The sequence below is a fragment of the Gossypium hirsutum genome, chromosome D12, assembly GCF_007990345.1.
Source record: "Gossypium hirsutum isolate 1008001.06 chromosome D12, Gossypium_hirsutum_v2.1, whole genome shotgun sequence".
NCBI lineage: Eukaryota > Viridiplantae > Streptophyta > Magnoliopsida > Malvales > Malvaceae > Gossypium > Gossypium hirsutum.
This window is the reverse complement of record NC_053448.1, coordinates 52,686,183-52,758,271: the sequence shown is the minus strand read 5'-3', so window position 1 is coordinate 52,758,271 and position 72,089 is coordinate 52,686,183. Positions and strand designations below refer to the sequence as shown.

General features: G+C 31.2%; 4 protein-coding genes and 1 non-coding gene across 5 annotated transcripts; 4 read left to right on the top strand and 1 right to left on the bottom strand.

Annotated features, from left to right (window-relative positions):
• Positions 1-35,366: 35,366 nt before the first annotated feature.
• On the top strand, positions 35,367-36,916 carry LOC107946513 (60S ribosomal protein L34). The gene is made up of 4 exons (XM_041107084.1): positions 35,367-35,671; positions 35,780-35,859; positions 36,407-36,516; positions 36,678-36,916. The coding sequence occupies exons 1-4, from the start codon at positions 35,593-35,595 to the stop codon at positions 36,769-36,771; spliced, it is 363 nt and encodes a 120-aa protein (XP_040963018.1). The 5' UTR covers positions 35,367-35,592; the 3' UTR covers positions 36,772-36,916.
• Positions 36,917-43,865: 6,949 nt separating this feature from the next.
• Positions 43,866-46,971, top strand: LOC107946512 (pentatricopeptide repeat-containing protein At1g74600, chloroplastic). Its single transcript, XM_016880882.2, has one exon. It carries the CDS (start codon positions 43,987-43,989, stop codon positions 46,672-46,674), a length of 2,688 nt encoding a protein of 895 aa, XP_016736371.2. The 5' UTR covers positions 43,866-43,986; the 3' UTR covers positions 46,675-46,971.
• A 1,269-nt stretch (positions 46,972-48,240) lies between these two features.
• On the bottom strand, positions 48,241-51,467 carry LOC107946511 (putative pentatricopeptide repeat-containing protein At1g74580). The gene is made up of 2 exons (XM_016880881.2): positions 51,020-51,467; positions 48,241-50,695 (listed from the first exon to the last, which is right to left on the bottom strand). Exon 2 carries the CDS (start codon positions 50,588-50,590, stop codon positions 48,311-48,313), a length of 2,280 nt encoding a protein of 759 aa, XP_016736370.2. The 5' UTR covers positions 50,591-50,695; positions 51,020-51,467; the 3' UTR covers positions 48,241-48,310.
• A 257-nt stretch (positions 51,468-51,724) lies between these two features.
• On the top strand, positions 51,725-51,805 carry TRNAL-AAG (transfer RNA leucine (anticodon AAG)). Its single transcript has one exon. It is a non-coding gene; the product is annotated as a tRNA-Leu (tRNA).
• Positions 51,806-53,202: 1,397 nt separating this feature from the next.
• Positions 53,203-54,291, top strand: LOC107943896 (protein PHYTOCHROME KINASE SUBSTRATE 1). Its single transcript, XM_016877710.2, has one exon. It carries the CDS (start codon positions 53,203-53,205, stop codon positions 54,289-54,291), a length of 1,089 nt encoding a protein of 362 aa, XP_016733199.2.
• The last annotated feature ends 17,798 nt before the right edge of the window (positions 54,292-72,089 follow it).

Genomic DNA, 72,089 nt, shown 5'->3' with positions numbered 1-72,089 from the left:
TTGTTTTGAAATCAAACCTCGGTTGAGCCTCACCAAGCCTCATCAATGAACATCTCTAATGATAATATAGTCTTTCTAAAGTTTGAGTTATTCATTCAGTCTATATCAAATCATATTCAAATATTTTTTTTTAGTTTATTTCAAATCATTTATATATTTTTTAATTACATTTAATTATAAAGTATATTGAATATCAACATAAAATAATTTTTAAATAATGATACAAACTCTAAACAATTCAAATTAAAATTTGAATATACTGTGTAATTTTTATTTTCAAATTACACTATACAAACATTTCATGAATTAATTTATTACCTTTTTATTTTGCTAAAATGAGGTCCATTTTTATATAAAACTCTTTTAATATAGTGTATTTTGAACAAAAAAAATTATACAAAATTTAATCCAAATTAATTCAGAGTTTTTATCCTTATTTAAAAATTATTTTATACTAATATTTTATCATTTCAACCAAAACCTCATTCATTTTTGTAAATATATTTTTTACACAAATTTTTTACTCTAATATTCGATATGCCATTCAATCTAGAGATTAATATATATATATATATATAGATAATGTTTTGCTTGCTCACATTTGGATCAAGTTTGCTTACATCAAGAAATTGAAATTATATATATTATAAATATATGTAATTATATTTGAAGTTAGAATTATAATGTAATTAAAAAGAGTCTATCTAAATAGTTACTATTGAAATTAATCATTATAAAGCACAATTAAATTAGTAATTACAATATCTTTAAAATTATACCTGTAAAAATCTAGATAGGACTCAAATGTGATGGAGTATAAACCAAAATAAATATAAATTAAAAACCCACATATGATTTATAGAGAGTGAGACTGAAACCTAGAATCTTAATATTCTTATGGCTTAACCCTCATATTAAGCTGAAACCTTATTACTAATAAGTTTATTTCAAAACAAGCTATTATTAATCAATAATTATATTTTTTTATCTTTTATCTTTCATTTTAATTTTTATTTATTTATTAATAATTTTTTAAGCAATTATATGTTAACTACTTAACTTTCAATTTAATTGTATATATTAAGTTTGAGATGAATTCTTTTTTACCTTTTTCCTTTATCATTTTTCTTTTATATTTTCCATTAGTACCTTTAAATAATCGTCATTAAATACTTTTACATAAAATTATTTAATGAATTTATTTCAAGGTTAATATGTAATTGGATTAAATATAAATTTCAAATACTTAATTTTAATTGAATTCAAATACATTTTATAAAAAAGTCTGAGCACATTAAATGTTTATTCGGTTAATTCGGTCAAAAGAACATTATCAATATTTTTATATTTTTTTTTTTGTTTTAACCAAAAAAATGAAAACATATAAATTTCGGTTAATTCGGTTAACCAACCAAATTAACCGAAATATTTTGGTTCGATTAATTTTGTTTGAAAAAAAATTCAATTCGGTTAACCTTTAAATGATTAAAAAATTTGGTTAACCGTTTGAACAACCCTAGAGATAAGTATATTTTACCCTAAACTTAAGGGGGGTTAAGTGTGTTTTGCCCTAATTTTTAATATGTTTCAACTTGGAGACTATAGATACTCCATTTTGGCTACTAACATTTTATCTCTTCTTAGATATAAATATTATTATATTTCAAGAAATTACACTTTCAAGGTTAATAACAAAATTAACTCGGAACAAATAGACTCTTGTTTATAATAGTTGTTGTTCAAAGCAACCATTGTATGGGAATAGCTACGTTCAGAACAACTATGTTCAAAATAGGGCTTCAGGCTTCAGTTTAGAACAACTGTAATATAGTGTAGCTATCTTTTGAAAATAGCTCATGTTGGGAACAACATAGACTCAGAATAGCTCCTATTTACAACAATTGCATTTCAAAAATAACTATGTTCAAAACAACTATAGTTTGGTACAACTTCTATTTAGAACAATTGTGTTTTTAAGAAGACCCATTATTTAGAACAAACTCTTTTGAAAAAAAACACATCACCACAAAATAACTCTAGTTTGGAACCACCTCAACATTGAGAACAATTATGTCGAGAACAACTCACATTCGAAATAAGTCAAAATAACCCTTATTCAAGAACAACTCTTGTCTTGCATTTAAGAGATGTTTCATGAAAGATGTTTCATAGGGTACTACTTTATTAAAATAAAAGAAGTGGGAGTAGCCTTAAAATATGACAGGGTCCTTAGATTGTCTTCACTCTTAAGATGTTCCAAAGGGCTTGGCTTCATGGATCAGATATGGAGATAGTTAAGAGGTTTCCTCTTAATCTTTTCTTGTCACATCGAGTACTTCTCACTTATTCTTTCAGAAACATAGTGAACTCCTGTTTACTATTCATTGGTACCTTCACTAACAAAACTCTTCACTTATAAAATGAACATGAATTCCTTTGTAACTTACAATATCATTCATTACTGTAACACCCCTAACCCATATCCGTTGCCGGAACAGGGTTACGGAGCATTACCGGAGTTTACAGATTAAATTAACAGATATTTCATATTATATTACATTCACATCAGAAACCAATTAAAATCAAATATATTGTCCCTTATACGAGCCCTCGAGGCCCAAAATATGCATTAGAAACAAGTTGGGACTAAATCAGGTACTCAAAGAATTTTTCGAAAAACATAGAAAATTTTCAAAGCTGTAGGGACACATGGCCGTGTGGCCAGGCCATGTAACTCACACGGTCAGTAGACATGTCAGTGTCTCAGGCCGTGTGGGCTTTTGAAATAAGGACACACAGTCGTGTCTCAGCCCTTATCCATACCCGTGTAACTCTCTGACTTGGGTCACATGGCCAATCCACAATCCCGTGTGCTAGGCCGTGTAAGCATACTGATTTGCGCAATTTAAAAGATACAGGGGACACACAGTCATCTGGCCGTGTGTCACACACGGTTGAGACACATGCCCGTGTCTTTGCCCATGTGAACGAAAATAGGTCATTTTCCAAGTCACGGTTCTCACCCGAATTGTTACCAACCTAGCCTCAACAAATCACACATCAACAAGTCATATTAAGACATTCAATACAAAATAAAATCAAGTCTTAAATAAATATTATCACCACATATAATCAAATATGACATTAGGTTCCTTAAATGTTAACTAAAAAAAATGTCTAAACTTACCTAATTAATTTACCTAATCTAGTTACTAAAGTTCACTATAATTCAAATACATGCATGCATACATATATTACTCATACTCATATCACAGTATACTTATTCTCATCCATATATAGCCTTTCTCCACCTTACAAATCATTGCTTGTCATTGTGATTGGTGTTATCGCTCTACTCTTTCTCTATGCTTTTACTTAGTACATCTTGTTCACTTGTTTGTAACAATTTATTTCTCTACCAAATAACCTTCTATAAAGACTACTAAAAATAAGGTTAAAATATGCTTCAAGTCCCCATACTCTTCATATATTTGAAATTTAGCCCATTGACTTTTATTTCAAGGAATTTAGACCCTTTACTTTTTAATTTTAAAAATGCAATCTAATTGTTAACATTGTTAAAATTCTTCTATTAAAATCAAGTTCATTACAACATCATTTTTTGTTATATAGCTACTAAGTGGATTTTTTTTTAAACTTCAAAATGCCTCACCAAAAAATTTAACAAAAAAAATTCTAACGGTGTTAATAAATGAACTTGAATTTAAAAATCTAAAAAGTAAAATAAGTAAAAAAAAGTAGAGAAATTGAATATAGTTAAAACATACCTCAAACATATAGACATATCCTAATGGGTTATAAATACTCTTGGAAGCTTATTGGCTAAGATAAAGCAATTTGCGGAATTGATAGACTAAAACCCTAATTAAATGTGTAGACAAGTAGCAACCAGTGAGTAGCATTACAGGTCATTTTATTTAGTTTTCTTTCACATTAATGCCGTTTTTATTTGACAAACACCTTGGCTTCATCGAAATCCTGTTAACTTAGGACCTTTCACATACTTTTCATAAAGAAAACAATTTAAATATTTTTGGGTGTCAATTGAAAATCTTTGTAATAATATCTTCTTCTTCTTTTTTGTCTAGTATTAGAATTCCAAATAATTTACTACTTGAAAATGACCTATGATATATGTTTCATAGAGAAGTTAGATGCAAATTAGAAACTCACCATACTTACAGTGGGACTCATGCAGGTTTGGATTATGCTCACATGATACAATATTGTGATTGTGAGTACCAGTTCGGTTCAATAAGTTTTGATTAAATCTTAGTTAATTTTGCATTAATGTTATTGTTGTATCAACTAGAAATTTCTATGTACTTTAATTTAATTATCAAAATATATAAGTTTTGGATTTTATTATTTGATTCAGATAAAAAGGATGGAAAATATTTTGGGTTTTGGCCCTTCATTGAATATATGGAAAATGATGGAAAATGAGAGCTTAACTTTTGCCTTCAAAGGAAGCCAGCTATTTCTGACCCTTTGATATTTATTTATCATTGCAAAGATTTGCAGATATCCTTTTCCTCCTACGGACCCTGGAAACAATCCAATAGACAACTAATAATAATCACATTTTCACCCTTTAAAATCTCATTTTATTTGTTGTATTAAATAATTACTTTAATAACAAATTGATTAATTTGTATGGTTTTAAAATTGTTTTAAATAATTTATTTATATACAAAGAAATATTGATTTTGTTTTTCAAAATTGTCTCTTGCTCTTCTCTTCTCTATATAAAGATTTCTTGTAATCATGATGTGAGGGAAGTTGTCTGATCTACTTTGATATTTGAATAATATATGTAGTTATTTTTGATGTATTTCCATTTAATAAATTTTAATAATTAAGTTTAGTTTTTCGAGGCAATATTATTGGAAGAAGCAATCTCAAATTTTAAATATACCAAAAATTTATTGTATCAAAAAAAAGAAATCTAAAATAATAATTAAATAATCTTAGCAAGTTTGTTAATCAATTAAGTGTGTGTCTATATTTCTACTAAAGTTGTAACCTGAATTGATCGATAAAATAATAAATATTAATATGAAAATATTTTTATTTTTATATTCTTCTTATAAAATACTACTAAAATGAGATTTAGATATAAGACTTCAACTTAATCGTTTCAATTAAAATTTAATTTGATTTTCGTATAATAATGTGTTTTACATAACCCAGTGCGTATCATGTTGTAAAATTAATTAGTGTTGCATTGATCCTTAGATACCCTTGGCCTTGATACGCATGTAGTATTTAAATCGAATGGAAATTAATAATCTCATGGGTTTCAAATTTAAATTTTTTATCTCTTTTTTTATTCAAGTATAATTATTTACTTGTAAAAACAATATTTATATTATGTGGATTTAGTTAGTGAAAATTTGTTTTAGTCAATACAAATTTAACTTAATGGTAATAGAAAAGTTTTAAATTTTAAGTTTACGTCTCGTCGTTCTAAAATTTATTTCAATGCAGGCTTTATTATATGTTGGTGGATTGTAGTTATATAGACTATAGCCACTGATTATATTTGTATTTGTAGTTGAAAACTTAAACAAATATTTTTAAAAATTTCTTAAAAAGAATAAGATTTCGTATGCTAGATGAAGGGCAAGACTTCGAATACATCAAATTAAACTTAACTTGAATTCATCCTAGATTTGTTTATGGGTTTATTTACTTATGAGATTCATGGTTTGACTTATCTAAATCCTCAGCAAGTGAATGACCATGTCACGTCCCAAAATGTAGGGGTTAATCGTAATAAATAGACAATAAATAAGGCATAGATTGAATGGTTAACTGGTAGTGCATTTATCCTAGAAGTCATAGGTCCAAACCTCATTCCTCTCATTTCTTTTCCTTTTATTTTCTGTAACTTAGGATAAATTTTACACTAAGATAAATACGGTTAGAGGTAAAAATTAAACAAGAAATATAATTAAGTCTAATGGTTAACATGCTAATTCCTTTCCTATGTACCCAAGTTCAAGCCACGCCCTTCCTCTTTTGTTTCCCTTTAATTCCACCTAAATTTTGGGTAAATTACCCCTGTCACCCCTAAGGTTTACAAACCCTAGCTATTTAGTCCTTCCTACTCCTACTTTGACTAGAATAACTATTTTTTTCATAATTTTAGTAAGATTCCTCTTCACCCTTTATTTTATTTCTTCCTCTTTTCTTTTCCTTCACTTCTTTCTCATAATTGCAACATATTTCCATCATTGAGCTATTGATTATTTTTCTTTCTCATATCAAACCAACACTGTTTCTTGATTTCTTAACGGTATTAGAATTATTGTCAAATAGCATCCTTAATCATTGCCAAAAATCAGTAAGTACATCTTGATCTCGATGAATAAATCCCAAATTTTTGTAGTATTCTTATTCGATGATAATCTTTCAACCCAATTAAACAATCTTTTTTGGTTCTTGACAAATCTCTCGATAATCTTAATGAATATTAAAATCAAACGTTAACTCGTGTATAAATGTTGTTTGAAGGACCTATTTTAGGTGCATCGGATCAAATTTGATTGTGAGGAATGTTGATCAGACTCTTGGAGAAAGGTGTGTGTTCTTTTACAAACGAATTGGGACAAATTGTGTTTAGGATTAGGGCCACAGCCTCCTGCATGGGTGTGTGGTCCCACACCCCCTACATGACCATATGCCCTAGAAACCCTAGGCTAGTTCGTGAACCACACGACTGTGTATCCCCTATAGGTTAATTTTTGCATTTACCACACGGTCATAGTTTGTTACATGGCCTGGCCACATGATCGTGTAACCCACCCACACGGCCTAGCCACACGATTGTGTGACCTCTATTTTACAGTTTTGCCTAGAATTCTATGAATTGTTCAGTTTAGTTCTTGAATAGACCCCAAACTATTTTTAGTGTTTTATTTCATTAAATTGAGTCCCTAATAATATGAATGGAATCCATGAATCTAATTGACTGCATTATTACTATATATGCATGATATGAAAATATTACATGTTTAATATCACTGCAATTCTGATGATCTAACAATGTTTTCCATACCATAGTGTTACTGATTGCATGGCATATGCCTACTGCTACCGTTAAACAAAATACATGTTAAGCAAGTTTATTGCTGCTGTCATGATCTGTTTTAAGCATAATAATTACTACTGTATATATATTTGCTATAAGCATGTTATTGTTTCCATATTGATCTGTTATAACATGTCATGTTGCATTGCATGGGGTGGGATGATTTGAACGGAAGAAGTAGTCAACAGTTTATCTACTCGACTAGTGGATTATCCATAACATGTTTTAGTCGTCAGTTTATCTACTCGACCAATGTTTTATCCACAACGTATTTTAGTTGACAGTCATCTGCTCGACTAGTGGTTCATCCACAATGTATTAGCAGATTTTATCTACACCCATGGAGGGTTCATCCACCAATATTTTTAGTCGGCAGTTTATCTACATGACTAGTGGTTCATCCACAACGTATTAGCAACTTTTATCTACACAAACGGATGATTCATCCACCAATATTCTTACCGTTAGTAGTCCGTCTACAATGACCATTGATTTATCCACAATGTGGTGTGAAGGTAAAGGAGCTCTGAGGAACTCCTACTGTGGTTTGTAGTGGTGGGATAGAAACATTTTCTAATAAATTAAAATTGCATTACATTCATAAAAATTTGCATAGATGTGAATATTGAGATATTATGGTGATGATTTGATTTGAAATTTTGAATTGATATTCAATTATGATCATTCTATAAGTTAATGTTTTGTACGATTTGTCTACTATTTGCTTCTGTTTATCGATTTTTCAGTAACTTGTTTTTTTAATTATTCAATACTTGTTTTTTTAACACAATTACAAATAATTTATTTGATATTAGTTTTTTTTCAATTTATAACGATTAATATTGTAGCTTAATAATTGAGTATTATTATAAATAAATCATTGCAATATATGTAAAAATAATTTAAAATATAAAAGTTTATTAATATATATTAATATATGTAAAAACAACTTTTCCGAAAAATATTTTCAAAAAATCTGCCAAGCAGCAGAAAATATTTTACACAGATTCAATCAAACACCAGAAAATATTTTCCAGTAAATCATTTTACAGAAAAGTAAAACATTTTCCAGAAATCATTTTACGGAAAATATTTTACTGGCAATCAAACAGACCCTAAATAAGTTGTAAAGTAAAAATGAAATATGCGAGAGATATGACATTCAAAAATTGCATACGGGTCCATTTATAAGTGTGAAGTGTGAACTTATATTTAAAAAAAAACCCATAAAACCCGGAAATTTATTTGATTAATTACACTACAATTATTATAGTTATGAATTTTGTATTTATCTAATTTTTTATACTAATTTTAGTATTATTCATACCTTCAATTTTTTAAATCGTACAATAATATATATTTAAATGTATTTAAATTCATGTTTTTATTTATTTATTGTATTAACAATCATATCAATTAAATTAAAGTTAAATTTACTCATAGTTGCCGAATTTTGAAACAATCATCTAGGTTAAGGATATATATGAACCATTTGGGTATTGGCTCAAGTGATAAGATTAGATAACTTGGGACAAAAAGATAAATTTGGCTTTTTGTACCACATCATGAAATAATGGCAAGCAAACAAGGTACAAATTTCAAAGAAATGTGAACAAAAAGAAAAATTATGTAGGCCCTAACTGAAAATATAACTTTCAATGCAAAGGGACAAATAGTTGAACACTGCTTTATAAGATTGTGAAGGAGGAAAAACTCCTCCTACCTCATGCCATCATAATTTTCCACATTTCATATACAGAATGACAAATACAGATTTGAGTCATCAACATAATGCATTTTTACAAAAAAAAAAATAGATAAGTTTTAAAATTTTGGAGTAATTTTATTAATTGAGTTGATGTTTTGTAATTGAGGTAGTCAATATCACATTTATGGATGTATTATTTTTTATTGAAGATGAAACATATTGGCATTAATATGGTACGATGTACCATTTTGGGTTTGTCATAGAGTTTTAATAATATTTAATAGATATATAAAGTATTTGTAAATATTAAATTAACGAAACAAATAAAAAGCAAGATTATCCAGGACAAAATCATCCTGTACTAAAATATATGATGAAAGTTCTTGAAGCTTTTAGAAAGTATGTCCTTTTTTTTTATTTTTTATTACTAGAAAATAATAAATTAACAATTATATAACACCGATTGATGTACAATATTGTGATGAGAGAAACTAAAATTGAACAGAATAAATCAAATAAAAATTTTGTAATGAAATAAGGAGCATCGATACAAATGGAATTAATTAGACTGTTGATAATAAGTTGTTTTAATATGGTGTAGACATAAAATCAATTAATTTTGTTGATTATTTGTAATGTAAGGACAATAGCAAAACAATGTTGTTATGACAAAGTGGAAGACGTGATTCCATGACTCTTAAACCAACATTTTGACTATTTCTTACTTAAAGGAGTGAGTATTTATTGGGCGGGGTGGCTGACATCGACCCTCCCCTATTCACATGCTGCTAGGTAATTACAAATTTACAATTGCTAGATATCATCATGATTTGGGTGTAGAGAAAATTATATTATATTGACCATTAAAATTTTTATTAAAATATGAATTCAAATTGTATGATTTTTATCGCATATTCTGAATAATATATCAAAAAAGAAAATTCTTAAAATACACCAACCACTCTATTAATAAACCATAAATTTTATAAAATTATTCATTTTATTATCATTATTATTATTTGGTTGTGCATTGAATTTTAAAGTCATAGCTAAACTATTGAGATGACTAAAAGACAAAGAAAAAAGTACAAGAAATAAGATTTCTAGAAACCAGTGATTTATCCCCTTTCCGATCGTACCAGACATCGTCATTTATGTCATTTTACTTATTTTCGGGTCTTTCACATTAGTGAATTGTGCTACACCTTAAGTTCATGCATTTCAAAATGCTGAAAGAAACAAATAACACACAAAAAAGAAAAGCGCATAGAAATTTTTATTATTAATCATAGCCCGTTCCTTCCTGTAACGCCCCAAAACTCGACTTAAAAGTTTAGATCGAATTTCGGAAGTCACATTGATCACCGAAGTGATCAATGGAAAATTTTACAAAACAAGTTGTCACAACGAACCGAAAACATTTAATCGTTTAGAATTCAATCAGAAAAATTACAGTTAAGTTTAATATCTGAACAAAATAAAATGTACGAGCGAAAAAAATTTCTAACAGAACTTGTACCACATTTTTTATAAAACCCTACAGATCAAAACGGTAAATCAATATGAAAACTGAAAAGATAACTGATAAATTACTTTCAACTGAGACTGTCCGAGACCTCTGCATACTGAGTCCAGCTACAGAAAACTGAAGTGTACCTGCAAGGGGAACACTAAAGGGGGTGAGCTACATGAGCTCACTGTGAGTTTAAAACGATTAACAACAGATTTCAAAAAAAAGCCCCAGATGATAATTCAATAACAAAACTTTTACAGATATATGCAAAAACAGAAACCAAACACGGAACCAACCCCCCAACACACAAAACAATTAGAGCACACCAAGTACAACAGAATACTCAACACAAGTATTGTTCAGTTAAACAGAGCACCCAAATAGATGCATGTGAATGCAGCTAAATACTAAAACCCACCCATCCAGCCAACACACCTCTCCGTCCCCCGATCACACCCCAAAAGAGCTATTAGAGCTCATCCAACCAATCACACCAAATAGGACCCCGAAAGGCCCATCTAACCATACACACCATGAATGTGGACTAAGCCACTCATATAGTAATACGTAGCAAAGCTAGCGTATATGCAATACAGTGCAATGTGGTAGTTCGCTGTACAGACATGTTGCAATTTAATCTGCCAGATCAGATCAGAATCAGTCTCCCTTCTCTTCACAACCAATCCAAAAATTTACTTTATGCAAGTGTATGTATGCATTCAACCTCACAGAAACAATGAACACATCAACAGACATTTAAACAGAACAAATATGCACACACACTCAGCTAACCAGGTTCAGAATCAGACATCTCACACAAAACAGTCACAAATAACACAAAAGCTGAAGCCCATATCAAAGCCTTATTTACCCTCACTAAAGCCTAGCCAAGAGTTGAAACACATACAGACACGATTTCAAATCAAAACATACACGGAACCAAAATAAGTGACTTAGGGCAACACGGCCGTGTGGAAATGCCCAGGCCGTGTAAGGGGTCTAAACGCCCGTGTGAAGAGAGGCACACGCTAGTGTGAGGAGAGTCACATGACCATGTGGCTGAGGCACATGCCCGTGTGAGCTAGGGACATCGCCGTGCGAGCAGGCTGTGTAACTTTCTGTCCGTTTGTGTTGAAATAAAGTGCAGGGCAAACACAACCGTGTGCGGGTCTCACACGCCCGTGTGCCCACCAGACACGGACGTGTGTCCAAAACACACGCCCGTGTAGGATCCCTAAATCCCCAAATTGACCACACGGCCGTGTGGCACCAAATCACCAAATCCCTAATTCCCAATCACACACGCCCGTGTACCAAGAGGACACGGCCATGTAAAAATCGACTAAAATCCCCAAATCGGCCACATGACCGTGTGGCACCAAATTTTGCCTGGAACCTTAGCTCCTAATAGCATACGGCCGTGTGGACCGCCCGCATGGTCACGAAACCACCCACAAACAGCCCCAAAAAACGTGCTTTCACCCTCGAAGCACTTACCCGCCCTCGATAACTTGAGATTATACCAAAACTAATAGGTTCCAAGTATAAAACAGCGATACAACATCGAAAATAATTGATTTGCGAACACACGCACAAATTGTCGACTTCTCACAGAGTCGTATCGAAATTCAAAAATAAATTAGAAAATGTACGAAACCCACAGCTGATTCGCGATCCCGGCACTGACTCGACGACAAGGAGCGAAATTCTCCCAAAATCCGCCAGCAAAAAACGTTTTCAAAGGAAAAAGAAAAGAAACCCAAGAAGAGGAAGAAAAGAATGTCCAGAAAAAAATAGAAATAAAATAAATATAAATAGTTAAATAATTTAACTTAAAACAAAACTACTATTTTACTAAACAAAACAAAATAATAATTCTTCTGCAAAACACTCGCACAAAGACTCAAACCCAAAACCTTGAGGTGCACTAACACTCACTCAACCACCAAACTAATAGGCCCATTCAATTATTTAAATGTGCAACTAAACACAGTAACATAACCTACTTATTGACCACAACCACAAACCTTAAGGTGTTACACTTCCAATTTGGGAAACTTGAAATTGATTTGTGTATTTATGTTGCTGCTTTGGAAGAAAACTTCTGTTGTATGTAATTAGTTATATGAAAATGGTAAGAGCCCCAAAATGTTTTCATTTTTGTTTATTAAGTAGATTAGTTATTATTACGAAATATTAAAATCGGATCGGTTAGATTTTTTATTTTTGATTTAATCTGTTGAAATCTTTGGTTCAACTAATAACAAAATTTTTTTTAAATAATTGTAGAAAATTCATAAAAGAAAATGCAAATAACTAATAATAGAAACATAAATATTCATTTTTATAAATTATAACAACAAAATTAGTTTTTAATTCGATTCAACCAATTCAATTGGATAACCAAACCAACAATAGCTCAAAATAGTAAAATTGCGGCTACTCTCTTAAAAATTGTTTAGCTATTGAAATTATTGCATGGCCATGGTCTTAAATTGGGTATGCTGAGTCATCCAAATAACATGATTAGATGAATTTCCAGCACGAAAATAATAACTAACAAACAAAAGGCAAATAAATGAACATCAAACCCCCTTTGGAAATGTGTGTGTGAACAACGAACAAACATTCATTTGTTTGGTTTTTGCATGCACTTTGGTCTGTCTTACATTCTTCTATATTTTCTTATTCAATAATTACATATTTCTTTCTGTAACAAATGTTTGTAAGCAGGAGTTGCTTTCTCAATTACTCCTTAAATTCATGGAGTTGTAATTAATTATTGTAATATTAATTTATTAGATCACTTTTGCCATGATTTTTTTAATTAGTTTATACACCAAAAGCAAAATAAATATATAAAGCTTAAGTTGTGGGCATAATAATTTTTTGTTCGAAAAAAATTATTTTAGTCATTCATTTAATTTTTCATCTCTTTTATCCCTTAAACTTTATAAAATTACCCTAAAATAGATAGAAAAGTTTACGTTTGTTAATTTTGTTGATGTGGTGGATTGCCATGAAAATAACACATAAAAATTTAATTAATTTTTAAAATATTAAAATATTAAAAAATATTTTAAATTTTTATAATTTATTTAATAATTTTAAAGATTTTAAATTTTTAAAAATAATTTTAATTTTTAAAAAATTAATTAACTTCTGACGTATCATTTATGTAACGATCCACATGTATGCAACATCAGTAAAATTTTAAAAACATTAACTTTTTCATTGTGATTTGATAAAGAAATACAAATTTAAATTATCAAAAAGATAAAATTTTAAATGGAGAACTAAAATAATTCTTTTATAAAATTAGAGTAAAAAAATCATTATCCCTAAATTGTAATAAAAAGGCCTTATACCAACTGTCAAGTATAAAGTCAGCCCACATGGCATTGTGGGCACCAAATTCCATCCATTTCACCCATTGACTTGGCCCTAAACGACACTTTTATGGTAGCTGATGAAGCAACGTGGGATTACATTTAAGGAAGAGTCAGCGTTGAAGGACACTTGGGTTCATAGGAAAAGAGAAGATGATGGCATTGATGTGCTAGCTTTTCTTAATTGAAGTTAATGGTCACATCTTTTTACTTTATTAAATTTGTCAGTAGGAGTTACTTCTTTGGATATTCGAATAGAGTTGCTAATTATTATTGGAAGGATTTTATCTTTAATATCTTTTAGTTCGAATAACATTAAGTTTAGACTGTAAAATAAATAAGAATACTTAAAAAATAACTAATATATTTATAAAATTTAATAGAATTAAATTTTGATACAATTCTTTTTTTTAATTCAAACTAATTGATTTTAACAAAGCATTATAAATTAAATTTAAAATAAAAAAATAAAAATGCAAACTCTATCAACATAATTGTATTACTTCTGAATTTAAAGTTTGGAAGTATTATCATTGATTCCATTAAAATGTAAATTTAAGAGGATAGTCGTTGCATATATTCCATAATTGCCATATGAGCCTATGCGGTCCGTGGTGAATCATAACCAACCGTAAGCCTTTTCTTTTGTTTGTGTGTAGACTCCATTCGGACTATGGCTCCAAGCAATTGTATCATTCGGTATAGGAGTAAGTGGAATACACAAAATGCGCTCGACCTCATTGCTATTAGATTTGGCTTGAATTTTTCCTTTTATCGCATCCATGTTTATTTTCATGCATCAGATATGAGAGTACATTGATTTTGTCTTCCACTTATAACTAGCCTTACTAACTAATAGTGTAAAATTAAGAGATAAACACATAAATTTGGTTACATAACCTGGAATCTTTCTACGTTTGCAAGCCCTTACTTAGAGAGTAATCAACTACATATCTTCTTGTACAAAACATTATTTAAGTTCAATTCACTCACCAAGTACAACCTCACTCCTATACATAAATTGGATCACTCTCCCCATTAAGAAATTCCCCATGAAAGCTTAGTTACAAATTGAACAACAAGAACAATTTGTTTACAACAATTTGCACCAAAATTACAATGAATGTGAATCTCTATCTCCTTAAGTTTAACTCGAAAAAGTCTTCAATATGGAATAGAAGTAGCAAAGATTTTTTTTGTAATCTTTTTCTAAAAACAAATCTCTTCAAATAAGGAAACTCGATAATATTAAAAGTCTTCAAAAGATCCTTGCTTAACTTGATTTTCTCCACATTTTCACTTTAATAAAGTGCTGCTAAAAATCCTCAAGGATGTGCTTAAATAGTCAAGAGTTATCAATCAAAAGATACCAACCAAATATGACAAGTGACATTGTCTTCCAAACGCAAGCTAAGACAATGTAACTTGCACTAACAATTCCCCCCTTAGACATTTTTAACTAAAAACACAACAACACATTCAAGCAAGGTAAATATGATCTTCAAAACAACATTCCACATTAATCCAACTATTCAACTTTGTAAAAGAACTACGGAATCAATTATTAGTGCACAAAAAAAAAAAGATTCAACAAAAGAAAATCATAATAACATAGAAAAAGTTAGAATAGCTAATAAAACCTAACATAAACAAAAGGTATAAGTAGAGGCAAATCCAAAAAAAAAAAAATTAGTAGGGGCCAAAATTTAATTCTAATTTTTTTCACAGATCAAAATATAAGTTTATTATGTATTAACTTATAATTTCATCATTTTTTAAAGGACTATACATAATTTATTTCATTTATATGTGGGCGAAAGTGAAATTTTACTATATATTAATTTATAATTTATTTATTCATAAGATGATTGAATCGAAAATTTTTCATTTTAGGGAGGCCAAAGCACAATTTCACTGTATACTAACTTATAAATTCTCTATTTGTAAGAGGACTAAATTGAAATAAAATCATTTTGGGAGGGGGGCCAAGGCCTCTGTTTGCCCCCTTTAGATTCGCCTCTGGGTATAAGTATCAAATCACCAACCAAAAATATCACCCAAAAGAATCATACTTCACACTCCCCCTAACTCCCTCACTCTACTCATTCTTCTGCCTTTTTTTTTTCTAAAAAAATGCAAAGGCATCAAAGGTCTCAAGCAAATAAATGAATATTATAACAAAGAACACGAGTCTTCTATTTGTTTAGGGGCTTAATTTGGTTCTCCAAGTGTTATAAGTGTTCGCCAATATATGTTAAGTCCTCATCAAGATGCTCTAAATTTAACGACCCGATAGTCAAGGGTGTTGAAAAGTGCATTTTTGGCACTCCGTTTTCGTAAATCGAACTCGTAAATATTTTAATAAATATTTAAGCTAGTTGTGTAGTTAATTAGGTTTTGGTTAAGTGAATCTGCTTGAATTAAGATTAATTAGGTATAAGGACTAAATTAAATATAGGGTGAAAGTTGAATTATAGATTAAAGAAAAATTAAAAGGACTAAAGAAGCAATTATGCCATTGTTCTTTAATAAGGCGACATAAGGTAAGATATTTATAAATTTAATATATATTATAATAAAATATGTTTACGTAATTAATAAGTATATATATTATATTATAATAATAAAACAAATAAAAAAGAAAGAAACCCAAAGCCAAAGCCAAACGAAAACTGAAAGGAAAGAAAGAAAAAGAAAAAGAAAAAGAAAGACGCAAGGCAAGGGACTTCTAAGGTTCAAAGTTCAATTGGTTAGTTAATTTAATCATTTTTTTTGTAATTTTTATATTTTTAGAATCTCGGTGTTAAGTACTACCCGACCCATGTCAAAATTTTAACAATTATTGAGTTTTTAAGTGTTGTCAATGTTGAATAATTTTATTATTAAGGACTAAATTGATAGATATTTAAGCTAGAAATGAAAATGGATTAAATTGTAGAATAAATTACAAATTTTGAGTAATAGAGACTAATTTGTGAAAATTTTGAAATTTAGGAATTTAAGTAAAAATACAAAATTAAATTTAGTTTAAAGTGAAATTTGTATAACAATATAGGATTAATTGTAAAGAAATAAAGTTAGTCTCGGTTTAGGGACTAAATTGAAATTTTAGCAAATATTAAGTCAAAAATTGAAATATTCATTATGAAATTGAATTGTGTTATATTGATAAATTTTAATTGTTTTAATTCTATAGCTAACGTCGTACCGGAATCTTTAACTAAAAAGGGAAAATAAAAAGTCGACATGGAATAGCTCAGAATTTCTAGTTTGTATTTCTATAATCCGAAACTAGTTATAATTTGTTGTATTTTTTATTTAATGCATATGTTAAGTATTGAGGTGAGTATTTGACACTTTAGCATTAAATTGAATTAAAAGTTGATTGAATGGATTGAATTGATATATATTATGAATATATTGATTATTTGAATTGAAGTGAATATATACATGTGCAAATATGATAATTGAATATTGGTTGTATTTGGAAAGTGAAATTAAACCCTATTAACAGTATCGGGCTGAATCGAATATAGATGGCATGTCATAGGATTGGAAGAGTTTAGGAATTTCTTCGACTTTGAGTCAATGAGGCATTGGGTGCCAATTTACTTCGGTTTAACCGATGAGACACTGGGTGTCAAATTTATATAGCGCTGGGTACAGTTATTACTTCAGATTTTTCTGATGAGGCACTGGGTGCCAAACTGGAATGTTGGTTGGATCCGTGTATCCGTCCGAGTGTAAGTCGTGTTAATAGGGGTAATTAAATAAAATAGTACTATGGTTGATATTGGATGATATTGTATGTGAAATGAAAATGGGATAGTGAAATGAAACATGAAAATGAGACACATGAATTACATATTCATGAATTGGATATGGATTGAATAATATTATTGTATAAACAATATATATTAAATTGTGAAAAGATATTATATAGCAAGTGATGAGATTTGAGAATGATATGAAATGATGTATTTATGAATTGAAATTGAATGGCTAATGCCATTGTTTGAATAAATGTGGTCTTAAATATTCAAATGTGTTTATAATTAAAATATGCATATTATATTATCATGTCTTTAAATATTCAGATTATAGAAATACCACTGAGTTTTATTCAGCATACGATTTTGTTTTCCGTGCACAGATCAGGTACAGTAATTTTGAAGAGTTGTAATTGAAGTTGTGAGCATCTATCTCATCACATCTCCAAGTGCCAAGAGGGTATGTTTCAAAATTTTGAATAAAATGGAATGTACTTAGGAATATCAAGTGTGTTCCAAGTAGTAGGGACTAAAATATAAGTTATGAAAACTTTATTTTTTTTATGTTCAAATATATTAGTAATTAGCCAAAATCACTTTGGCACCAAATGTAATATCTCTATATCAGGTTCCTTGGGTCGAATCGGGTATAGGGGTGTTAAATTAAAAGTCTAACCTTATCAGCACTAGGCTGCCAATCAGATGTTGATCCAATTGCAACTGGGCAACAACTAGTTCAGGATCTTTATCATTATTAGACTCAACTCTTGAATCTGTATCAATAATAAAATGTTTACCCTTTTTCCACTTATAAGAATACTTCAATTTTGGTACTTGAGGCTTAGTAACTTCATTATTCAATTATTATCCTTCTTTTACTTAAACAAAATTTTATAGATGAGTAAAGGGTAAGGTAATGCATGCTTGGTATTCTTGGTTTCTACATACTTAACAATTTTATTAAAGATTATTTAACCATGATCAAAAGGAAAGAATGAAATTATCTTTTATAGTGACACTGCTATCCTTTTGTAAAGCACCATGCTTTACTTGTTAGGGAGCTTGTTTCTAGTAACAATGGCCTACAAGGCTACTACCTGGGCTTAAGATTAGAAGTCTTGAAATCTTTCCCTTCAGGCTAGGTGTATCGAACTTCGTTAATGAGTTAGAAAGTAAGAAAATCATCTTCAACAGTGAAGTCTCCGTCGTCCACACCATGGCAACGAAGAAAATTGTTGATTACTACAAGACTACTTGTGAAAAAAATCTCTTAACATATGCTTGCATGTAATGTTCATTGTTTTAATATTTTATCAATTTCAAAAGGTTGACATATAATCTAATACAAAATTCTTCACAAAAGGCTTGACATAGGAAACAAAGAGGAATAATTCATTTTGTTCAAGAAAGGCATCAAAACCATTCTCATAGAAGCCACTTTGTGGATATTTCTCTTGACTATGAAACCTTTTTCTTCCATGACCTTCATCTTTTTAGCACATGTAGGAATAAATAACTTAAAATTCTTTTGTTTTGGTTCAGGTCTTGCAACTTCAATAACCTTTCTTAAATTTTTATTAACTCTTACTATAACAACCTGAAATTCAGTGGTACTGAAAAATGCAGTTTCAAAATCCCATTTCTGTAAATATTAAATATGAATATTTACAAAGCTAATATAAAAATATACTAAATATTGGTTAAGTAATTTTGTCGAATTTATAGTTAATTAAGGTCTAGGGACTAAATTGTAAAAGTCAAATCGCGATAGGTTTTTAATTGGTCAAAGGTTTAGGGACCTAAATAGTAATTAACCAAATGAACAATATGGTAAATAAACTATTTTATATCATAAGATAGTGGATGATGATGTTGTTTTCCACTAATAAAGTTAATGATAAATAAAGTAAACTAATTAAAAATTAAGTTAATTAATTAATGTTAATTAAGGTTTAATCAAGGTATAAAAGCATAAATTAGTGGAAAAATATACAATCTTCTTCATTTGCTTTCTTCTTGTCATCCATGGAAGGGAAAAACTTGATGAATTTGTAAAACATTCGGTCATCATTTGGTAAGCAAATTCAAAGTCTTTTTCTTGTAATTTTTATGGTTTTGGAGTCATGGAGAGCTTGATTTGGCTAACCCGTGTACAAATTTGTGAAACTGTTAAAGTTTTAGAAAATTATCATTGATGGTTTCTTGAAGAATTAAGCTTAAAATTTATAGATTTTAAGCTTGGAATATAAAAAGGACTAGATTGCAAAGTTAATTTAACTTATTTGTTACATTAGGGACCAAATTGAAAAAAATGTTAGAAATATATGAAATTGGATTTTAATTCGAAGCTAGGAATAAAAAATTATGCTTATCCCAAGTTTTCAAGTTTAGGGACTAAATTGAATAAATTGTAAAATAAGAGGAGAATCAAAAAATAGAATTTTATAAGATCATACATATCATGACATAATATGAAAATGTTTGATATTTATTGGTTATATAAAATAATTGTATAGATCAAGATTTGGATCAAACTGGAGCGAATATGGGAAAAGCTAAGGTTGTCAAGCTTAGGGTTTTAAGTTCTTCTCATCCCAACTAGTTGATCCGCTAAGAATCCCTACGTAGAAGTTAATTACTCCAACGTCCACTCGTTAATCTCCCATAAAAGAATTAGTTCCTAATGGATCTAATAAACATCATAAACTTGATTGAAAAGATGAACATAAACAATAAATCAAGAATAGAGTTTAAGAATAATCTTGATATATATTGATAATTGTGTGAACAAAAATCCATGAAGAGTTGATGAATCCACAACTCGAGTTCCATAACGAATGAAAATAAAAACTAACATAGAATTACAACTGAAAATAAACTAAAGAGAACTGAAAAGTAAAACTAAATGAAGTCGTAAACTAAAACTTGAATAAAAATAGTTTATGAAGTGTTTAGAGTTGTCTATTTATAGGCTTAGGGTTGGTCATTGTCTATTGACCTAATTTGACTGACGTTTTTGCCTTAAAGTTTTTTTTGTGGCCCAAAATGTCACTGGCTTATTATTTCACCTCATCACATCAATGTCGCAAAACTGATGGCAGTTTACAATCTGAGGTTGGATTGTAAGGTTGTGTCGTGACACACTCTATCTATGTCACGACATTAAAGGCAGTTTTCTCATTTTGAGTGCTCTGCTCACTATGTTACAACATTGACACTTCGTATTGCAACATTGCAACATCAAATTTGAAAATGTGATGAAATAGACTTGGTAATTTAATTGAAATGTCATTGAATGGATTTAATTGTAATTGATGCATTTTATTGATTGATAATAGAAGAAGGGTAATTGTATTGAATCATGTGAAGTTGGTATGATTTTCTGATTTGTTGATTGAATATGTCATTGTGGTAAGTATATGAAAGTAATGTAAATTGGTATGCCTAGTTTTCATGTAGTGTCTAATGATCATGGATAGTACTATATGCCTGGTTTTGAGTGCCATGATCTAGCAAAAAATATGCCAAACTAAGGTTTTCTTTTATGCTCAAATAAGATCAAGGTAAGTATAGTATTTTCCAGTGAACTTACTAAGCATTCGAAATGCTTATTCTAGTTGTTTCTTTCCCTTGTAGATTGCAGCCTTATGAAACTTGCTGAGCTAAATCAATGCGAATTACACACATGATCAAAATATGGTAGAATTTATGTTATATGTTTCCAAGTTTTGTGGCATATATATAGGGTACCTTTGTGTGTTAATGGTCTTTTGGGGATAGTTGGTTATATGGGAATTGTGACATGGTTAATCTTGAGTAGTATGATTTTCTTATGACTTAGAAATGTATGGCATGGATCATGTTACATGCTAGTATGGGTGATGATATAAACTTATATGTTTTGGCATGTGAAAGGTTAACAAGCTGAAGTGATAAGTTGATGTATGATTGAAAATGGTATAAATGGTTTTCATATTTGAGACTTATGTTAAATGTATGGTTGTTTTGTACATTCAAGATCATATGTGTCCTTGATGCTCAAAATAAATGGATTTGCATGAGTTGATCTAAGTTAAGCACGATTGATATAGTTAGGTAAGTAAATGGTGTGATTGGATTGTATGTTATGTTAAATGGTTAAATTCAAAGTGTTACAAGCTTTGTTTTGGTATGTTTTGTTAGGTTTCGGTATAGGTGAATTGACAATTGGATGGAAACATGTGAATAGGTACCAAAATGTGTTAAGTTGCCAAAAACAGGGGCAATGTCGCAACCATGAGTTCCCGATGTCACAACTTAGGCTAATAGTGAGTGGCGTTCTAACGTGGAGGTGTTTGTCATCGTGACGTAACTCACTGACTTGCGTAGTTGGGATGTGAGAATTATGAAGTCGCAACGTCAACTCGAAGTTTTAAAAACTTTACAAATTGGTCCTAATTCAATCTCGGATTAGCAAAAGAGCTTTTATAAGCTTGTGTGGGACCCAAAAATGAATATGTTGCATAGTATGACTGTGAATTTGTACTTATTTGTAGTTACTCCGGTAACGAATGTACCATCCTACAACTCGGACATGACGATCGGGTTGGACGAGGGGTGTTACACCTATGACCTTTATCTTCTTATTCTTTTATTTGGAGTGTAACTGTAGCGCTCCAAAATTTTTAATTTCGTTATTGTGAAAATATGACACAATTATCTGTCAACTTTAGTGGTTATATGTTCTGGGCGTCTTTGGGAGGTCCCAAGTTCAAGCTTTCGCTTGGGAAAATTTTGGTATTTTGAATGAATTAGGCCTTACTCTTGTTTAGTAGGCTTTTATTTGATTGTTGGATAAATTACATTAGAATGGGCCAGCTGGTGGAGGTCTTGTGTTCGAATCCCTATGCAGGCAAGGGTATTATTTTTTGCTCAGATTTCGGGATAAAGTTGTGTAATAGGGGGATCTGAGTAGTGGGTGTGTAGTGAGAATTAGGGGAGAAGATTAAGGGATTTTGGTGGTTATGGGGATTTTTTTTATTTTTTCCCATAACCAAATTTTGTTTCTCTTTTCTAAAAAAAATTCTGCCGTCTATTCTTCTCCCTCTCCTCTTGCCGAAATTCTCTGAGTTTTCCCATCTTTCTCTTCTTTTTCTTCTTCTTGATTTTTCTCTAATTTATTTATTTTCTTTTGTTTAGGGTTTTAGGGTTTAAGGTTTAAGGTTTAAGGTTATTGTTGGGTTTCTTTTCGTTCTTGGTTGTCAATTCGCTTGTAAATCTGTTAAATTGATGTTGAGTATCTTGATTATAGGCTTTGGAGTGCTCGGGGACTGTTTTAGCATAAAAAAACCATGTGTGTACCCGAAATGCAAAAAAAGGGATTCAGTGAAAAGCTAAAATTGCTTGCTGTTTGGACAGCAGCAGTAGGCTAACTTTGAAAAATCGTCATAAATTGTGGATATCAAATTAGAGGATGAAAAAAATATTGAATTCATTCTTATTGAGTCTAGTCTCTCATAGAAGAAACAGTGTAAGTAATGGAATTTTAAATCGTGAGGTATAATAAACTTTGTGAGACAAGGTCAGATTGAATTCGGATTCCCTTGTTCAGACTTTGGAAAATCATCAAAATTGGAGAAAAATAATTAGGGGTTAAAATTTACAAGTTTAAATTATTAATGAGTCTATTTTCAATAGAAACAAACGGAAACATCATCTAAATTTTGTACTAAGAGATAATTAATTTTTAGCAAAGAAGGGATGAAGTTGTCAAACAGCAGAACAGGGGTAAGTTTGAAGATTTTACTCTACTTATTGGTTAAACTAAAAATTTTGAAAATTTTATGTAGAAAGGTATTTCAGTCTAGTTTTAAAGACATCAAGCGGATCTTAATTTGGAATTCTGTAGCTCAAGATATAAATTATTAAGTAATAGTGACTCAAGTAGACAGCTTTGAATGAACATATAAGTACATAGTGAAAACTTATATGAATAATTAACTAGCACGAGTTACATTAAAAATTGATCATGTTGGGCAGAGCGGGCCACATATGCGTGTGAGCCCATTCTTTTAAAAAGTTCTGTAAGGTTGCACGGGTCGCCCAAGTCGATTGTGGACCTACTGTAGGGTCGGTAAGCTATACTTAGACCCCTATATCTGAATGTATGTACTATTAATTGCATAATGGCATGACATATTTTGTATGTTGCATTGCATCGGGGTGGGTTGATGATATTTGGAAGAAGTGTCTGAAAGGCTATTAAGCCTGTTATCTGGCAGCTCAGCTGCAACCTTCTGATTATGTGCCGCATTTCAGTACAGCATGGTGTGTAGGGATGGGTGGATTGATTTGATCCACACATGGTGTGTAGGGCTGGACAAATATTGTGTGTAGAGGCTGGTGGGTAGGATTCTAATTTACTGTATCTGCATTCTGTATCTGATATGGGCCAAGGCCCTAATGTATTTTTGAGATTGTATCTGAATTGGCTAAGGTCCAAACTGATTCTGTGATGGGCACGGGCCCCAGACTGTACCTAACTGAATTCTATTGATTATCTGTATGCATGTTTTCTATGGGGATTACACACTGAGTTTGCAAAAACTCACTTTTTCTCTGTTTAATTTGTACTAGTAATCTCTAGACTTGACGAGTCGGTGCAACGGAGGACTCGACAGTTGCCACACGTAAATTTTATATTGTTTTCCTTTAATGCCTAGAATTTATTACTTATTTGGGGTTTTTGATGTATCTTTTGGACTATGGACTGGTTGGCTTTAAAATTCGTAAATAGAAACGATTTTCCCTAAATTAATTGATTACAAAAGCTTCCGCTAAGAGACAAGTTTTAAAGCAAATCAACTAGTATTTTTTCGAATTAAATAAAAGCTAACTTACTGTAACGATTTTTAAGCTCGAAAATATTGTCTTCAAATCCCTTTCCATGTGACATCGCCAGATTCGACTATAACGTCTAGGCTGGGTCTGGGGTGTTACAGTAACAGCCCAGTTTTAGCTAAATCAGAATAGTGGTTTCAAAACCACAAATCCAAAGTCGTAAAATTATTTTAATATTATTTTTGGTGTTTACAATATGTGAATTAATATGTGTGAAAGTTTCGTATGAAAATTTTATCGTTTGTGTGCTCAATGTGCTAAAAGGATTTAATCGCGTAAAATGCAAAAGTGACTTGCTAATTATTAAAGTGCTATATTTCTATGGCTTTTATTATGTGGGGACCTTAGGTTGTAATTTAGCCATTGAACATTAGCATGAACAATAATGGACTTAAATTATATGATTTTTATGTTTATTTATAAAGGTTAAAAAGGTAAAATGTCTTTTATAATATATTAAATAAAATAAAACATTAAAGAAACACATGCATTTTCATCTTTATTTGCCGAAACTTGAAGAAGAAAAAAAGCCATTTTTGTTGTTTTAGGTTCGGCACTTTGAAGCTTTAAATTAGGTATGTTTTTGTTTCAGTTTTTAATAATTTCTACGTTTTTGTGATCGTTGCAATGTGTTTTCTTAAGCCCATGTCTCAATTTCAGAATTTGATAATGATTTTGAGTTGTGCCATTGATGATTTTGTGAGTTTAATGATGTTAATTGATGAATTATGAAAGCTTGGTATGAGATTAATATGTTTTGTGTTTGGATTTTTGATGAATTTGAGTATTTTGGGCTAAAATGTGAAAATGAGAAATAGAGGGGTTAAAATGTGAAATAAAGGAAATATATGGGCATATATGAAGTGTATAAACATTCGGCCTAGCATGTGTAAAATGAAATTATGTGTATTTTGTAATTTTGTGAATTAGGAACTTAAATGTCAAAATGTGAAAATGTAAGGGCAAATTTGTAAAATGCCCTAAATATGAGTATGTGGATTAAATTGAAAGTTTTGGTGAATAAAAGAGTTAAATTTGTATTAATTTAGATCAAGAAAAGAGGAAAATAAAATTGGATCGGGGGAAATCAAAAGCTGTCGAATAGTCGTTCTGGTCCGTTCATCTCCATACAAGGTAAGTTAATAAGTAAATAAATGTTGTTAAATTCGATTGTATATGTATTATATGTGCCGAATTGAATTATAATAAATATATGTGTATATGCTGAAATGAATTAAGCATTGGAGAACTAGTTACGAGCTTAAATTGATCGAATTATGATGTCCGAAAGCCTCGTACGAACCATTAGAATAGTGTAGGATATATATGTCATGACATAGGATTTCAATATGAGTTATTGTGTAAGACCACATCTGGGACGTTGACGTTGATTTGAGATTTACGTATAAGACAATGTCTGGGACATCGACATCGTATACAATTTCGTGTAAGACTCTGTCTAAGACAGTGGCATCGATATTTGATTACATGTAAGACCACGCCTGGGACGTTGGTATTGTATGAGCTTCCGAGCTATCGGAGTATCTTTATTGATTCCGAACGGTTCAACGGGCAATATCGAGAAATGAATGATTATGTGAAAGTACATCTGATTCAGGTACGTACAAAGTATATATGATATTCGAAAATGAAAGGTGAGCATATTTCCAATGATGATATGTGAAATACATGACATTGAATGAAATGTATGTATACAAATGAATTTTATGATACATATGCTAGTGTATGAAAAGTGAAAGTAAGTAAAGTACTTAATGTGATCATATAAATTTACGAGTATGATGAATGTACATGTGGTTGAGATTTGTTAATTTCGACCTATTTAAATTAAATTATGGATATCTTTGAGATAATTTATTTGCTTATGGCTTACTAAGCTTTCCAAGCTTACTTTGTGTGTTTATCCGTTATTTGGTAGATTTTGAAAGCTATCTCCGAGCTTGCGGATCGTCTAGAATCATCGTCAAACTATCGACTATCACTCGGTACTTTTGAAGTTTGAAACTATGAACATATGACATGTATAGGCTGGTTTTTTTTCATATGTTTGATTTTGAAATTTGTATATAGATAGCTATGCGAAAATGGCTTGATTATAATGTTAAAGCTTGTGTGTATGTGGCTATGACTTAAACTTATTTTGGAAGTATGTTCCTTGGTATATATGTTTGTGATGTTTGGTTATATGATTCGGCAATGAGAAATGGTAAGTATGATGTATAATCGGCTTAATAATTAGCTCATTTTGGAAGTATGAAATGTTGAGTAATTTGGGTGGTGGATGATTCTATAATTTGGCTTAGTAATGAGGTAATATGATGAATATGTATTTGATTGTATGTTGGATATATAGGTTTGGTTGCTAAATGGTAAGTAATGAATATGTTTTATGATTGTTTTGGTTGATTGTTTTGGTACAGATCCAAATGGTAAATGACGATTATGATTTAGGTATATTTTGGTTAGCTTTTAATGGATAGTTAAAAGTGTCAAGTTGATGTTAATATTAATATAGGTATGCGTACATTTGTGGTTGTAAATTCGGTTACGATATTTGGTTCATTTTGATAAACATATGATCTTGTAATGGTGTGATCGAATCAATGATTAGTTAATAGGATGAAATATGAAGTTAGGTATACTAATATATATATATACGAATTAGGTGTACATTGGAATATTATTTGTGTTCAAATGTTAAATGTGGCTTTTGTTTTTAGGGTGAAATGCGCACTATATATGTATGTATCAATAGTATGTTCGGCCATGTTGTAATGTTACTAAAGTCGCATATGTGATTGCATAATAATTAATGTAATATGGGTCGATGGTTTTATTATGTTCTTATACAGAAGTTATGAAATGATATGTTTAATATTCAACTAATGAAATAGATATAGTGACATATATTAGATGTATGAAATGTAATGATATATGCTGGGATATGTTTTAAGTATACAAATACCATTAATATTAGAGTCATGTGGTTCAAACATTTATATGTATTAAGTACATGTAACTTGGCTTTGTTGCACGTTAGTTAATTCGAATATGTGGTTATATAGATGATATTAATATGGTTGAAATTTGAAGCATAGTTTGTATATGTATTATAAGTAATAAAGCATGATCAATTTTATCTGGTTATGTGTTCCATATGTGCAAATTTAACTAATATGATTTAATGGATGATTGCTATTGAATTTAGAAGTTATATTGTATAGAAGTTGATAAAACTTTATGTATGAAAAATGATAAATGATTATGTGGAACTGTGTTTTGTTCGGTAATGCCTCGTAACCCTATTCTGACGATGAAAACGGATTAGAGGTGTTACAGAGAGCACTTAATCTTTCGATCTATGCTTAGTTGCTTGTAGTGCCAACTCTGCCAATGGCACATTATCTTCAACTTCTGAAATCTCATCAAATTCAATTGGCTCAGTGGCCTTTCTCTTTCTCTCTAGACTTTTTTTCATTTTGGAATCTGAGGAACAAAATGTTCCTTTCCTATTCGAGCTACCTTCTTTTTGCATATTCAAATTCGATAACTTTATGGGCTAAACCCCTTGTTCACCTTTGAGATGTAAGACTAGTAGCAATTAAGGTAACAATTACCCACTGCGAGCTCTCCTCATTCTTTTAGAACAACTATTTCAACAAATTGTTGAGCATTAGGGGCAACTTTGATAGGATTTTTTTGAGTGATTTCATCAATCATTTTATCCAATTGAGTTTCTTACTTGAGATAGGGAGGTTTAACAAGTAAATTGATCAATCCTTCTATGAGGAATTTATCATTTCAAAAACCATCTAATAAGATTAAGGTTGCCATCCATCCTACTTTCATTCAAATGATATGGTCTCCATTGGAAACCGAATGGCTTAAAATGAAATGTGATTGCTATTTCGACTTTAGCAAGTGCTAGAATTATAATTCGTGATCATAATGAAAAATGGATTACTGGTTCCCACGAGGTTATAAAACATGCCACTGATATGATTACCGAGCAATAGGCTCTTTAAGAGGCACCTTCACTTGCTAAACTCATGCATATTACAGACCTTATCATTGGGTTGGATGCATCTTGTGTTGTTAGCCTTGTTGGTCTCTTAAAAAAAATAAATTGTTTGATTCTCTCACACATAATTACAGGACTTTGTTGAAGGACTTCCGATATAAATGCATTCTCTATGTTTTCTGAGAAGGCAATAGATGTGTCAATGCTCCGACTATTAAGGATAGTGATTTTAGCTTGCTTCATAACTTTGATCTGAGGGATCTTAGTAGCAACTATGTTGTGCATTTTGATGTTCGGATTTTATGCTTTCTTTTATTGTGGTCAATGTTGCCAGTTTTCCTTTGTATCGCACTATTGTTTAAGCAATCTTAGAAAATTTACCTTTTATTAGATGTGTTTAAGCTGATGAAAATGGTACATAATTTTCTTGTTTAGACTATTGAGTGTTCCGTAAGACTCAAAAGCTTATTTTATTATTTAAATATATTAAAATACTTCATATTAATATTTTTATAAAAAAAATATTAATTTGAATGAAATAGACTTGTTTTACAAAATTCCTAACACAGACTCGGACCATGTTGAAACCAATTAGCTATTAAAATACTAGTATTTACTAGTAGGTTTGAGAAAAAAAAATCAAGAAATTAAAAATTGATTCCAACCGTGGTGTTTGAAATTTTTTTTATTCACAAATCAAAAATCAAATTAATCGAACTCTATTTTCTATTTATTTTATAATTTATTTTATTTTTATGTAAAAATAAATAATTTATATTAGTAAAAGTAAATTAAAATACTATATAAAAATATTTTTTTAAATATATCTTGAAATTTTATTTTTCAAAAATATCTATAAAAATTATTCTAAAAATTTATCAAATAATCTAAAAGTCATAAAACAAAACACATTGCGTCAAAATAAAGTTCAAAAAATAAAACTCAAAATTGGTATGAAAAATCAAAATGAACCAAATTATCACAAATAATTCAAAATTTTAAAAAAACATATCGAACCAAACTAAACTCAATTTTATTTAGTAATACAATCAACCCTATCTATAATAACTCTATTTGTTTGTCAAAATTTTTGATATTACAGAAATGTGGTTGTTATACACCTATAACAACATTTGAGATTTAGATCATATATTAAGTTTTAAAATATTCAAACTAAAAAAATAATAATTAATAATAATAATATCAATTAGTGGCTTTCATAAAAATGTACAAATATAATTTTATTTATTAAAATAATATTCATCTAATAAAATAGGACTAAAATGTACCATTTTCATTTCGCGTGGAAATAAAATTTAAGAGAATAGATTGTTATAAAGAATTAATTTAGTAAAAATTGTATTAAAAAATAAGAATTAATTGTATAATAAACTTATCAATATTATAGAAAAAGTCGATCATATATAGATATAGTGTGTGTTAAGTGAAATAGGACAGGTGGCACATGATTGGAACTGTTAGGTAATAAATGGGCTCCACACAGTAAGGGACAACTTATCAGTAGTTGCTTTTGTTTTGTTTTCCCACCGTTAGATATTGTTTTGTATGGAAAGGAAGGAACAGTTGTCAAACGCCCAAGACATTTATATATTTAAAATCAAGTTATCCGCAGAACTGATAAACCATGTCAATGATCGACACGTACTGGGGGTCCCACTTAGCCGACAACTAATTGAATGGGGTTTAATATATGGGATAGAGTGTGAGGTGTTGACGCTTAAATAATCATTACTTTTAGTTTGGTTTACAAAAGTCAAACCTTCCAGATTGAAAGTTTTACGTTGACGTTTTCAATTTAAACTGCCCATCAATATTTTTTTATTGTTTTTTTAAATTTATTTGTGTTAATTAAGAATTTTAAAATTTTTATTTTATTTATTTATTTAAGTTAAATAAACATATTTATATTTTAGATATAAAATAGTTAAATATTAATATTAATAATTATATTATAAATTAAAAAAACATACAAGCCATAATAATTTTATTAATATATATGCTAATGGAATAAAAAACGAGCTATAAACGAACATAAACGAGCTTAGTCATGAACATAAGTAAATTGAATAAATTTTATTTGTGTTCGGTTCATTTAATAAATGAGCCTCAAAATCGTGTTCATTTTCATTTATAGAAAAATGGTTGTATGAAATAGGGATACTATCCATTTCCAATACTTTAATGTCGCATCAGTAATTTCATCTTGAATTTCAGGACTTTCATTTGGATTTAGTCTTGTTCGGGATGAAAATGTTAATGTTACATTAAACTGTTGGAAAAGAGATACATATGATATGGCGTCACTGTTTCATATAATCATTTCCCTTTATTTATATATAAGCGAACAAAAGATGAACTTTTAATGAACTATTCATCAACGCTTTGTTAATTTACAGCTCTATCTAAGCCTCAAGCTTTGCTCGAAATTTGAGAGAATTTAAGTAAAAGTATTAGATTTAAAAAGTAGATTTTGGTAAAAAAAATAGATTTGTTTAAAATATAGATTAGACTTAGGTTCTAATATCCAACATTCGATAACAACTCAATTCCTTTTCAAGTTTATAATATGTTATCTTTATTTTATTGTATATATTATGCAATTTATATTATATAAGAATAAATATATTATATTATAATTTAAATATTAAAAAATATGTTAAGGTGTGTATATTTAGATTAAATAAAACATTATAAAAAATATTTAATAAAAGAAAAATATATAAGGGTAGTAATATATATAATTACTAAATATTAAACAAAAATATTTACATTTCCAAAGTAAAGAAATAATATGAATGGATCTGGATGGTCTTGGATTAGTCATTTCAAATATGGACAAGATGGAGTAAAATTTGATATTCATATTTCCAATCAAGTTGGACTTGGGCAACTATACATGATACTAATATTACACATAAGATTGTTTCGCACTTGATTTGACTTGACCCATGAACTATACATGACTTGATTTTTACTGGTGGGGGAGGGGAAAAGAATCATAGTAGGAGGAGGGATGGTGGGAAAGGGGGAGGGTGAGGGGGATGGAAAATGGAAGTCTTTAACGGAAAATAGTACCTCCGTTACGTCTGTAACGGAAAATGGTTAGTGATGACTGTTTTATTATTTTTCGAAAGTTGAGTGACTGAATTGAAACATGAGTGACTCTTTTGTCAGCTACCCTAAAGTTGAGTGGTTGTTTGTGGAATTTACCCTTAAAAATATTGTATGTAAATATTTATGTTTAAAGAAAAAAAATGATGTTGATGGACTAAAGCTCAGTCGAAAATATTTTTAAATTCTTTACCCATGCAAGTTTGAATTAGATAGGATGTGAGTTGAATTAATCTTACTATTTTTTATAAAATAAAATAAATATATATTTAAAGAAAATAGTATTTTTGTAGTTTTAATCAAGGTAGGTTGAATTGTGAAAGACCTAAACTTACCAAAATAAACAATCGGAAGAAGGAATCAACAATGTTGTATTGTCATTGTCTAATGGCAGCTCAGCTGAGTTTGTAAGAACTAAAGCAGATGACTTGTTCTTTACTTCTCAGTCCAAGTTTGGAAAAAACACTAGTGTTGTACAATTCAACTAGGATATTATGATAGTCTTAAAAATGATGAATTATTCACAACTGTTTTAATGATTAAGGAAAACTCTTAATTATATAGCGTACACTTGAATGTTTCTGTTTTTATTTTTGCAGTTTTGGAGTTTAAGAGTTAGAGTTAAAGTAATGTTCACAACATTAAATAATATTAGGTTACGACAAGTTCTTGGTCTATGTCTAAACTCTTACAAATCAATCTCAATCACTTTTTCAAAACATGAATTTAATGAATAATATTACCAGGGCTTATTTACACATTACTTTTATTAAATTTTAAAAAACGATACTTTAATTAAACTTTTCTTTCTAAAAAATCACCTATACCGAATATATATACCTATAATCGCATTTATTGCAAGAGTTTGACACACGGACGGTGCCAAGGGGGCAGCCGCCTCCCCTTAAAATAGAAAATTATCAATTTAATTTTTTAAAATTTTTAAAATTCTAAACTAATAAATATATACAAAGAAAAAATTGTACTTTAAACTCTTTACAATTTTATAATTTAATTTTGACCCTTCAAAAATAAATTTCTATCTTCTCTGATTTGACATGTACAATGGCTTAATTTTTGTTCACATGTATTGCTCATGAATCATGCAAATTAGTAGGTTCCAAGTCATACTAGTTGTTCACGTCAAAGAATTTGCTTGTGCTTATTGTTAAATTTGATAGAATTATTATAAAGATGATTTGTTTGTTTGGTATAAAGGATAAAAAATTTGTTTATCAAATGCTCAAGACTTAAGATTCATAACTATTAGATCGAAAAGTTTTTCATCCTTATTCTCTCCATCTTCCATATTAAATATAGCCTCAAGCTTTCTTATATGTAAAAAGCCCAAAGTTGCTTGCATGTTGTCAACTCCATATCTAAGTGATGCATCAAAGGACAACACAAATTAGCCAAGTGAATAACATTAGAATCGAGTGTACTAATTCCTTTAGTTTTCAAAATGTTAACTTAATATCAACTAGGGAGTTGAGCTAGGAACATCAAAACATCAATTTTCCGAGTAGACCAGTTGCTACAAGTAAACCGTATATCTTAAAATTCATTTTTATTCCTTTGAAGATAGTTCATGATGTTCGTGATGTTTCATTCAATGAAGCTCATTGGATTCATTTTGGAGTTTTGGAAAAAGTTTCAATTTAGGGAACCTTTTCTATTTTGATTAATTTCTATTTTTTTGGCCAATTTGATGTTTAATAATTCTTATTTTTAAATATTTACGGCTAAATTTCATACCATTCAGATAATATTTTTGACATTTGGGAAGTTATTAAAGATGTAATAAGTAGTGAAAACAAATTTGGATTCCAATAACTTTTCATTTTTGAGATTTTCTTGCATGTTGGACTTTCTGTAACGAACTTTTAACTTTTCTAGGACTAGTTTACATAATGTTGTTTTTTGTTTTTTATTTAATTATGTGCTGCCCATGTTGGGCATTGACTAATTACCTCGGCGACCGAAGAAGGCCCAATAGGTGTAGCAACCTATAACGAATGAATAGCCCAAGAAGCCAAGAAAAGAAGCAAGTGAAGGCAGCCCAATGGTCCATGTAGTAGCCGGCCACATTGGAGTTACTTAAAGGCCAAGTTTTAAGACTTTTAAAGGAATACAACCAAGGAAGTAAGGTCACACCAAAATTCTCCCGTGGTTGGCCATATAGAAGGTTTTTTTTTTTAGGACTTTTAATTTATATCTATTTAATACATCAGTGATTGGAACACATCACCTAGGACTTTTAAGCTTTTATATTGCTTAAACTTGTCATAATTAAATTTTATTGGAAATTTATTCTACTTTAATTTCTTAATGTAAAAAAGCTGGTAAATAGGCACCTTTGATCACCCATTTGAATAATCAATTGACAAGGTTTTTCTATTATCATTTGCTTTGCTTTGCTTGATGCATTTTTGTGAGAACTTTTCAAGTTGTCATCAAGTTCCCACTAAGTAGAACCCATCCAATCCTACACTCTAGTCGAGGATATGAATTCTAATTCTCATATATGTTTATATATTAATTTTACTTGGGTTATACATTCAACCAGAAAAATTGTTTGACCAAGTCTTTTGACATAAGATTAGATACAAAGATTAGAAGTGGTTCACACAGTATCAAAACCATTAGAGGTGTTTTTTTTTTCTTTTTAAATTATTAGAGGTGGATAAAGATGTTTGAGAGTTGCAGAGCTATTTTCGTATAAAAATTGCTTAGAAATTTCTTGGAGATGGGAGAGTTGATATAATGGAGGAGTTTAGTGTAAATTGCTCCGGATAGATGTCTTACTACGTAGGATGATAAAATATTTTTATTAAGATGTGATAAGATGTAATAATTGTCATAAAAGTTATAAAATTAGTGATAGAGTTTTGAGGGTATTATGGGATACGACAAGAGAAATCTTAAGAGAATTTTGATATAATTTAATGAAGTATATGAGAACTGTCAATTAGGCAACATGAAAAGCACATAAAAATCATCAATTAGACTAACTTTTCTATGAACGAACTTTTCTTTAATCAAAATGGCTGGTCTAACTAGACACCTCAAATGAATTGGCTAGATATAGGGAATATTATCCTTTCATTAGTGGTTGGTTAAAAATTACCCTTATGAAACCAAACATCATAGAACCCCATCTCTGATTCACAATAATTGAGCTAGATATAAGAAAATATGAGAATACTTGAACAAATCTCTATGCAGCAACGACTGGACCAACAACAAGAAGAAGGAAACTTAAGAAAACATCAGAGAACTTAGGGCAAATAGAAACCCCTAATAGCAGAAGCCGCAACATGAGGTCTAGCAGGAAGAAACAACTCAGTTTTTCCCTAATCGGCAAAGAAATCCAATGCCTGACAGAAGCCCAACGGCGAATCCACCATAACGGCCACAAATGCACCACGTTTAGCAATGCTAACCTTTTTGAAGACTACATGCAAGCTCTTGGAAAAGAAATGAATTTTAAAAAATAAAATAACCTACTTTTTTAAAAAAAAATTCTTTATCTAAAAAACTTTAATACATATATATATTTAAAAATTTGGAACTTTTATTTTTAAAAATTTAATTTTTTTACTTTTCAGGTCCAATGGTAAACAATGTTAAAATTATTTTATTAAATTCAAGTTTAATACAAAGCCTATTTTTTAATTAAATGACAAACAAGTGAATATTTTTTAATTCTAAAATGTCACATCAATAAATTTAACTGAATTTTTAAAATCTGAAAAATAAAGGAATTAATTTCTTGAAAATAAAAATATAAAGACTAAATTTAAACTTGTAAAAAATTATAGGGACTTATGTCAGATTTTAACCTAAAAGTAAATAAATAGTAGTAAAGTAGCGAAGGATACAAAATCTCAACCGTTAATAGAAAAGATAATCTAGCCGTCAGATTTAGGGCATCCTTTCTCATTCAATCCCAAAGCTTTTATTTGCTATCTTCACTATTACCAAAAACGCTTCCCGTCTCCGCCTCCATCCACAGAAAGAATATCAAAGAAGACGAAGAAAAATGGTTCAACGGCTGACATACCGGACCCGCCATAGCTATGCCACCAAGTCCAACCAGCACCGGGTCGTCAAAACTCCTGGTAATTTTATACTTCTTCAATGGTTTTGTTTTTACATATCGATGAATTCATTTATTCTTGCTTTATAAAACTCTGCTTATTTTTGTTGACATTGGCTGAAATTTTAAGGTGGAAAACTTGTCTACCAGACAACTAAGAAGAGAGCTAGCGGACCCAAATGTCCAGTTACTGGCAAACGAATCCAAGGGGTTTGTTCTTTTTGCATTTCTAAATAACCCATTAACTTTTAGCTTCTGGCTCTAGCTGTGTATGAACTTTTAGCTTCTTTTTTATCATCAGAAGTTTACTTGCATTAGTGTTAGGGAAGGAAAATGAAAATAATGCTTTTAGACTTGTAATAGCTAATAGATTTTGAATTGATAGGTTGTTATCTTTTGGATGAATTGCTTTGAATGCTGATGATTATAATGAGATCTGACATTGGTGTTTCCATGTCTTGTTTGGGCATTTTGTTAAGTATCATAATAATTTGAAATACAATTTTGATACATCAGTAATTTGTATTATATGGATTTTGAGAAACTCATGTATCCGTGTTGTGTTCGTGTTATGTCAATTTTTTTCATCTGAGTGTTGTGTCTAATATTGCCAAGACTACTGATAATATACCATGCTAATCAGTTGTTAATTGTTTTTTAATCAAAGCTAATTAAAATTTAGTGCTGGAAGCAATTGGCTGACTACTAGATGAAGTTAGAAATCTTCCTGATGTATATGGTATTGCTCAATGTGCAGATTCCTCACTTGAGACCTGCGGAATACAAGAGGTCTAGGTTACCTAGGAACAGGAGGACTGTGAACCGTGCCTATGGTGGTGTGTTATCTGGCAGTGCAGTCAGGGAGAGGTGTGCTTTGATCTATTCGCAAATAATATTAATTTCGAAATTTAGTTCATGCCTTAGTAATTTTTCTTCTTTTTGAGACAATGACAGATGCTTCAAATGTGAATTATTTTGACCTTAACACTTGATGAGTAATTTACGGAAATGTCAATGGTTTTTTATAGGATCATTCGGGCCTTTTTGGTTGAAGAACAGAAGATAGTGAAGAAGGTTTTGAAGATTCAGAAAACCAAGGAAAAGGTTTCATCAAAGAACTAAAAGATGAGATAACGGAAGCTTTACTTTGAATTTTACTTTTGTTTCGATTAAATTTTTTGACATGAAGAGACTACGAATCGTGAACATTATTATTGTGAGGTGTTTGATTTAAACATGAATGAGTATTTAGTTGTTAGCCCCTGGATCTGCTTAGCTCATCCTAGATGTAGCGCTCTAGTAATTTTTCTTATTGCTGGTAATTGACTAAATTCTTGGGGGTTGGGTTTCTTTTTCCTCGTTACTCTTTGGTTGTTTTGGTGAGTGATGAAAAAGAATCAATTGGGACCGGTTAGAAGAGGTGGGATTCAGTGGCTGGAAGTAAACCAGTTCATCTGATAAAAGATTCATTATGACTGGAAGTAACAACGTTTTTTCTGATTTTTGTTTTGTTCTTCTAGTTCTACGCATTTTCAGACATCTCTTGTTTAAGGCTTATTTTCCTTTTTAATCTCAGTTGTCTCTGCCAACTATTCAAGAAATTACATCAGCAATGACCTCGTATCTATAACTAATGGGTCAGTTCCTTCTTTCTCAAGGCAATGAAGGTCTCCAGTTAAACTGCAACATACCATAAAAGACCAGAACGCTGCCTTCCCTTATGGTTGAATGATGTGAAATTGATTAAGATTATGAGTTTGGGAATGTATTTATCGTAAGTTTATTTTATCTTCTATCATTGAATGCTAGGCAAATTAATTAATCTCAAAAGAAAGTGAAATGTCCTTGAAAATTAACAACAAACACCATCTCTCTTGAAGTATTTGTATTTAAAATTTATCTCACATATTTGGGCCTGTGGTATAATTCTTGTACATACCTCGTTAAGATGGGCTTCAATCACAACCTCACCCATAGGTGACGTCTTGCTTTGTTTGGCCCTCGTCAGCATATACCTATTTAACACCTTCAAGATAAATATCGTCGTCATTTGCATCACTTCTTAAAGAGTCGATTATGACAAGACCACACGTGTCAAAGTTTAAGTGCAGTCAACCTTGTTTATAAATACCCTCTCATAATCTTAAGGAAGCTCTTTTTTCTTGCACTTATCCTATTTAACCTCCACCTCAAGTAGCTCTTTGCACACTTCTATCGTATGAACAGTCATCTCCCTTCTTTTCTTCTCATTTTATCTTCAACAATATGATTTTCTTTTTAAGAAAAATATTTAAAATACTCATGTAAAAACTTCTAATTTTAAGATAAGTAGATAACTTAAACAACTACAATGAAGGCTCATACATCTCATAAGAGTCTAATTATACTTAGTTTGAAATATGTATTCTTAAAAGCTCCCACCGTGACATCAATGCATGTGTAATGTGTAAGTTATTAAGGAGAATCGATTTTATTAGGAGAAGTCTTCTCAATATTATTTTTTGAGTAGCTGACTTAGACCTCAAGCAACTGGTTTATTCTTAGAATATCTATGCTCGATTTTTTCCCAATTTCGAAAAAAACTTAAATGGGTTCATAGAGTTTATTAATGTCTTCTAAATTTTTTTTTTATCATTTCAACTTTAATGGGCTTCGAACCCAAGTCCTTAAAGGTTCTTAAAGTGCTGGTGGTAAAGTTGTGGCTTAAAGAAGTCCTTCATCTCCTCTTCCACCACCTTCATTTTCTCAATACATTTCATCTACTGCTTTTGCTTGAACTTCATCACTCTAGTCATGGTCTCAAATAACTGCATGCACGATAATATTTTTTGTTAAGTCCCCCAGTCGGTGGAGATAAGAAAGACTAATTACAAATTTGATTTACCTCTTGTTGAATGAAATTTGCCCAGAAGCGGGCTTTAGCTCTGTGAAATGGAGGGTAAGGCAAAAGCTGAGGAGGCTTCTTCCAGGTTTCATCAATGTATTGTAAGATGATAAGGGAGTCGATAATAGGTGTTTGATTGTAAATAGATAGTTGAGAGAGATTGGCTTTTATTGCTCGTATCTTCTTCCATGTATTCGTAGGGTATTAATTCCTTTGATTCTAAGGGCCATTTTCACCCTCTTTGAATATGGACTGCACCTTGTTTACCTCTCCCATCTCCCACTATATATCCCTTCTATTTTTATCAGATTAATTGATGCTTTTACAACTTATAAGTAGATTTTATGATGGCTTTTATCAGATTGATGACTTTCCATTTTAAAATTTTGAATATTCGAGGTCAGTAAGAGGGATCCATCTGTCCAACATCTTCATTGTATTAGGATTTTGTAAATTTCGAATGACTTTTTAATAATAAATTTTATTAGTGATAATTACCTTTTGCCAAATGTAATTTTAGTTGCAATTGAACATGCATAGGTATGGTCGTGTAATCTGTCATATTTGGTTGATATATGCATTTACTTGGAAGATTTTAAAGGGGAAGTTTAGTGTTTCAAAAGAAAAGTTTTAGCGGAGAGAAATCTAATTAATGTATGGTAATGAAGTTATAACTTAGTGATTTACTTTTTTACGATGGATTGACAATTAATTACTCTTTAAGCGTAAAGTGTCGTCGATGTAATCAATTTTTGAGCTGCATAATCAAATTTTTATACTCGTATCTTATTTTTACCTTGTTAATTAATAATCTAGTTGCAAGATAAAATCAACAAACTTTTAGAATTTTATTTAAATATAAATTTAAATATATTTTTAAATAATTATTTTAATATGCAATCATCGAATTGGTTTTTAACCCTTTTCAATACTTAGTGAATTTGTTTTCTAGCAAATAAGTAATATTTTCATTAAGTTTCTATTTAGAGCACTCAATTAATAAAGTGAGCAAATTGGAATATTTTTTTACCTTCTAGGCTGATTCAGGCCTAAGGAAGGACAAACTTGCTAGTTGAGTGTGCAGGACCCTAGTTTAAGCCAAGGAGTTAGTGGACTGCTCCTTATGTTGCAACACGCAGCCCCTATGTTGCAACGCACCATCCAGAAAGCCTAAGAAGTATATTGTCATCCATGTTTCGACATGCACCAAGAGATGTCACGACACAACCTTGAACGCATCACAAAGGAGTACATTGCCTTCGGTGTCACGACACGGCTGCGACGAGGCCAGTTAAAATGTCAAGGGTGTTTTCGTCTGCACAACTCGAGTTAGCCATGTTTAGCCATCTGTATTAGGTCTAAATGAGTCATCTAACACGACTTCTATAAATAGGAATGCTCAAAACTTAATTGGAGACTTCTTCCCTTTTGTTTTAGTTTTAATTCTTAAAAGTTAAGTTTTGATTTTGTAATCATTTAGTTTCAATTCTCAATTTAGTTCAATTGTTCATGTTTGTATTTCAAGATTATGAATCACTCAACGCTATTACGAATATTCAAGTTTATGCACTTCAATTATATTCCAAATCAATTTCTTTCTTCCCTCTTTTGTCTTTTAATTCTTGCATCTATGTTTGAATTCAATCTAGGGATTTTTGCAATTTGATTCATGAGTAATCAAGATCTAAGGGAGATTAACGATCGGATGTGGGAATAGTTAACTACTGCTTTCCAGTTACTTGTCAAATCAATTGGTTCGGGTTGAGAGAGCATAAACCCTACGCTTGACAATCATAGGAAGTTATTTAGATAGATGAGGTCAAGAGAATAGCCTATTGAGCATCACTTACCTATCTTGGTCTAAACTGTGAGGTCGAGAGATAAGTATTTCTTACCAACTAGTTAGGTTAGAGGCCAAGAGGTAATAACTAAGTTAACTACTAGCTGATTGAATAGAACCCTAGATTAGGAGTTAGCTATGAACACTAAAGCAAGTTAGTCTTTTGTTTATTCTATCAAGAGATTTATAATAATTTTTATTTTTGTTATTTAGTACTTTTTGCGTCTTTTATTCTTATTCAAATTTTCTGCATGAATAATCGTACTATGTTTCGAATCGGTACTGTTTAGACTTATTGGTACAGAAATTAATATTGATCTAATCAAGTCTCCTTTAGGTACAATCTTTGGAACACTTCTGTGTTCCGTTGTAACAATCTATATTACAACCTGACTCGTATACTTGCAGACATTTCCTAATTTCGTATCTTTTGTAGCAGTATTCTCACTCTCTACGTTTGCACGTCGAGAAGCAATCAAACACCTGACTTAAAGTACCAATACCCTTATCAAGGTATTGATACCTTATGTTTGTATTGATATATACCGTTTTTAAGTTCAATGTTTTAAAAATTCCAAAAAATCAGCAATGTATCAATGCCTTTATCTAAGGTATCAATACCTCTGAGCCAAATTGGAAAATACTTGCATTTTAATACCTATTACATGTCAACTTAACAACCAATTCAAATGGTGCTTAAATGAATATCAAAACCTACATAAAACCAAACAAAACTCATACCAAAATATTCATTTAACCCTTTCTAAAATCAATCAATCCAATATGCCACAATTGACCCCAATTCACTTCAAATCTACTTATACCATTCCAAGTTAAACAACCATATATGTAACCAAAGTATACCATCATCTCATCAAGCCAATTCACATCCAAAATGGCCATTCAATATGCCAAAAAAAAATTGCCAAACAAAGACTAATACGTATAGGTAATAACTTTATCAAAGATCAACCATTAACCATGATTCAAACCGAGCTATCATTTCCAAATAAACTCATATTTATAACACCTATGTACATGCTACATAACTGAGTTTAAAATGAGTAAAAGACTACCGAATGATAGCAGGATAGTGTGAGCTTCAAGGCAATCCTATCGACACGTTCCGTAAACTGACAATCTACAAGGAAAAGGGAGGCAACGGGTAAGCATTTTGAACACTTAGTAAGTCCATATAAAATTTACTTAACTTACCTTGACACTACAACAATTTAAACAATTGAAACACATTGGTACAAACATGACATCTTTGGCAACCTTACAGTTTCATATACATTTCAAAAAATATATCAAATGGGTTAGTTCAAATACATATCATGAACTTATAAAACAATCATATAAATACATTTAACAATTCAATATAACATCATATGTCCTACAATTCATATTCAATTTGAAACATACATAATTCGGTTCATGTTGAAATCATTTCAACAATTTCATTCTTCATTAGGTACCATTTCCATTTCTATTTTTCACCTAGAGAACTAAAATAAATTGAACTCGGATACACGGGACTAATTTGCTCTCATGAGCTGACATAATCAGGCTGCTAAGACTAGCTTTAGACTAGGGTTGTTCAATCGAGCTTGTTCGATGCTGCTAACACTAGCTTCAGAGAATCAGCAACAAATGTTGGATCTCAAGCCATCGTATTAATCCCGAATCAAACACCCATTTTCCTTTTTCGTTTGAACCATTTCCTTTTTTGTTTAAACCCTAATGACATGCCATTCATATCCTAATCATTTACTAAGTTCACACGCGTACTGTTACAGTTTCTGTATCATTTCAAACTTTGTAACATCATCATATACATACCCTTCAGTCATATAAACATTTCACATAAATTTCATACATCGTATTCACTTGTAATACTTTATTTCTCATACTTTACGATTTAGCCCTTTAGATGCCAAAATCACCAAAATTACAATTTACTTAAATAATAGACATTATAATATAATTTAAACATAACATAAAAATAACATAGTAAGTTCCATATGAACTTACCTAGAAAAAAACAGATGAAACATTGAGGACTAATCTGTAATTTTGCCTTTTCCTCGATTTTCCTCCGGTTGGTTCAATTTGCTATCTATATGATAATTCATTTCAATTTATAAATTCCAATTACCTTATAACATCCTATTATATGCTTATGACATTCCAGTTTCACTTTTCAAATGTTCCCTAAAATTTCCCATTTTATTCAATTTATCCCCTAAAATCGAAATCACCATAACATTTAAATTTGAGCCTCGATTTTGAAATCGGTCTCAATTCCATCATTCTACAGCCCTTTATTACCTATATTTACAGAAATTTAACATCAATTTTGAAATTTATGCACTTTAGTCTTTATCTTAAAAAATTAACAATTAAACTTTACCCACTAGTCATTTTTCATATCTAAGCTTAAAGTCTAACAAATTAACACTAAATTCATCAAGTATTCATCAATGGAGACTTGTGAAAACTTTAATAGTTTTATAAATTAGCACATGGGCTAGCTAAATCAAGCTCTCGAGACCTCAAAAACATAAAAAAAAATACAAGAAAAAGACTTGAAATCTTACCAATTTTGAAGAACCAAAGGTTGATGCTCAAATCCCTATTATTTTTCTATGGTTTCGATGAAAAGAGGAAGAATAAATGGTTTTGTTTTATTATTTTATTTCCTTTTACAGTTAAATTAAATTGATAAATCTTAATTAATTAAGTTAAACTTTATTTATCTTAACTTAATGATGATTAACAATTTTAATGGATAAAAGTTGGCATTCACCACTGTTTGGTGGTTTAAGAAAGGTCCAATTGTTGAGTTCATCCTTCAATTAATTAAAGTATCATAGCGATTAATTTTTATTGTTGTTGTAATTTAGTCTTTATACTTTAATTAACTGTCTTATTGATAAAATTAAGAAACTAAATTTTAATTAAACATTATGCTATTTAATATTGACGGACTCAAACATTAGAAATGAGATTTGAAAATTGTCGTGTCTGACACCACTGAAAAAATTAGTTGTTATATTTTTGGATCAAGAAAAAGGAGGAGGGAAAGGTGATTTTTGTTTCTTTGTTTAAATAAGTTAGTTTTATAAAGGGTGAAAAAGTAAAAAGAATGGAGGAATTGAGTATCCTTTACTTTTCTTAACTTTATTCCATTTTTTAAGATGAGAGAAAAGAAAAGGTGAGTACCTTTACAATATTTAAAATTTTATTTTTTGAATTTAATTTTAACAAAAATTATTAGCTCCTTTTTGCTTGAAATTATTCATCATATAAACCCTTCCCATTCTTTTTGACACAATTTATTAGAAGAATCATTGAAATATTTTACTATTAAAATTAAAATCAGGGCATCCACCTTGAAACCCAGCAACCTCAATGGGAATTAAAATAATATTTATGTGAAGAATGAGATTCTAACTACCTGAAGCTGGCGCATGAGACCAATTCGGCGATCTTGACATTTAATGAGACAATTGTTGCGTTATATTATATATAACGTAAAATTATAATTTGGCTGCTAGTAAGTCATGTAATCTCACAAGATCAAACAACCTCCATAGGTTCATACTCAGAAATGCGTTCTGTTTTGAATAAACAATTTCATACTCATATCTCCTACTCTTCCTGTAAATGTATCTCAACTCTCGCAGCCATTGAAGCCCCATCTATATACAGCGTAGAAAATGATAAAACAAGTCCAACTTTTTCTAGTGCTTCTAACTTTGTCATTGATTACAGAAGATCAAGAAACTATACAATTAAAAGCACCAAAATTTTACATGCCCGTTTACTCAAAACGTCAAAACTTCAAACCGATATCTTTGTTGCAAATAATTTGCTTGATAGGTACTGCAAATGGGGTTCAATGGAAGAAGCTGTCAAGTTGTTTGATAAAATGCCTGAACCAACCGTAACTTCATGGAATACTCTGATTTCTGGCTTTAATTACAACAAGTTGTTTGAGAGTTCTTGGTTATGGTTTAGCAAAATGTGGATTTCCGGTTTTGAACCTGATGAGATTAGTTATAGAAATGTGCTTTCGGCTTGTGTTGCTATGCAAAGTATTAGTTTTGGCAAGCAGGTTTATTCAGTTACGATGAAAAATGGGCTTTATTCGAATGGGTATGTTCGTACTGGAATGATTGGCTTGTTTGCAAAATGTTGTGCCTTTTGGGATGCTTTGAGGGTGTTTTATGACGTTTCAGGTTGTGAGAATGTGGTCTGTTGGAATGGTATTATATCTGCAGCTGTTAGGAACGAAGAAAATTGGATTGCGTTGGATCTTTTTGTTCAAATGGGAAAGCAGTTTTTGATGCCTAACAGTTTTACCTTCTCAAGTGTTTTGACTGCTTGTGCTGCACTCAAAGAGCTTGAGATTGGAAAAGAAGTTCAGGGGTGGATAATTAAATGTGGTGCGGTAGATGTCTTTGTGGGAACTGCCTTGATCGATTTCTATGTCAAGAGTGGAGACATGGATGAAGCTGTGAAGGCATTTTCATGGATGCCTACGCGAAATGTTGTTTCTTGGACTGCTATAATTTCTGGATTTATGCAGAAGGATGATTGTATCAATGCCCTCAAGTTTTTTAAAGAAATGAGATATATGAACTTGGAAGTAAACAACTACACTGCTACTGCTGTGATTTCTGCTTGTGCTAAACTAAACATGATTGAAGAGGCAACACAAATCCATTCATGGATTATAAAGAGTGGATTTTGTATGGATTCGGTAATAAAAGTTGCTTTGGTAAATATGTACTCAAAAATAGGAGTCATTGGTATGGCCGAAATAGTGTTCAAAGAGATGGAAAGCATAAGGAGTTCCGCAGATACATTAGCTGTGTTGATTTCTTCTTTTGCTCAGAAACAGAGTTCTCAATATGTAATTGAATTGTTAAGGAGAATGTTAAAAGAGGGTGTGAGACCAGATAGGTTTTGTACGTCTAGTGTCTTTAGTGTGATAGAATGTCTAAAACTGGGGAGGCAGATGCACTGTTACACTCTTAAAACTGGGTTGATCTTTGATCTTTCCGTCGAGACTTCTCTTTTCACAATGTACTCCAAATGCGGTAGTTTAGAAGACTCATTAAAAGTATTTCAGAGTATGCCTGTCCACGACAATATTTCATGGGCTTCAATGATTGCTGGGTTTACAGAACATGGCTATGCAGAACGTGCTGTTCAAATGTTCAAAGACATGCAGTCTGAAGACACCAAACCTGATCAAATGACTCTAAGTGCAACTCTTTCCGCATGCTCTTCTCTTTGTTGTCTGCGTAAAGGCAAAGAAATTCATGGCTATGCAATCCGTGCAGGTCTTGGCAGGGAAGCACTTATTTGTAGCACACTTATAACTGTATACTCAAAATGCAGAGCACTACAATTAGCAAGAAAGGTATTTGACATGCTTGTCCAAAAAGATCTTGTATCATATTCATCCTTGATTTCTGGGTATGCTCAAAGTGGTTTAGTTCAAGAGGCAGTGTCGCTTTTTTGTGCAATGATGAACTCTAATTTGGCCATAAACTCTTACACACTTTCATCCATCCTTAGGGCTTGTGCACTTCCAAAGAAATCAGGCATTGGGACTCAACTGCATGCACTTGTTATAAAAGTGGGCTTAGATTCAGAAGTTTCTGTTGGAAGTTCACTTGTTATGATGTATTCTGAATGTGGGAGCATTAAAGATTGTGAAACTGCATTCAACGAGATAGATAAACCTGATTTGGTAGGTTGGACAGCTATGATCTCAAGCTATGCTCAGCATGGAAAAGGTTTAGAGGCCCTAAGAATCTATGAGGTCATGAAGAAACAAGGAATCAACCCTGACCCTGTAACTTTCGTTAAGGTTTTATCTGCCTGTAGTCATAGTGGGCTGATTGAAGAAGGTCACTACCATCTTAACTCAATGGCCAAAGACTATGGGATTCAACCTAATTGTCGTCACTATGCCTGCATGGTTGATATTCTTGGTCGGTCTGGGAAATTGAAAGAAGCTGAAAAGTTTATAAACAACATGCCTATTGAGCCTGATGCCTTCATTTGGGGAACACTACTGGCTGCATGTAAAGTACATGGAGATGTTGAACTTGGAAGGCTCGCAGCCAAAAAGGTTATTGAGTTAGAACCAAGTGCTGCAGGAGCTTATGTTTCCTTATCTAATATCTGTGCTGACATGGGTCAGTGGGAAGGAGCCCTAGAGATCAGAAGCCTGATGGAGGGAAGCGGGGCGAGGAAGGAACCTGGTTGGAGTTCTATGTGAATTATCTGACTCCAGTATATTCATTGTTCTTCAGCTAGTTGCTTGGAAATCTGTACCCAAAGATGCACATCAATTTCTGAAAGGGGGGTAAAAATTGTGAAAATATTCAGGCCCTATAGTGAAATTTGATGTGGCAGATGGCACTTTTTCATCCTCATAATGACATGTTAAAGACGATAGCTCTTGATTCTAACCATCCTTTCTCAAAGGAGCTTGTAAATGTTGGAGCTAACGATGCAATATCTGCAACAGTACATGCTAAGCTGTTGGGAGCAAAACTTATGTCTTCAACTTCAAGGGTAGAAACTCGTTACTAGGTAGTTATTTACTTTTCTATCTACACTGCATATAGCTGTTTGGTCTAAGGAATCAACCGAACACCAAATATTATTAGGATGGTATTTTATATTTTACATTTTTATATAAATTTATAAAAATCAATTTAAACCCATAATAATAAATTAAATATATATACTTATCATTTTAATCAAAGTTTATTTATTTATTAATTTATTTATCACATTAATTTTTTTATAAATATTTTTATTACATTTATCATTCACATCGTGAGTATGTCATAATGTAGTCTGTATATTTTATAATCTTTAATTGAGTTGGTGTCTAGAGTAAATTGAGCACCAACTCAATTAAAAATATTTTTATCTTTTTTATTTTTTATTTTTCATTTATATAAAATCAATAAAAACTACGTAATGAGATTTGGCCATTAAATATTACGATTTTCAATTCTTTTTAACTTAACCATTTAAATAAAGTCGCATATGAAGTTTTAATGAAAATATTTTTATTTTTTTTCTCAAATCTGTTGTAATTTAATGTATATTACATCACTATAATCATCTAAAAGTTAATGATTTTGGTGCAAAACAAAAAATTAAATAACCAAAATCATTAAGGCTGGTTCCTACGTCAGAAAAATATATGATTGTTTTAGTATGTTAACCTCTTCTCTTTTTAGAAGGGTGTTTGAAAATTCAAACAAAAATTTCATTATTTCAGAATTTACATAAATTGAAATTCCAACTTGAGACATTAATTTTACTATTAAATTGAAGACTGAATGTTATTTAAACTATTTAGACTTGAATGCAAATGTATGTTTTTTTTTATTAAAAAATTCATAATTACGTAAGATTCTTGGAATGTGGTATTATTGTCAAACCGTATCTAACATGGAGTCTTTTAAGCAAAATGGAAAAGCAGTATAAAGACTTAGGGTGAGTTTGGATGGACGGTGCATTTACCTGCGATTAGTGTAAAAATAGCGGTGGCGGTGAGATTAAATACTGTAACCATACTGTAGCGTGAGACAAAAAGTAAACTAAACGCATCGCACCGCACCCAATCTCTCATCCAAACCCACCCTTAGACAGCACTTCGTGTATGGCTAGTTCTCATTTCAATAAGTTCCAAGGTATTGGTTATTTCTTTTCCATTTATTATTAAAGGGTTTCTTTCAATAGTAAGGGATGCTTGAAGATAATGGCATAGTAACTTTAACTTATAAAAACACATAATTGATGATTGTAATGACATTTTACTACGTTTAATAAAAACATATCTTTATAAATTTGTGATTCAAAACAGTATACAATCCTCTATGAAAATTATGATATTACCCACTTTGAAGCTTTTTTAGCAGCTTTTTATCTCTAACTCCATCATGAAGAAGATCATATGCATAATAAGTTATATGACCCTTTTTCAACAAATCTTCTACAACTATCTTAGGAGCTGCAATTTCCTTCTTATCTGACTCGAAAATGGTGTTCACGATCTCAGGAACAATGCCCTTTTTCACCATAAGGTGGATGAGACCAACTGCATTATTAACCCTATTCTCTATGCAAAGACAGTTTATAACCCGTCCGAATGTAGTTAACGATGGAATGAACCCTTTCGTAACTTTTTCCAGAAGGAAATCATAACCTGAATCAACTATTCCCGTTTTGCAGAAGCCATCGATCATAACACGATAAGTGTAACTGTCTGGGGTACAACCATTTTCACCCATTTCATGGAAAAGCTTTTCAGCCATATTAATCTTTAGCTTCTCAGAAAAAGCATTGATCATAATATTGTACGTCGCCGTTGTATGGCAAACCTTGTATCTTTGTCCCATTCTTCTAAACAGTTTATATGCTCCACCCAGGTCTCCGTTATCACAAAATCCATGGATCAGCGTGCCAAAACTAACGATATCTGGAGAAAGACCCTTCTTTTCTATTTCCTCGAGCAAGTCCATTGCTTCGTTAACTTTTCGAGCTTTACAGAGGCTCTCAACAAGTATATTGTATGTGATTACATTGGGAATGCACCCTTTCTCCATCATGGTTTTAAAAGTTTCCATGACATCTTCGGACTTAAAAGTTTTACAGAGGCCATTCAGCACAGAGTTATATGTGATCACATCAGGAATAACATCATAGTTCCACATTTGATTTAAAATCTCAACTGCATTTTCCACTTTCAACTGCTTACAGTATCCATCGATCAAAGTATTAAATGTAAAAATATCCGGAAGGTAACCTTTCGCAATAGCATCATTCAGTAAATTGTTAGCATCAGAGACACACCCCATCTTGCATAATCCATTTATAACTATATTGTAAGTCCATATGTTGGGACTGCAGCCATTTTCCGACATCTCATTCATCAGCTGCAAGGCTTGCAAAATCAGCCCCTGCAAAGACAACCCTTTGATAAGAGTGTTATACATAATAATATTAGGTTTTAATCCTTTCCCCAAAGCCTCATTAAATACAGCCACAGCACGGTCTGTCTCACCATGCTGGCATAAACCGTTAATTAAGGAACAATAGGTGAATTCATCGGGAATAAAACCCTTGAAAACTGCATCGTTGAGAATCTTATCTGCGTCTTGTATTATGCCCAATTTGCAATATCCATCAATGACAGCATTGTAGGTAAAACCATCTGGCTCCAAACCTTCATTCACCATTTTATGCAAAAATATTTCAGCTTCTACAACCTTGGCGCTCTTACACAATCCACATATTAAGGTATTGTATGTAACAGTATCTGGTTTCAGACCTTCCTTAGCCACACCATTCAAAAAACTAACGGCCTCATTTAGTGCACCTTTTCTGCAAAGCCCTTGGATAAAGATATTGACTGTAAACAAATTTGGAGACACTCCCCTCTTCATGACCTTGTTCAGCAGCTTTTCGCTTTCTCGAACATTCCCCTTCTTGCAAAGAATGTGTATAAGTTTATTAAATGCAGTGATATTTGGAGCAATTCCGAGCTTAAGCATCTCATCAAACAACTCATATGCCTCAATGTGATGGTTCTCTTCAAAAAACCCTCCTACTACAGTACAATAAGCTGCTGCATTTATCTCACATCCTAGCATAGGCATGTTTCTAAGAAGCCTCAAAGCAGCATGAGGCCTCTTTGTCCTACAAAATGACTTTATCCTAATCGTAAAAGTGTACACGTCGGGGATGATCCCTTTATCTCTCATTCTCATATACACCTTGTGCGCTTGATTGTAATATCCATATTCAACCAAAATATTCATGATTGCATTATATGATAGAACTGTCGGCTCACAATTATAAAAATCCATCCTTTCAAACACATCGATAGCTTCCTGAACTTTCTGTTTGCGTCCATAATTTCTCATGCACCCGATATAAACTCCTTCAAGCAGACTGTTGTTGACATTCAGTCTCATCTCTAGCAGTACCTTCTCCATAGCCTCAAATTCCCCATGAAACCCAAGCTTGTCAATCATGCACTTATAGGTTAACAAAGTATGCTTGAATCCATCTTCTTTCTTTACTGCATTGAACATTTGAAGCGCTTTGAGCGGATCCCTTTGGTGTTTTACAACTGCAGCTACATGTTTGGGAAGCAAAGCAGGACTCATTCCAAAACGAGAAATCTAACACAATATAATCATATCCAAACCTATTAAGCCAATTAACATCTGAAGGCGTTCAGCTCTTCTTCTCACATTAAGCTATGGTTTATCCTAAAACAAGAAAAGAAATTACCCAAAAGATATGACCATTAGTTTGTAATTCGAAAAACCCTAATCCAAAATTAGATACTCTTTTCAGGAATGAAAAGCTCTAAACTTCAATGATTAACAGATATAAAAAGGAATCAAATCCTTCAATGCTAAATCTAAGATAATATGGGAAACAAGTAAAGTAAGCAAATGGGTTAAAAAAATTGTCTGCTTTTCTTCCACTTTCTCAGGAAACAAATAAAATCAGCAATGCATTAACTACTCGATATTAGCATAGACAATAAAAAAAAAACTGAAACATAGAATTAAAGAAAGAAAGGATACCAGAAAAAAGTTACAGCATTTGTAATGCCCGAAAGTAGCGAAGGAGAGATTGAACTCCAATTTGAATTGGCGTGGCTGAAGGGTATTCCAAAGGGAGAAAAGGTAGCGGGAGTTACAGAATTCAACCCAATCAACGGTTCAGATGTCGCTATTTGAAGCTTAAATTGGTACCCATTTCGTATACTCAATCGAACGGCAAGCAGGGTCATATAAAGTATCTCCAATTTTCATTCTTTTCAACTGCGCTTTGAACAGCAGGAGAAAGGGAAAAAATGGCTATGGTGGAAGGGTGCGTGAAAGTAGAGACGGGTTTGGATTTGGGTTGGGATTGGGGTTGGGGTTTGGATGGAGAAATCATATCCCTGTTATTGTGAGATGGGTCAGCCCCAACACATGCATGTTACCTTTTAATCGAGTATGGTGAGAATTTTCTTCTTTTGCGCGGTGACTCTTATGAAGGTTTTAATTGATTTACCATTTAAATTCCAAGTCTTTATGTTAGTTCTCTAAGCAGCCATAGCAAGTATTCTAATGTGTGTTAAAGGATATGACAGTAGCATTGGAGATCAGTATCTTGCTTATTGCTAATGTGACACATAGACTGTTATATCATTAAAGTTAATAGATGTAAATATTTACATTCATTTTTTTTGTAAATATTTTTAAATTGTTTACTATTTTGTAATTATAAACATTGACAAAGAAGTTGAGATGGCCGAGTTGGTCTAAGGCGCCAGATTAAGGTTCTGGTTCGAAAGGGCGTGGGTTCAAATCCCACTCTCAACAACGGTATACTGTTTTTATGTGATTATGAATTAATCGTACTTACAAACTTCGATTCTATTTTGTTGTTGAATTTCGTTAAAGCTTTGATTTTTCATTTGAATTTATGTTTAAAGTTTCTTCAATGACTAGCATTTTGAGCAGCCCATCTTATTTAATCAAATCCACTCTTTTCACTAATTTGTTCTTAGATCAAGCTAATGGTTTTTCTTCATTCTATATGCCCATATGTCCAAGTTTACCAATGCTACGATGTTACTCTAAATTAATTCCAGTTTATTTTATATTATTTTTTTACGTATTATAAAATGGTACATAGACTTATCTAAATTAAGTTTATATACAAATCATTTAGATTGTAAATTCAAATATTACAAGGTCGATGTTAATTAAGCAAATATAAAAGAATTTATTGTATCTTGTTGTGGGATATCATACCATTTGAGAGAATGATGCTAGGCACAAGCACCATAAACAGCTCACAAACTCTTTAATTTGAGACATTTCAGGCTTTTAAATGTGGTTGAGAAGACATTTGTTATTCTAAAAAAAAGTAATTTGCACATCAACATCACCTTAGTATAAAAAAAATTAGGTTGGATCATACTAGCATGTTGCATGTTTCATAACTTCAATCATACGTGGAATTGAAAAGATTCATACTTTAAAAACTACATGAAAGAATGAGATCTTGACTCGACCAAGAACAAACAAATGATGATAAGAAGCATATGTTAAATATTAAAAAGGGAATAATCTAACAAATCTACTATAGAATAATTAGATAAAATTGCATATAATATATTTTTTGTTATTCTCATTGGTAATTGTATTATCAATTACTTTTTTAAACTAAATTTGATCTTAATTACAGTAATTAGTATTTTAAAAATATAAGTTATGTAAATGTATAATTATAATTTGTAGTAAGGAAAATCAAAATATTTCAAAATGATCTCATTTAACTAATATTTTACTCGCTTAACTAACTCCACTAGAAGTAAACATCAAAGAAGAAAAGAATAAGGATAAGTAGATTTGGAGCCTGTGACTTTTTCTAAACGTAATTTAATAAAGTGAAAAGTTTTGAGTCAATCTAGTGATCCAAACAAAAATAATACCGATATAGGGGAGACGTGTCAATCTGTTAGGTGTCCATATCTACAGTAAAAACATGTATTTTGTTTTTAACAAGCTATCAAGAAATAGTCGTAGAATGAAAAAATGAAACTAGATGTAGTGAGCAAAAAGGTGATGAATTGTCATTCAATGCCCCAAGCAAGTAGGACCTCTTAAGAAGCCAAGTGACCTCCACTTCTCTCCTTAAATTAGTTTTGGGATTACCAGTTTCGAATTACTTCAAATTCAATCCATCAAGTTGATCCCAGTTATTTGAGATGATGGACGGTGAGAAAAGGAAAAACACCAGTCTCGGTGACGTCTCCTTTTCTTCTTACCTTACCACCGCAGAAGAGATCTTTGTTCATAACTTTGCAGAACCTGGGAATAGGATTAAGCATCCCCAAGTGGGTGAAATCAGTATATTTGGAGCTGAAAATTACTTCAATATGAAACTCGATGATGGTGATGATGATCTGCTGCATCCGGTGGGTCCACGCCGCTGGCCTGGGACACCCACTGCCAGTTCCGAAGCAAGTTGGAGTAGCCAAAGCGTTTTGCTACCAAGTTTCACGGGGAATCGATCCGTAAACAAGCCAAAAAGGGTTGATGGAAGGAGCTTTTTTTTCTCTAATCTTAGCTGCACTGGGTCTTGTTCCGATGGGAAATCTGTTTACGTCAATCAGATTGTTGATCATGGAAGGGTTCATGCGAAACAAGTAAGAAGGCAACTGATGGAAGCCAAAGATAAGTTTGATCAGAAGAGTGTGGGTTCTAACAGAGAAGTGTGTTTCCGATCGCCGGTTCTGAAACTCAAAACACAATTGGATGATCCACGAAATTCCCTCGAAGTATTCGGATCCACTGCGATGAAGAAAGGGGACATAACCAAGAACCTCGAAAGGAAACTGTCCATGTTAACTTGGGATGCCATCCCAAATGCCCCGACCATTTCATCTGTTTCGAGAAGTAGCCAAGCAGGCGATGATGTCGAAAGCGATTGCAGTTCAGATCTCTTTGAGATTGATAACATATGCGGCGATGGTCCAGCCGCGTTGTTCGCAAGGCCAAGGCCAGGGCATGCCTCGGATGGCATGTCTAGCTGCATGACACCACCGTATGCACCGAGCGGGACCAGCGTTGACTGGAGCGTCGTCACCGCCGGTGCAGCGGACTGCTCATTCGTTTCGGATTATGATGTAAAGAAACCAAACGCAGTCGCCACCAAAGTGGCGCAAAGAAGCCGATCAGGCGGGATACTGGGGTGCAAGAGTCACAAAGCAGTCATGGTTGCTGAAACTGCATACACAAGAGACGGAAAAACGAAGAGTCCAAGCAGCATAGTACCTAAAAAGCTTTTTCCATACTGAGATGGGTAAAGCAATGACGATTAAGGAAGAAGATAGCTGAAATCGTTACGTATGGACATAAATTTTCTTTTAATCATGTAGTTAGTTTGTCAAGAATATTTTACATGTGTTTTGGCTTTTCAAGTACTGATTGTCTATACAGAAAGTTGGAAGTCCATATAGGTTTTGTGTCACTAAAATGCACAACAGCATGGAAACATAAGAGGAGAATGTGAAGGCAAATTGGGCCCGAAAAAGAAGGTTAATAGACCTACACTTTGGTCCAATCAGTTAACTTTTTATTCAAGTTGCTTTTTAAGAAGCCATCATTTTGATCTTTCCCTTCCTTGAAGAGCCTACAACAAGAGACCTCATTTGCATTGAAATTTTATTCACAACAACATGAAGACACGCAAAAAGTGGGATTATATTTATTTGTTTATTTATGTTGTAAATAAAATCCCTAGTCCCACCTCCCGGTTTTGCCATGTCGTCTTGTCGCTATGTTTGATGAATTACAATTGCAACCCTTCCATTATATGTAGTAGTTGAACCATTTCCTAGCAGCTTAAGCTTTCGGTATTGCCTTTGTCACTTAATGTCTTGTTGTTTTCAAACAGTACATTGCTGTTTTAATCTTTCTTCAGTTTACACAGTGCATTGTTGTTTTCAAGCATTGTTTCTTCACCTGTGTCCAAACATTGAACTTTCTACTCAGTCTAGTAAGCATGGTTGGTTGCTTGGGGTTGGAGAATCGAAAACTCTTTACTAGCCAACCAACCTGAAAGGTGGCTAATCCAGATTTAGTTATGGTTCAAGTATGGTGCAAACTGAATTTGCAAACAATAGGATGAAAATTTGCCAAGCTCCAAAAATTGTGGCATATATCACGATCCCCTTGATCAGAATGGAAGCTGAATGTTTCAATGGTGTTACAAATTTTAATGATGAAAACTGCCAAGAATGTTTGCCCACAATCACATCTTTCAAACCCATCAACATGCATGCTGCAACAAGTTAGGTAGACTCATAAATTCCATGCCCATCTTGATCCAATTCAAATTCAAATGAAAACATTTTATTTAAATTTAACTAGAAAAACATACTTCTTAATATTTTATTGTTATTGAAACAATAAGATTGGGCGATGGGTTGAATCAGACTTGATTTTTGAAGTTAGACATAAAAATATATTAACAGTAGACAACGATCCGGCTTGGTCCATGGGGACAAGTGGATCCCATTGCTTTGTTCTCTCATTTTCAGTCAAAAACAACACAATATTCATTCATTCTTAGTTTTTTGGGATATCCTTAGGTCATATCACCCAACAGCCAAACTAAGATGAACTACATGCTCAGTGGGGTTGCAAACGAAATGGATGCATATTTATCTCAAATTTTTATTGTTGTTATAGGCTTCGTAAATTTAAATTTTAGTCCCTTTAGGAATTTGATCCTTCTGTTTTTTAAGTTTTAAAATTCAAATTCAATTATTAATGTTGTTCTTTTTTTTTGTTAAATTTGTTGGGTGATATTTTGAAATAAAAAAAAATACTCACTTAGTAATCATGTAACTGAAAAATAACTTCGTAATAAACATAGATTTAATAAAATAATTTTATCAGTTGGAACTGAATTTTGAAATTTAAAAGGAATTAAATTTCTAAAACTAAGAGTACATAAACTAAATTTCAAATTTATAGAGAATACAAAAAATTATGACATATTTTAACCAATTGATACTATGAATTTGCTAAATTAAGCAAAATGGGGGCAAAGGAATGTTGGGAAGGGGCCAATATAATTCAATTCTTGAATTTAGTATTTTTTTTCAATTTGGTCCTTAAATTTGGATTCATTAAAGTGTGATGATGTGACACTATAAAATTGTACTATATCATCATCTAAAAATTTAAAAAAATATATCTTAAAATGTCACTCCATCATACCTTAATAAAATCTAAATTCAAAGACTAAATTGAGAAAATTTACTAAATTTTGAAACTAATGTAAAAAAAAAAAGAGAGAGAAACTAGGACCAAAATTGTGAAGTGATTAAATATTACTTTTATCTCGAATTGAAATTATTAGAAGCTGAAATGCTAATAGTTGGCATTAGGGGTGAGCAAAACTCGATTCGACTTGAAAAAATCGAAAAAAAATTCGAATTTCGAGTTAAACGAATCGAGTTATTCGAGTTAATCGAGTTATTCGAATCAACTCAAATTTTTTTTTCGAATTTCGAGTTCGAATCAAGTTAAGTTTTTGAATTCGAATAACTCGAATAATTCGAATAATTCGAATATCAAACTATAATATTTTACATTTTTACCCTAAACTCCCAAACCTTTTTACTTTTCCCTCAAAACTTTTACTCCTTCCCACTTTTCCCCCAAAACTTTTACTCCCCTCCCCTCCCAACCCCCCAATCTACCCAAAATCCATTTCCCACCAAAATTTTACTCTCCCATTTACTTTTTCTCAAAATTTTACTCCCAAAAACCCTCAAAACCTTTTATTTTCCCCCACAATTTTACTTCCTCCCACTTTTCCCCTAAAACTTTTATTCCCTTCCCATCCCACCTCCCACCTCCCATCTACCCCAAACCCTCCCCCTCCAATTTTTTTTAATATTTTCCCTCCAAAATTTTACTCCCCCTATTTACTTTCCCTCAAACTTTTATTCCCCAAAACTTTTTATTTTCCCCCTAAACTTTTACTTCTCACCCTTTACTCTCAAATAAAAAATCAAAATTATCCAAAAAAAATCACTAAACATAAATAGTAATAATTTTATTTATATCTACTATTTATATTATTAAATTAAATTTCACATTGTATATTATTTATATTATTGAATTGTTTAGTCATATTGAATATTTATATTAAAATTGAATTATTAATTATGCCATAAAATATTCGTGTTAAAATTTTATATTGGTATAAATTTCACATTTTATTTTTAAAATAACTTTTATTAAAAAATCATATTTTTACATTTAATATATTATTTAATTCCAAAATACATAGTGACAAGAATCTGAAAATAATTGAAACAACTAAGCAAGAAAAGAAGCTAACCAGTATATAAAAATTTAATAAATAAATTATGAGGTGATGAAAGTTAATAAAAAATTTGATTAAGGTGGACAAATTTTATTACGATGGGTGACAATGGTTACAAGGACCCAAAATTATTTTTTAAAATTTAACTCGAACAAATATATTCGATTCGATTCGATCGATTCGAATTCCATCTCACTCGACTCGATTCGAGAAAACTTCAAATAAAGTTAGGATGATAAAATGAGATTCGAAAACTCGATTAACTCGAAAATTTTTTATTCGATTCGATTCGATTCGATCGAATACTCACCCCTAGTTGGCATTGGACCACTTAGAGCTCAACCATTTATGGCCACTATTTTAATAATGTAGTATTATTGAGCCGTCAGGTATAAGAGGTATCAACACTACACAGATAACACTGACTGAATTTTCAATTTTCAATCCAACAGCTTTTATAACATTTAAAGAATAGATATAGATAATGATTATAAAAAAAAACCATCAAATTGCATAAAAATTTATTTATATTAATATTAAAATACATAAAATATCAACTCTGATTAAAAGCCTAAAAGAGTTGAGAAATTGCCCAGTACAGTAGTTGTGGAGCTGGGAAGGGTATTGTGGGGGGAGCAAGCAGAATATGATAACATAGACTACATAGTTGATGAATGTCTTCAACTGAAAACACATAAAAGAGGTTTATGTGAACCATAAAGATTGACCCCCACCACCTGTTCTTCCTCTTAAACCTATTTTTTATTATTACCATACCAAATTAAATAAAGGATTTTAAAGTTATATGCTGACTTTTTAATAGAAATGCCAAACCTGACTTTTTTTTAATTTCCACATCATTAGTTGTTATTTAGATAATAACAATACAACAAACTTTTCACTCATTATTCCAGCTAAATATGGTTTCTCTCTCTACTTTGGTGGAATAGGCTGATGGTCATTGTCCTTACTCTCTTCTATCTCTTTACCCTTTCAGCTTCGACATATCGTGGTTCGCCCTTGGGCTAATCACACTCAGAACAAGCCCCACTGCAACCCTGACGGCAACACTCCCTAGTCTCACCTCCTGACCAGCCAGGCAGTTTACCCAAAACTAAATTACGTATTTTCTAGGTAGATTTTCAATGCAAATTGGACCTTTGGAACTAAAATTCAGCGGAACCCATGATGAGGTGCTGGTTTGGGCTTGTGATTCTATAATTTCCTTTTGCGAGTAAAAAAATGGCTTAATACCTACTTTAGCCCTTAACCCATACTCCTTTTTCATTCCGTTATCTAAATTTTTCCTCTCATAATGAAACCATTATTTTGTTGCACAATGTAGCAAAATGTATGATACATTGCACATCACCTTTTATTTTTTAATATTATGTGTATTACATTTATTTAAAAATTAAAAAACATATTATATATAACTTTTAAATAATTCAAATTTTCATTTTTTAAATAAAATTTTAAAACATATAAATGTAAATTTTAAAAATCTATAATTTAAAATTTAAAATAATATACAAAAATTCAAAATTTTATGAAAAAAATAAAAAAATAGGTACAATTCAGAAAATCTAAAAAAAACCCTCTAAAATTTTAAATATATATTTTTAGCAAAACACCCAAAATATATCAAAAGTTATAAAAACAATTTTAAAAACAATGAAAATGATAATGTTCACACATTGTCATTTTTATGGTTTTTTTAAAATTATTTATTTTTCTTTCAAGTTCTCAAGTTTTAACTTCAAACCAAAATTTTCTTCTTCAAATCAAAATTTTCTTTTTCAAATGTAGCACATTTAAATTTGAAAGCCTTTATATCATTTTTCAAATTTTCATTTACACTTTCAAAATTGTCTTAGTTTTTAAAAGAATATCATTTTCTACTTTGAGCTTAGAATTTTTTTTTATATTTGGAATTTATGGTCTCAAATTTCAAAGCTAACTCATCAAAAGCATCTTGTAGCGCATGTAAACTTGGTATATTCTTATGATTTTGTTCAATGAAATTGTCATTGTGATAGGTTATATGAAAGTAACATGAATTGGTATGTTAAGTTACATATAGCATATAATATTCATGTTATAAATATTTGCTCACTTTGTTGGTGTTTTTAGTGTCATGTTCTAGCCAAAGTTAGGCCAAACTAAGGTAGCTTTAATGCTTACTGTAAAAATAAGGTAAGCATAGGATTTCCTATTTGGACTTACTAAGTATTCTAAATACTTACTCCCGTTGTTTCCTTCCCTTGTAGATTGTCACCTTACGAAACTTGTTGAGTCAGATTAGTAAAGAAGCATACACTATCAAAAGACAGCAGATTGGTGTCTATTTTGTGTTTAGACATTGTGACATGTATATAGTATTATCTTGTTGAGTAAATGGTCAAGGTTGATGTCTTTGTGATTGATGAACATAAGTTTTTTGTACGGTTTTGAATGCCAAAGGTTATGAGTACATTAGTTGGAATATCTAGGTGGATGAATGAATTTAGAAATGGTATATATAATATTTATATAGTTAAGCATGTCATATAGTTTGGTACGTGCTTGATCATTTCAAGTCAAGTTTACTAAATTGCTTGGCTCTTAATTGCATATTGAACATGTTTGAGATGGTAAATGAAATAATTAATGCATGAATGATTGAATTGGAAAATTGATTAGGTCTAAATGATGAATGTGTATTGAATGTCATGTTAAATGATTGATTGGAATTGTAATAAACTTGTTTGGCATGTTTTGGTTAGGTAGAAGTGCTAGTTGGTTGTTAATGTTGAAAGGTTTTGGTTGGAAGCTATAGAATAGGTGCCAAAATGTACACTTCGAAAAAATAGGGGCCATGTCTCGACGACCAATGTAATATCCCGAAAATTACTACTGTAATACCCCGAAAATTACTATAGTAAGAAAGTAGGTATCATTGATAGTAAAAAAAGGAAATAAAGTGACAAAAAAGGAAATTTTGAGTTAGGGCAATATTGGGAATTATATTATGACATATTAATACAAGAAAGGATTAAATCGCAAAAGTGAGAAAAGTTTTGTTGCCCAAGAGTAAATACTCAAAATTTGAGGGATTAAAGTGTAAATACAAAAAATTTGAAGGACCAATAGTGTAAATATTTTAAGGGTGAAATAATCTAGAAACTAAGAAAAATGGATGAATTAGGACCAAATTGAAAAGGTGAAGAATTTTGAGGGACTAAATCACATTTTTACCAAATTAAGTGATGACTCAAGGATGGAATTTTTAAAGATTATAAAGGGCAAAATGGTCAATTAGAAGAGAGAGAAATCTAGAAGATAATGATGATGTTGGAGATATTTTATATTAATTAAATAAATAAATATTAGTTTATTAATATTTTAATTTGATTTTTAAATGATATTTTATTATTTTATTAGTATTTTATTTAGTATATATAAGAAAAGGAAAATGAAGAATTATCCATTCCACCATATTTCCATGCAACTAACGTGAGAAGAGAGGAGAAGAAAGAAAGTTTTGCTTTTTTTACAATTTGGTCATTCCACCAAAAATTTACTATTTTCACCTAGAAATTAAAAGAATTTCCATAGCTTCCAAGAGAGAAGAATAACAAGGAGACAATGGGGAGCTAGAATATCAAGTTAGATTCAAGAAATAGAAGCTGGAGGAAAGAGAAAATCAAGTTAAAGATTGAAATCAATAGCACAAGGTAAGAACATCAAGATTTCAATATATTTTTAAGTTTGATATTATTGAAAAAGCATGGAAATAATGTTATAGTAGAGTTTTCTTATATAAGGTCTTATGTTTTTGATATATTACTGAAGAGAAATAAGTGAAAGTGATGGGAAATATTATAGAGAAAAGGGAATAAGGGAGTTATACACCTAGTAATCAACATTTTACACTAAAACAGTTTTGGACAGCAGCAATAGGTTAACTTTGAAAAATCACCATAAATTGTGGAAATATAATTAGAGTATGAATAAAATATGGAAATAAATATTATTGAGTCTAATTTCTCATAGAAGAAACGGTGTAAGTAATGGAATTGTAAATAATGAGATATAATAAATTTTGTGAGACAAGGTCAGAATGAATTTGGGTTCCCCTATTCTGACTTGGAAAAATCATTAAAAATTGTAAAAAAATAATTATGGGTTATAATTTATATTTTTAAAATTCTTAATGAGTCTATTTTCAATATAAACAAACGGGAAAATCATCTGAGTTCTGTACAAAGAGATAATTAATTTTTTGGATCTCAATTCGGAGTTCTGTAGCTTAAGATATAATTAATTTAGTGACTATGACTCAAGTGAACAGCTTGTTAATAGTAAACAAGTTAATAGTGGTATTATGTATATATCAAGGATGTGGAATGGAGTGGAGGAGGAGGAAAAATAAATGTGAATATTCAGATAATATGAGTTTATTTTAAAATAGCTAATTTACATGTTTTAGGTTCAGGGACTAAATTGAATAAAAATAAAATTTTAAGGGTAATTTTATAAAAATGTTAAAAAGTGACCAAATTGCATGAAATGAATTGATTTATTGTTTAAATTAATAAATTAAATGAAATATTAATTTATATCAAGATTGGGTGGAAATTCGAGGAAAATAGAAAATTACCAAAATGTCCCTAAATTTTGGTATTTCTACAATTTAGCCTGGTAAGTTCGTGTAACTTGAATTATATTCTTAGATGATTGAAATATATATATTGGATTGAGAAATTTATTTGAATTGTGAACATGAGAAATTGTGAATTGAATGAAATGGAAATGAAGTTTTGAATTATATGAGTAAATATCGGGTCTCATAGGCCCTATTTGTTATGAATATAATATTTTGAGGATATGTTGTAAAGAATTATAAAAGCACGTTAATAATTTGAAAGTTTTAATTCGGATGAAATTTTGTAACTCGGTTTAATACGTATGCAAATGTATGTCTTCTAGTAATGTCTCGTACCATATTCCGGCGTCGAATACGGGTAAGGGGTGTTACAATGTGACATCGACAGATTCGGTCATAACGTTTAGACTGGGTTTGGGGTGTTATAATTATTGGTATCAGAGCTACGGTTTAGTCGGTTCTCGGGCTAACGTAGGATTGTTTATATGATAGAATCTTATGTTTAATTGTTAAATTAGACTCACATATATAGCTAGACTCACATACGCTACGTTAGTCCGAGAACCGACTAAATCGTAGCTCTAATACCAATAATTGTAACACCCCAAACCCGGTCTAAACGTTATGACCAAATCTGGCGATGTCACATTGTAACACCCTTTACCCGTATTCGACGCTGGAATAGGGTACGAGGCATTACTAGAAGACATACATTTGCATACGTATTAAACCGAGTTACAAAATTTCATCCGAATTAAAACTTTCAAATTATTAACGTGCTTTTATAATTCTTCACAACATATCCTCAAAATATTATATTCATAACAAATATGGCCTACGAGACCCGATATTTACTCATGTAATTCAAGGCTTCATTTCCATTTCATTCAATAGTAATTTTCGGGATATTACAACCAACATCCCACGCCGCAATGTCAGTTGACAATAACTGACGTCGATATGCATGAAGTTGCGACGTGACTTACTAGGTTGGCGACGTCACGACGTGAAAATTGTGAGGTCATGACGTCGGCCCAAGATTTTCAAACTTTACAATTTGTTCCTATTTCATGCTCGGGTTAACAGAAGAGCTTTCGTAAGCTCGTATAACATCCGAAAATAATTGTATAACATAAATTGAATGTGATTGATACTTAATTACATGTTTGAATGATTAAATATTGTGTAATTGACTGCAATTGATCCAAAAATGAATATAGCATTTCGTAGCTCGGACCTGGCGGTCAGGTCAAGCAAAAGGTATTACAATTCATACCAGTGTAAAACATAAGTGATTTTGACAATCTAATCATTGAATTTGCTAATATATATGTACTTGTCATGCATGTAAGTTTTTGAATCAATATTATATCTCTATCATATTGATCTAAAATATTGTTTATATTAATATATTTAATGATCGAAAGCTTTTTATTTAAATGAATAGTTAAAATTTTTTAATTTATGCCAAAATTTACATGCATGATCTACATGAATAAAATATGAAATATGACAGTTGGATTGTTAAAACATTAACTATATAAAAAGTTACGGAAGGGTGTAAAATCATTTAAGTTTTACACCGATGCAGGTGGATCCCTCCCCTATTGAAAATATAGGAAAAAAGTATAAGTTTAGTCATTTATGTATGTTTTAAATTACATTTTGATCTTTAAAATTTTTCAAAAATTATTATATGGTCATCAACATTATCAATTTGTTACGTTTTAGCCACTGAACCGTTACCCTTTATTAACGGTGTGATGGAAATATCACATGGCAACTAAATTATCATTGATGCATATGTGGAATCTACAAAATTGCCAGATAGATTATTAGCATAATTGGTTATTTAACCCCTTTTAACCATTAAAATTTTTTCTTCTCCAGCAACTCTGTCTTTTTTTTTAGTCAGCTGTTGACAGCGGCAAAACTAATGTTGGATCATCCAAGTTTCATCCTCCTCCAATAATCTGCCTTTGTTGGCTAGGATTTGCCATGCGAATGATATTCAGGAGATGGGACGAAAAACTCCTATTTTCTCAAGTTCATTAGCAAATGTGTTGTCTCCAACAAATCAAATGTTGCAGGGCATTTGTAGGATATAGACTACAAGTTACCCAAAATATACATTAACACTAGATACTTCACTTATTGGGTATAACATTCTTAAAGATTGGGTCAAGAATACCACTATAACCTTTAGCAAAGGCACTGATATATAGAGGTGCTCATGGGCCGGGCCGAGCCGGGCCCATAAAAAATTTCTGCCCGGCCCGAAATATGGGCCTAAGATTTTGCCCAGGCTCGGCCCGAGAAAAAAATCATAAGCCCGGGCCCGACCCGGCCAGGCCCATTTTTATTTTAAAAATTTTAAAAAATTTTAAAAATATATTTTAAAAATATTTTAAAATTTAAAAATATTTTAAAAATATTTTAAAATTAAAAAAATTAAAAAATTATGTAAAAAATAGTTTAAAATTAAAAAAAATAAATATATTTATTATATCGGGCCGGGTCGGGCCCGGGCCGAAAAAGTGGTGCCCGAGGCCCGGCCCGTTTTCTAAACGGGCCTCGTTTTTTTGCCCAAGCCCATATTTCGGGCCTATATTTTTACCCAAACCCTCCCATATTTCGGGCGGGCCGTCGGGCCGGGCCGGGCCGCCCGGCCCATGAGCACCTCTACTGATATACCATTTCCACGCACCCGGTATCTTTAACTTTCTTTCTTATCTGAAGGTCGACACCGCTGTAGACGCAGGAGGACTCTTGGGTGGGTAGCGGTTGTTGCGGTGTAATAAAGGTGATGCTCTTTTTAGGGCGACAACAATTGCCGTTATTAAACAACCCATTAATAATTATAGCTGTTGTCGTGCTGACTCAGGTTTGACCTCTACTCCGCTAGAACATCCACTATCTGCCTGAGTACCCTCTTATTTCCATCTCGATTGTAACACCCCTTACCCGAGACTGTTGCCGAAGTCAAGCATGAGGCTTTACTTGACTTAACTTAAAAGTTCGGAGCATAAAAATTTACTTTTAAAAGTTATTTCACTGTTCATAATAAGGTTGTCCACCTGCGCAGTAGTCACTAAATTAATTATAAATCAAGATAAAAAAACTCAAATTTTAGATCTGTAGATTTTCCCTAAAACTAGACTCATATATCTTTTTACCATAAAAATTTCAGAATTTTTGGTTTAGCCAATTAGTACAGTTTATTAGTTAAAGTCTCCCCTGTTTCACTGATCGACTATCCTGACCTCTTGTCACTAAAATTCAATTATCTCATTATACAGACTTCATATGGTGCTTCCACTTATTTCTACATAAAATAGACTCATTAAGGAATCTAGAAATATAAATTATAACTCATAATTCCTTTTGTAAAATTTTTAATTAATTTCTAAAGTCAGAATAGGGGACTTCAAAAACCATTCTTATCCTATCTCACTAAAATTTAAATATCTAAAAATATATAACTCTTTTGCTTACTCTATTTCTTTCATGTGAAAGTAGACTTATTTAGCTTTAATTTCATATCTCACTTAGCTTCTAATTCAATTTACGCTATTTTTGGTGATTTTTCAAAGTTACATCAATGCTGTTGTCCAAAAACTGTTCCATTGCAATTTTATTTTATTTTATTTTTTTAAAAAAAATTCAATATAACCCCTTTATAATTATCTAACCTTCCCTGCAAATTTCAATTCATAACCAATTTCAGTATTTCAACTACTTCATTTAAATACTAATAAAGTTCAACCAATCAACCATTTCAAGCTAAAAACATGTATATTTCAATGTCTAACACAACTATCACATTCAGATTTACCTTGCCTACTTAGTCATTCATTCCATTACTTTTTACTTCAATTCTCTATACATGCCATATAAATCAAAAAGTTGTTTAACAAAATCTACCGGAGTAAATCTGGATAGTGTGATCGTTGATGTAGATCCGATCCTCCGAACATATATATATCAATCTACAAGAAATAATAAACACACACAAGTAAGCTTGCAGAAAGCTTAGTAAGTTCATAGGCTCATAATAAAATCTTACCAAAATTTCACTAACAACATTAATAAACAAATAAAAATTCAAAATTTCCTGCCAACCACAATCTCAAACAATGAATCTATCCAATCGAGCTCAATATTAGATGTCAACTTCAATTCCGACATTTAGCTTCAATTGCACTTAAAAATACCTGTCAAATTAAGGATCGTCTTACAGATTTGAGTACATCGTTTGTCCGGTGCCACGATTTGCTTGAATATTTCACATTGCTATAACTCAGTATGATTTTCTTCACGGAAATACCATACCTACTTTTCATAACTCAGTATGGTTTTCTTCACTGAAACACCATACCTACTTTTCACAACTCAATATGGTTTTTTTTATCGAAATACCATACCTACTTTTCACAAATCAGTATGGTTTTATTCACTGAAATGCCATACCTACGTTTCACACTTTGCCATGGACCCACCATGGACTTATCCGTCAATTCATCGCTAGTTACCGAACGTATGTACTCAATCTTGCATATCCTTTAATTTGAACTAACAATATCATCTTATTCTCATTTCCACCATAATCATAATTTAACAACAATATACGAATTGATACATTATATCATTCCCACATTAACAATTAATCATAAAAGTTCAGCCATATGAACTTACCTGGGACAATTCGTAGAAGTTGTAAAAGTTCAGAAACTAGTTCGATACTTTCTCTTTTCCGCGTTTATCTTCAAATTCCCGATCTATAATATAAAATTTTTCATTTATTAGCATCTAATTCAATACTATTTTGCTTCACAATTTATGCCTTCCAATTTTTGAAATTACACTTTTACCCCCAAAATTAATAATTTTTACAATTTGGTCCCTACTTAATTAACCCTTCAATTGATCTAATTTTTCTCAATTAACACCTTATCCAACCATTTTAGACTACTAAAAAGCCTTTGATATTCATAATTTCAGTACAAAACCCCAATTCCTAACTTTTTCACAATTAAGTCCTAAAAATAATTTTCTACTAAAATCACTTAATAAGATCATAATATAATGAAATTAAAACTTCAAATCTATAATAATTCATAATAAAATTCAAGAAATTATTCATGGTAATCACCCATGGAATCAAAAACTAATGAATTCAATAGTTGGACCTAGTTGTAAAAGTCACAAAACATAAAAATTTCAAGGAAAAAGCAAGAATTGAACTCACATGGTATAAAAATATGAGAAAATAACTTGTTTCAGACCTCCTATGGAGTTTTTTCTGATAAATTATGAAGAGATCTCTAGATTTTTCACTTTTATTTTTGTTTTATATATTTAATTTATAAAATTTCCAATTTTGCCATTGTTTCTCCTTACTTTCTTGCTGATTTTTCTTCCCCAACCGTCCAGCCCATATAATTTGGCCCTAATTGCCTTTTAAATCCCTCCTTATTAGTCACTTAAGCTATTTAATCACAATTTAACAAATTTTACACTATTTTCAATTTAGTCCTTTTTAATTAATTGACTATCCAAACATTAAAATTTTCTAACGAAACTTTTATACTTACTCAATGACACTCCATAAATACTTATAAAAATATTTATAGCTTGTTTTATGAACTCGAGGTCTCGATACCTCATTTTAGACCCAATTTACCTATTAAATTCTTTTAAAATCACAAAATTCACTAATTCAAAAATTCTTCTAAATTCACACTTGACCCATAATTATTATTTTATTAAATTTTAACTCATTGGTCGAATTTAGTGATCTCGAATCACTATTTCCGACACTACTAAAAATTAGGTTGTTACATCAATGTTAGCCTTCGGATAAAAATGAAAGGATAAAGATACCAATTGCCTAGAAATATAGAAAAAAATTGCCTTGATTACACTAGAAAGCCCTTCATTTTTCCTTGTATTATGACATCAATCTTATGTATGGTATATGTATAATGCACATTTGTGGGTATCCAAAAGCTTGAACTCATGACCGCATAATGACCGTCAACTTGCCCCTAGTTATACTCGAACCCATGACTACATCACGACCGCCGATTGAGACCTCCACTTAGACTTCGACTCGTGACCATATCAAACATTGTCACTTTGAAACCTGATTTCCATAGGATGGGTTTGTGAGGTAATGATCCTATCTCGGCATGACGTATGAAATGTATGTGTTCTGAGACACGTTATCGCATCCCCTACCTCTCAAATCTACCTATAAACTTTCACAGTTTTATTTCTAAAATCTTAAGCCCTAAATCTTAAACAAAAAAATCTAACCCTAACCCTAAAAACACTTACAAAATAAGAGGCCGAGGAGCTGGGCGCGCTTTCACACACTCTCTTTAAAATCAGCTTATTTCCCTAAAATAAAAAAAACGACCTATTTGACCAATTAAAAAGAATCAACATATTTGGCTAATTTAACATGTAATTACATTTAGATCAATATCATTCAAAAGAAATTCAACATTTATATATAATAAAGACAGCTAGTCAACAAATGATGAGTGTTGTGATAAAATACATTATACTTAAAAAAATATAAATTCAAATATTGAAGATGAAATTATTTAAAAAAAATAATCATAAATCATAAATATAAAAAAAATAAGAGGAAAAAAATTGAAAAGAGAGATAATAATAGAATTGCAGCTAGCTTAGTGGTGGATACCAAGTCAAATCAGAATCGGTCCATCGTCCTTTTATATGTATGTAATTAGCTCATTTTTCAAATTGGTGAGGCCCCCATAGACCTGTCCATGGGCCGAGCGGCCCAGCCCGGCCCGACGGCCCGCCCGAAATATGGGAGGGTTTGGGTAAAAATATAGGCCCGAAATATGGGCTTGGGCAAAATTTTAGGCCCGTTTAAAAATGGGCCGGGCCTCGAGCAAGATTTTTTTGGCCTGGGCCCGGCCCGGCCCGAAAAATATTAAATATATATTTTTTATTTTTAAAATATAATAGTTTTTTATTTTAAGTTTATTTACTTTCATTTCCTTGACTAGTGTTACAAAATAATAATAATAAAACATCAAGTTTGTTTTACTAATCAAATATTAGATTTTGTTACAACAATTAATACAATTAATATAATTAATAATTTGATAAATTTACTAATCAAATGTTAGATTTTATTACAACAATTAATACAATTAATACAATTAATAATTTGATAAATTTACTAATCAACTGTTAGATTTTATTACAACAATTAATACAATTAACAATTAATAATTTGATAATTTTACTAGCAATTAATTTTAATAACAATTAGTTTTAATTTTAATTAAAAAATAATTTTAATTTTAATTTTAATTAAAAACGGACCGGGCCGGGCCAGGCCGGTCCGGGCTCGGGCCCCATATTTTTTCTTCGGGCATGGCCTGGGTAAAATCTCAGGCCCATATTTCGGGCCGGACCGGGCCTAGTAAACGGGCTGAAATTTTTGTGGGCCCGGCCCGGCCCGGCCCATGGACAGGTCTAGGCCCCATCCCTCCTACACATTGTTTATATGTTGGTTCTGGAGCAACCATAACTTGGCAGCTCAACCTTGCAGCATATAATTAAGAAAAATAATATCCTGACCATAATGGAGATTGCAGGAGTAAAGCGGGCGCAATGCAGGATCTACGTTTTTGGACCTTCAATCTGCTCACAAAAGTAGAAGACCTTGCATTTTAGCTCGTTTATTAAAAAAAATAATTATATTAATTTCAGTACGACAGACGAATAAGTAAAATAATTTTTTGTTAAATTTATACCGTTAAATATTTATTTTAGTGTTTATATGTGATATATATAATAAATTTAGTCTATAACTTTTACACATTTATTTAATATGATCTGATGTAAATTAAAAATTTTTGAAACCAATAAGGCTAAAGGGTTAAAAAAGTCTTAAAAATCAATTAAATTATTTTAAAATTATTTTTAAAAATCATAAATAAAATTTATTAAAAATAACCAACCCGTTAAAATTAAATTTTTTTGTGTTGTCGAAATGTAACTTGATAACTATTTTAAACTAAAATTGTAAAAAAAAATTATAATTTACGTTATAAAATAAAGAGAGATAGAGAGAATAAAGAGTAAAGAAAATATGAAAACAATAGAGAATATACTTTATTGATAAAAAGAGATCATTATAATGTTTAATATAGATTTAATTCTAGTAACTAAATAAAAAAAGAATCATACAATTAAAGCATTTAGTAAAACCAGCCGACAGAGTTGGAAGGTAAAGCGTGTTGTTGTTGTTTTTCAGAAAAAGAAGGCGTGGTGTTGAGAAGCAAAGGCATGTGGGCAACATCGGTCACTCCCTTATCCAAAACACTCACACCACCACTGCTCACTGCACACAACCATCTTCATTTTATTTTAGATACCGGTTAGTAACCAAATATTATACTAGATGACCTACACATTTGAAACCTCGAAATTTCCCTCAAATTCAGCACTAGATTACAAAGAGACAGCTATTTACTATTTTCCTTTTTATCTTTTTTGTGGTTGTCATGTCTTATGGGCCAGCATATTCTTTTACTACTGTTTTTATTTCTTTTCCTTTATTGTTTCTTTACTTTCTTTTCCTCTCTAATTCCCCTCTTACGAAAAGCATAGAAATTAATCAAATCACATGTCGATGTTGGGTATCTATAAGAGTAGACATGAAGGAGGGTGTGGTCGTATTGATGAAGGTCGATTTACCCGTATAGAGAGGAGAGCCAGGGGATGTTGAGGGCAATAAGGTGGTTATGTATGCTTGAGAGTCGATCTCTTATTTATCGTGCGAAGGGGTATATATAAAAGAAATTCCGTGTTTGGTGGTACTAACGTGGTGAACTTGCTATCATGTCATCATTGTGAAATGCATGGGAAGGATATCTATGATGAGATCAAATAAGTTAAAAATAAAAAAATGGGCGTAAATTTTTTCTCAATCCCAACTCGGATAAAAATGTTAAAACTTGGACCCAGTCCGCTTGTATTGAAATTTTTATTTTTTATTTTTATATAAAAAAATTTAAAAAAATACAAAAAAACACTAAAAATATTAAAATAAATATTTTCTAACAAATTGAAAATAAATTAAAAAAATTATACTTAAATAATACTAAGATAGGTGCAACTTAACAAGCAAATGTCTTTAAAATAATAGCAAAATTAATAATAAAATAAAAGTTATATAATATTCAAATAATAACAACAAAATGTAGTTTTGTAGGAAAACAACAGCAAAACAATAGCTTTTTTTTTGCAAATTCAGGTCGAGCTTGGGCAAAAAAAAAAACCTTACTTGAGGCCCAACCCATTTTTCTAACTGAGCTTTATTTTTTTGCTCAAACCCTCCCATTTTTTGAACTAGTCAGATGGCTCAGTCCATGGACAAGTCTAGGAGCGAGTGGCCAACTTGCAAGGATGGTTGATCCTCCCATCTTCTCTAGGAGATTGACTGGAATTACACCTTTCGAGTTATTGGTCATTTGGTGACTGGCCAATTAGTAGTGCGCAAGATGGCTAGTAAAGAGGTGTTTGCGGGTGCTCCTCAGATGACTTGTTATGTTGCCACGTGTCCAAAGCTAGACGAGGTATAACACCATGCTTCGCCATACGTTAATTATTTGTTTAGATCAAATTATATAAAAATAAATAAATTGAAAGTTAAAATAGGTTTTGAATTCCTATACATTTTTGTAAATTTAAAATTTCATCTCTCTACTTTTATTTTCAAGAAGTTTGTGTATTTACTTTTCGGATTTAAAACTTAGGTTTAGCTGTTATTTACCATTGTAAAATTCTTTCATTAATTCATTTGTGTGACATTTTAATTTTTCTCTTTTTTTAAAAAAAATTCACTCGATAACTATGTAACAAAAAAAAATGATGTTGAAGATACTAATGTGGATTTTTTTTCTTAAAAACACCCATTCATATATGGCATGATAAAATAAAATATTTAGATGGAATAACGATCGTCAACATTTTAACCAACTATTTAGATTTATAGACACAAAATTGTGTTAAAAATTAAAATTTTAAACATTACGGTAAAAAAAAGGTTT

What these genes read in the sequence shown, in the direction of transcription:
- LOC107946513 (XM_041107084.1), top strand. Translation starts at nt 35,593, where the DNA reads ATGGTTCAACGGCTGACATACCGGACCCGCCATAGCTATGCCACCAAG. An exon ending in CTGGCAAACGAATCCAAGGG is followed by an intron (nt 35,860 to 36,406) that starts GTTTGTTCTTTT and finishes CTCAATGTGCAG; the next exon opens with ATTCCTCACTTGAGACCTGC. An exon ending in GGCAGTGCAGTCAGGGAGAG is followed by an intron (nt 36,517 to 36,677) that starts GTGTGCTTTGAT and finishes GGTTTTTTATAG; the next exon opens with GATCATTCGGGCCTTTTTGG.
- LOC107946512 (XM_016880882.2), top strand. Translation starts at nt 43,987, where the DNA reads ATGCGTTCTGTTTTGAATAAACAATTTCATACTCATATCTCCTACTCT.
- LOC107946511 (XM_016880881.2), bottom strand. Translation starts at nt 50,590, where the DNA reads ATGAGTCCTGCTTTGCTTCCCAAACATGTAGCTGCAGTTGTAAAACAC.
- LOC107943896 (XM_016877710.2), top strand. Translation starts at nt 53,203, where the DNA reads ATGGACGGTGAGAAAAGGAAAAACACCAGTCTCGGTGACGTCTCCTTT.